Source organism: Lepus europaeus, chromosome 8 (assembly GCF_033115175.1).
Source record: "Lepus europaeus isolate LE1 chromosome 8, mLepTim1.pri, whole genome shotgun sequence".
In the NCBI taxonomy this organism is placed as follows: Eukaryota; Metazoa; Chordata; class Mammalia; order Lagomorpha; family Leporidae; genus Lepus; species Lepus europaeus.
Genome location: NC_084834.1, coordinates 106,594,348 through 106,651,917, shown reverse-complemented (window position 1 = coordinate 106,651,917; position 57,570 = coordinate 106,594,348). Strand labels below are relative to the sequence as shown.

Below are 57,570 nucleotides of genomic sequence, written 5' to 3'. Positions count from 1 at the left end.
AAGTTGTTTTTTTTTTATATTCTTGTGAAGTTGTTTGTGGGCTTTTTAAGTGCACTTTGGCAATTTCTATGACCTTCCCTGAACCCATCCACATTCTAGAGTCTGCCTTGTTTACAACACCTTCATACCTCATCACCACATAACGTCCCAAGAATCATTTCCCCAAGATGTCCTATAGCTGACATAAAACCCAGAAACCATAAAAGGGGAGATTTAAGAACTGAACCACTGAAAAATTTCTGGGGGCCAACGCAGAGGCATAGCAGGTAAAGCAGCTGCCTACAGTGCCAGCATCCCATATAGGCCCAGTTCTAGTCCCAGCTGCTCCACTTCCAGTCCAGCTCTCTGCCGTGGCCTGGGAAAGCAGAAGAAAATGGTCCGAGTCCTTGGGCCCCTGCACCCATGAGGGAGACCCAAAAGAAGCTCCTGACTTCGGATGGGCTCAGCTCCAGTTGTTGTGGCCAGTTGGGGAGTGAACCAGCGGATGGAAGCCCTCTTTCTCCTCTCTGTTAACTCTTTCAAATAAATAAATAAATAAACCTTTAAAAAATAATTTCTGGACAAGTGAGGGGGAAGCATTTAGAGCTCATTGCAGCATAAAGGGCTTCAGTGACTAAGTTCCAAGACAAAACCCAATATAGCAAAATGCAGATCATGGGAGGGAATGTACAACTTCTTAAAGTCAGTGACAAATAAGTGGATGGGAAAATCTAATGAAGAAAAACAAGAAAACAGAAACTTCATTTCATTAAAGAAGATATTTGAATGGCCTGTGAACATCAATTGTCAGAAAAAGCAAATTAAACACATGAGGTACCACTATACACACTGTAGCTAACTTACAGACAGAGCACCACTGGTAAGGATATGGACGACTTGGACTCTGTGGGAGCATAAAACAGGATGACCACTCTGGGAAAAGTACGTCAACTTCTAGTAAAATTTAAAATATCAATCTTAAAACTCCAGATATTCCACTCCCAAGTACCTACCCAGAGGAAAATAAACATAGGTTCACAAAAAGGCTTGCACAAGATGTTCACAGCACATAAACTTTATTTATGAGTGCAAAACCTGGAAACAGCCCATTGTCCATCAGTTGTTCACCTAACAGGTCATGGGTTAAACTGTGGCATATTCATACAATGGAATACTACTCAGCAGTGAACAAAGCTGCAACATGGGTGAATCTAAAATATGCTGTCAAAGAAAGGTACACAAGGTTACATACTATATGAATCCGTTTAGATCAAGTTCTAGAGCAGGTGAAACTAAACTAGGATGAACAGAATCTTATCAGTGGTTCCCTGCAAAGGAAGGGAAGAAATCTGGTATGACAGAAACATCCTCCAGCTTGCCAGGGATTTGGGTGACGTAAACATGAAGATTTATCAAATGTCAGACTTAACATTTGTTCACGTGACTGTATGCTTATCTTCTAGAAAAAACAGGCACAAGGGTCTTCAAAAAGTTTATGGAAATATTATGAAAAAACCAATTTCTGTATTTTTGTCATCAAAATAAACTTCCCTTTTCATTCCCTTTTCCTCACACACAGTTTGAGTCCCTTTGTGTGCTGACAAGCTTAAGAATCAAGTACAGATGTCTCCAATTCACTTTGATAGGAATAAAGAAAAGAGACTGCCCACTGGTATGTGAGAAAGAATGCAAAATGTTGACTGAGTAAAGGCATTCTGCTTGTATGCTTGGGACCTGCTATCACTAGGATGTTACAGGGAAAAACAGGCATGGAACCCAACTGTAGTGTGGGGACTGTTTGGATCCTGATTCAGAGCAATTTTTTGAAGTGACATTTCAGGTAATCAGTTATTTTGACAAGAAATTATTAATATTTTAGAGATAGCTTTTTAAAAAGCCCTTTTTAGAGACATACTGAAATATTTAGATGACTTAATGCTCTTTAGGACCTGGTTTTAAATTGATGACAGTTAAATAAACGGGGACTTTAGATGAAACAAGACTGACCATAACTGATAATCACTAGTGACAGTTTACTCTTCTATTTTTGTTACATTTGAAATTTCCCAAAATAAGGGCTTTTATAAAAGAAAAGAGGGACCCGGTGTCGTGGCATAGCAAGTCAAGCCTCTACCTGTGACACTGGCATACCATTTGGGCTCTGGTTCCTGGCCCAGCTGCTCCACTTCCAATCCAACTCCCTGCTAGTGTGCCTGGGAAGGCAGCAGAAGATGACCCAAGTGTTTGAGCCCTTGCACCCAAGTGGGAGACCTGAAAGAAGCTCCTGGCTCAGCTTCAGCCTGGCCCAGCCCTGGCCATTGCAGCCATTTTGGGAGTGTACCAGTGGATGGAACACCTGTCTCACCATCTCTGTTAACTCTGCCTTTCACATAAATAAAAAATAAATATAAAAAAAACTGGTAAGATATGAATACAACGCACAGAAAAAGAACTCAAATGCTCTAAAACAAAGAAACTATCTAGTTAAGGAAGTACTGTTTTTAAATTTTTCTTCACCTTGAAAAAATAGATTGGCTAATACGCTACTACTATGTCAGTGAGGCCCCGGAGAAATGGGCATTTGCATTGCTGGTGCTATGAAGTAACTTCAGATAAGGATTTAATTTTATATTATCAATTATAAGTGCACATAATCTTAACCATTTATCCTACAGAAAAATTTATGGATCTACAAAATGACAAGTTTATACAAGGTAATCATTTCTGCATCATAGTAGTAAAAGTTTGGAAACAATGAACGTGTTCATCAGTAAATGGACAGGCTAAATTACATAGATCCACATTATACAATCATTAAAAAAAGATTTTATAAATATATACACTGATATAAAATGATCTTCTGGATGTTTAAGTGGAAAAAATACAGAATTGTATGCATAGTACACTATAATTTACATCTAAAAAGAAAAATATGTATTAATATCTGCTTTTATGTATGTGTTTATATATATTAAAAACCATTAGAAACTCATGTCAGAAACTGACGGCTGGGCTGCCTGAGAGAAGACAGTGGCTGATGTGAAGATCACTGGGACACTGTCCACCATATACCCCTTCTGGCTCTGAAAGTGTGCTTCCGAAACAAAACGCATACAATTTTAAACTGAACCCATTATTCTTTATTTTCATATCATCAAGGCTTAAGACATACTCAATCTTCCAAAACCCTTCCTAAAACTCAGTAAGAAAACCACCTAAACAAACACGAGGCAAAAGACCTGAGCAACCACCTCACTGAAGATGATACACAGGTGGTAAACAAGGACAGGAAGATGCTTAACAATTATGGAATTGAAAATTAAACAATGAGCTATCTGGGGCTGGCAGTTCACCTAGCAGTCAAAGATGCTGCTTTGCTGTATGCCTGCCTCTCACGTTGGAGTTATCTAGGCTCAAGGCCTGGCTCTGTAAATCCAGCTTCCTGCTAATGCAAACTCTAGGAGGTAGCTGAGTTCCAGGTTGGGGAATGAACCGATGGATAGGAGTGCTCTCTCAAATAAATAAAAAGTTTAAAATAGATAAAACAGCATTGTCACTATACACTAAACAGAATGGCTAAAAAACAAAACTCTGATACTACCAAACACCGGTGAGGATGAGCCCCAGGAATTTCATTCACTACTGGTTGAGAATGTAACCCGGTACAGCCACATTCTACATCCACTCGGCTGTTCCCACAGAACCCAGCAGATGTGTTCCTTGAGATTTACACAAAGACAGCGATAACTGCACACAGACACTCGCACAGAAAGGTTCCGAAAGCTTTCTTTATTCCCTTTGTACAAACTTCAGAGATTTTTTTTTTTTTTTTGGTATGTTAACGTCTTTTATTAACTCCTCATATACAGTTACTTGTCTTCTGGTTTGTTGAAGCAGTAAGTCAGACAGCATTTGCCACAGTAATGTCTGTCGAAGTGGCTGGCCATGAACACGCCAGCACCACATTCATCTGAAGGGCACTGGCGATGCAGCCGACTGATTTTGCCGTTCTCGTCCACCTTACAGTACTTCAGGACAGCCAGCTTAACCTTCTTCCTCTTAGGCTTATTCTTCTTGGGAGTGGTGTAAGACTTCTTCCTTTTCTTGGCACCCCCACACAGTCTCAACACAAGGTGAAGAGTAGACTCCTTTTGAATGTTGTAGTCAGATAAAGTCCGTCCATCTTCCAGTTGCTTGCCAGCAAAGATCAGTCTTTGCTGATCAGGAGGAATTCCTTCCTTATCCTGGATTTTGGCTTTTACATTTTCTATTGTATCCGAGGGTTCAACCTCGAGCGTGATGGTCTTCCCGCAAGGGTTTTCACGAAGATCTGCATCCTGGAGGCGGGCCCACCGCAGATGGCGGACCGAAAAGCAGAGATTATTTTCTCAACTGCTAAACTGGGGTTGAAGAGAGAGGGTCTATTTCTACCATATTAGAACAACTGATTGTGTCGAAGTCTCGCCTCCACGTTACCACTGAGATGCACCATTCCACTTTAGAGTATAGCACCTACCAACTCAATGTGAATTCCTTGACCTGAGTCAGGGGACTTCTCAGAACAATGGGGTGTTTTCAATTATAAAACAAACAGGATATAATCAGAGAAAATTGTGTCTCTCAATGACTAGTAAGGATGCTGGAGCAGAGGATGCTAATAAGGCATGCTGACTGATCAGCCGGGTCAGCACACACAAAGTGGCTTTAATCCAAAGCTTCTTCAATGCAGAAGTGGTGAGGATTTTGAGACCCCAGAGCAGCCTCAGTCTCCTACAGGACAGAAGCCTCAGACACCCAGTAATTAAGGGACAAACTCGGGGCTGGCGCTGTGGCGCAGCAGGTTAAAACCCTGGCCAGCTCTCTGCTGTGGCCAGGGAGTGCAGTGGAGGATGGCCCAAGTGCTTGGGCCCTGCACCCCATGGGAGACCAGGAGAAGCACCTGGCTCCTGCCATCGGATTGGCGCGGTGTGCCGGCCGCAGCGCGCCTACCGCAGCGGCCATTGGAGGGTGAACCAACGGCAAAAGGAAGACCTTTCTCTCTGTCTCTCTATCACTGTCCACTCTGCCTGTCAAAAAAAAAAAAAAAAAAAAAAAACCCTGGCCTGAAGCGCCGCCATCCCATATGGGGCGTGGGTTCTTGTCCTGGCTGCTCCTCTTCTGATCCAGTTCTCTGCTATGGCCTGGGAAGATGGCCCAAGTGCTTGGGCCCCTGCAACCACGTGGGAGACCCGGAGGAAGCTCCTCCTGGCTTCGGATTGGTGCAGCTCCGCTGTTGCGGCCATCTGGGGAGTAAACCAGCAAATGGAAGACCTCTCCTTCTCTACCTCTCTGTAACTCTTCCAAGTAAATAAAACAAATCTTTGGGGGGAAAAAAAGGGACAAACTCTGTGTCTGCTTCACTGGCTGGTAACTTTGAGTGTTACGAGATCAGATCACAATCTTCAGCAATTTTTCCTTGGTATCTATAGCCTCCTTTGCAGTTCCTTGAGAAGTAGCTAGGTCAAAACAAGAACAAGATATGGACACCATGGCCATATACTCCAGTTCCACAATGCTTTTCGATTGCTTTACCATGAAGGAGATTATGACAGCATAAGGAACCCAATTAGCAAGAGGAAACTCAGGGCCTATGGAGTGACACAGAAGGCTAAGCCACCACCTGTGCTGCCAGCAACCCATATGAGCACCAGGTCAAGCCCTAGCTACTCCACTGCCAATCCAGCTCCCTGCTAATGCACCTGGGAAAGCAGAAAATGGCCCAAGTACCTGGGCCCCTGCCACCTTTGTGGGAGACCTGGATGGAATTCCAGGTTCGTTGGCTTCAGACTGGCCTAGTGCTGGATGTTGCAGCCATTTGGAAAGTGAACCAGTGGATGGAGGCTCTCTTTCTGTAACTCTGCCTTTCAAATAAATTAAAAAAAAAAAAAAAAAAAAAAGGAAATTCACATCACCGCTTCCTTCAACACAAATGGTAATGCACAACTCAGTGATAACCAAAATTTTGAGAGACAGAAATGTGTCTGCTGACTGCACAGAAACAAAAGGCTACTTTTATTCCATTACGTGCTTCCTTCTCCCAGGGACGACATTTGCCTTATCTGCATGTCACTGACTGCCTAGCCTGTTATGAACACAAACTAAAGGCAGTACTCCAGCTCCTAGGAGGGCTCCCAAGAAAGGCCACCTTCCCGCTTAGCCTTCACACAGCATTCCAATGCTTTTGCTCTCATTCTTTTCCCAGATTTGCAAATGCAACTTATTAGCTTAGAACGACTGTAAAAAAATTAATTCCTTAACCACCTTAATCCCAGTAGCCCCTTCAGATGTTTTCTAAAGCAAATTAGATACCAACTGTGAAGAGAAAGGGAAAAAAAATGGCACTTTAACAGGGTACAACCAGACACCAGTTCTCCTACCTTGGTGCACTCAACCAGCTACGAAAACCTGTTTCCATCTGAGTATTATGACTGAAAATGTCAAGCTAGTTGACTATGTCATGTTCCTATAGGACAATTAAAAAAAAAAACACACACACACAACAACTTAAAAGGAATCACTTTTTCTTGTATTAATATAGCAGGACTGATAGAAAGAAAATATATTCAGTTGACTCGCACACTCCAATAATAAATACTCATGGGTAATCTTCATTTATTGGCTACTTACAGTACAGTGATTCTGTATCTCAGCTGGTAGCTAAAGGTGGTTACCCATTACGTCAGAGAAGACAGTCTGTCTTCTGCTTTCCAGAGATCACCTTTCAGCAATCTGGGCACATTTAATTTTAAGAACAAGAAACACATCTCCTGGTGGCGGTCATCACCTTGAGACAGGAACAAGGCAAAGAATGTATACAGGACTTGGATTCTCCTATGCAGGTTCACATAAAGTCAGTTTATTAATGACTACATTTTGAAGCCAGCCAGTTTGTCCAATATTTAAATAACAAGCTGTTTAATATTAAAGCAGAAAGGTACTGCCACAACGTGACAGAAGTACAGCTTTAACCAAAAACCCCCTCACACACAATGATACATTAAATGCTATTTTTATTTAAGCAAGGCACCCCTACTTGTTCTAAAACATGGGATGTGCTACCCCATTGAAAAAGCAAATGAGAACTTAAGATTTTTTTTCCTATCTAGAGCTGGTTTAATTCCAGTGAGGCCATTAATGTCCTTACCAATCTGGACCGCTGACACGTTACTCCACAGTTCTGAGACTACACACACACTCAAGGTCACCCAAAACCAAAACACTGGGGGGGGGGGGGGGGGGTGCTTCAGACAACTTTTAAGTTGAGACTAGAATCTCCCCTTAGGTAGACAGGCACCAATGTTAAATGCCTTTAGCACAAGGCAAAACATTTCTAAAGACATAAAACTGTCAAAATGTATGATTTACACTAACCCGTGATTTTTATGCTTTATTTGCTGTCTTTTTAATTCCTACTCCTATCTAAGTCATCAAATACAGCTAAAATTAAAAGTATTCTGCCAGACCACACTGCTTCAAAGGTCTGAAACCTTCCTTGCTTTGGTGAGCATTTGGTTAAAATAAATCATTATTTTACTCCATGAGAAGTACTATATCAGAGTTCTCAATTCATAGGCAAAGAAACAAAACCTCATACAGATTATTTTAAATGGGAGAAAGATTTTAAAGAACTGTGCTAAATAAAAATATGCAGTTTTCATAATGGGTAATATCCTCTATGAAAACAGTTTTTAAATCATATAAAGCCCAGTTTTTAAAATCAAATCCTGAATAGTTTGAACAATTTTAATTTGTGGTTTGTTTCATAATCCCAAACTGAATTTTTTCTTTCTTTTTCTAAATAGTCCATTATGAATTTTTTCTTAGAAGTAATTAATCCAAAAACCCCAAAATCTTTTCTCTAGCAGCTGCTGCTAATAAACTGGAACGTTATAGCCCATGTCCAAGAAAGATGTGCAAATGAAATGCTTCTTGCTTCATCCTGAAAATAAAACAAAAAATGTTGCACATTTACTCAAAATGAAATAGGATCATGTGTGTTCCCATCCCACACTATTTAAAATTCAAATTTATATTTTCTTTCTGATTTAGTGCAAGTCATGGGGAAATCAATTAAGTTAAGGTGGAGACAATTAATTACATATTAGTGTTTATATCCTGATATGAAGATAGATTTTCAGATTTGAGTACAAAATATGTTTTATATAACAATTAGCTAAAATAAATATGGGACTTTATATCCAAAAATAGCCCATGATACCTATTGGTAACAGAATGCCCATGTGTTTTCATGAAAATCATTACAGGTAAGTGTCTTGAAGAATCCACCATTGTATTTAGAGAAATGATTGTAACACAATATATTAAAATATTTAGTGGGGGAAAAAAGACAATGCATATTCAGTCAAAGAAAGGGACATCAAGATGTATTTAGCAAATTTGACTCAGGTAAGTTAACAACGTGGAGCATTTTTAAAACACTAGTTAATAATAAAGGAAACAGTGGCTCAGTAACCGTGTAAGTATTGATGACACACCCAAGTTTCTCATGTATTGCTTTAAACATCTTAAAATATCTTAGAACTGAGGAAAAATGTTTAAATTTTGGTGGAAGAAAAGCAAATACAAGATACATTTTCAGTGTGCTATGATTTATAGCTAGTAAAGGTAGCTATATATATATATATATATTTTTTTTTTTAAAGATTTTATTTATTTTAAATCTGAGAGGCAGAGTTATAGACAGTGAGAGGGAGAGACAGAGAGAAAGGTCTTCCTTCCATTGGTTCACTCCCCAGTTGGCTGCAACGGCCGGAAATGTGCTGATCTGAAGCCAGGAGCCAGGTGCTTCTTCCTGGTCTCCCACGCAGGTGCAGGGGCCCAAGGGCTTGGGCCATCTTCTACTGCTTTCCCAGGCCACAGCAGAAAGCTGGATTGGAAGTGGAGCAGCCGGGACTCGAACCGGCACCCATATGGGATACCAGCGCCACAGGTGGAAGATTAACCTACTGTGCCATGGCACCAGCCCCCGGTAGCTATATATTTTAAATTTTACATTTCGTCTATTCTATTTGAGGGGCAGAGAGAGAAACAGACAGATCTTCCATCTGCTGGTTCACTCCCCAAATACCTGCAATAGCGGGAGCTGGGATAAGCTAAAGCCTGGAGCCAGCAAATCAGTCCAGGTCTCCCACATGGGTGGCAGGGACCCCATTTACTTGAGCTATTGTATGCTGCCTCCCGGGGTGCTCATTAGCAGAAAGCTGGAATCAGTAGTGGAACTGGGGCTCAAACCCAGACACTCTACTACAGGATGCAGGTATCTCAAGCAGCACCTTTTTTTTACCCCCAGGAAGGAGGGGGGAGGAATGGGGAAGAGGGGAGAGAGGGATCGGGGAGAGAGGGGGTGAGAGGGAGAAGAGGGAGGGAGGTAGGGGGGAGGGAGAGGGAGAGCTCAAGCAGCATCTTAAATGCTGTGCCAAATGCCTATTCCTTTAAAACTATTTTTCAGCACATAGCATGAACAATGTTGGGAAATTATAAAAAAAGATTCCATATAGGGATAATGCTCAAATTCATTCTACAGGGGTAGGCATTTGGGACAGCAGTGAAGACGCTGCTTGAGGGGCCAGCACTGTGGCACAGCAGATAAAGCCTGCAACATCACATCCTATAGGGGCGCCAGTTCGAGTCCTGGTTACTCCACTTCTGATCAGCTCCCTGCTAATGGTCTGGGAAAGCAGTGAAAGACGGCCCAAGTGCTTGGTCCCCTGCTCCCACGTGGGAGACCCAGAATAAGCACCTGCTCCTGGCTTCACCCTGGCCCAGCCTCAGCTGTTGCAGCCATCTGGGGAGTGAACCAGTGGATGGAAGATCTCTTCCTCTCTCTCTGTACTTTCAAATAAATGAATAAATCTTAAAACTGGGGGGTGGGGGTGCTGCTTAGGATGGCAGCATCCCCCACTGATGTGCTTGGGTTTGAGTCCTTTAACTACAGCTTCTTGCTGATGTGTACTCTTGAAAAGCAGCAGGTGGTGGCTCAAGTAGTTGGAACCTTGCCAATCACATGCAAGATGTGGATGGAGTTCTAGGCTCCTGATGTAAGCCTGGCCCAGCTCTGGCTGTTACAAGCATTAGAGGTGTTAGATTTCTCTCTCTCTACTTTCCAAATTAAATGAAAATAAATTAAAAATTTAATGAGAAAGCAAAGCCATTATACAATCATAGTGAACTGTATTTCCTAGGAGAGTTTCATTCTTTACTTCAATTATTGTCATTAGTTTGATCTTTATTAAAAAGAATTGTTCCCACCATATTACAAATTAGTAAGCTGATAATTATTAGCAATTGAAAATATTTGTACCTCTTAAATTTACCTTATGAGATGGAGTCCCTGGAAGTCTTATTTTCCTTTTGGACATGAATTTAGGAACAGTTCAATATACCTATGATCTGAGGATAATTAAAAAACAAAAAAAAATTAGCTTAAAAAAGTTGAAAAGGCAGAAAAACACTGGAGCCAATTTTCTTTTTGCCCTTTCCTTTCAGTAATTGAAAAAAAACTAAAAAAAAAAAACAATAACAAAAAAAATCCTACCTAAATCTGCATAGAAATATGCAGGCTAACTAACAGACAAAGTGCTTTTCGTTATAATACTCACATAGCATTTTATCCTGTACTTTAAATTTAGTAGTACTAAAACAGTACATTTTCCCAAGGAAAGCTTCTAAGCCAGTTCCCAGACAGAGGGAGGCATTCGTAAGCACAGACGGGAGCCGGCAGTACTCACGGACATGGGACCGGTCCTTGAGCATGGCGGCAACGGCGTCCTCGTGGGTCTCAAAGTGCACGTCGGCCTCCCCGGTGGCCTTCCCGCTGGAGCTGTATTCCATGGTGATCCTCACAGGCTTCAGTGGAGCAAAAAACTGAACAAAGGCAGCAGAGTGACATCAGCTCCCTTTGCCCTTTTCTTCTTTGATCCGTACACCTGAGAAATGTGTCTTCTGGCTACCTCTTCCTTAAAACACTAAAGCAGTTTGACATCTACCACATCCTCTGACTTCGCTGATTTTTCACAGCTTGCATTTCAAGTATTTGCTCTCAAAGAGCCGAACACTGTGAATACAATTGGTGCACGAATGGCTCTCAAACTTTTTTAAACCAACAAGGACCACTTTTATTATTCCTCCCATACAAATCCTTCCTTGTGTTTAAAAAATGCCCATTAAATATATTCTTAATAATTCACTGTTGGGACCAGTGCTGTGGCACATAGGGGAAAGCCACTGCCTGCAGCACCAGCATCCCATATGGGTGCCAATTTGAGTCCTGGCTGCTCCACTTTAATCAGATATGTACCTAATAACTACATTCTTATCAGTACTATACAAACAGTGCTACCACATTTGAGTGGTTCTGATTCCAAACCAAAGCAACAGAATATAATGCTTTAATGAGAACGTGCAACTTGAGTTACGATATGATTCCTGGGGCTGGCATTGTGGTACAGCAGGTTAAGCCGCCACCTGCAATACCAGCCTCCCATATGGGCATCGGTTTGTGTCCTGGCTGCTCCATTTCCCATCCAGCTCCCTGCTAACAGCCTGAAAGAACAGCAGAAGATGGCCTAAGCACTTGGGCCTGTGCTACCAACACAGGAGACCTGGAAGAAGCTCCTGACTCCTGGCCATTGCAGTCATCTGGGGAGTGATGATCTCTGTCTCTCTCCCTGTCACTCTTTCAAATAAATAAATAAATCTTAAAAAAAAAAAAAAAAAAAAAAAAGGCATGATTCCTATTGGGCTTTGTGAAGTAGAAAACAGAGGCCCCACTATTAACTGAAGACTAATAGATTTGGATCTAACATATATGTCCTCAAGTTCATAAAGTCAAGGGCTTTGTTATTTTATCTTTTTCATTTTTTAAAATGCCTTTTCTCAAAAATTAGGGAATCTTGATGCAAGAAAGCTACAGGGTATCTAATGAAAACTCCAGGCATTTTTGTCTAGTAATAACTGCTTTGTGAGCAACTGCCCGTGAATCTGAATCTCCTAATCTAAAACATGAATAGGGCAATGAGTGTTTAATCTAGCAGTTGTGACATCAATTAGGATGCCTACATCCCACACCGGAATGCCCAGATTTGATTCCTGGCTCCAACTCCCGATTCTGATTCCAACTTCCTGCTAATGTGGGACCTAGGAGACAGCTGTGATGACTTGAATGACTGGGTTCCTGCCACCCACATGAGAGACTTGGATCGAATTCCTGGCTTCTAGCTTCAGGCCCCCAGGTTGCAGGCATTTGGGGAATGAACAAACGGATGAGAGAGCTCTCTCTCTGTACCTCTTTCTCGGTCTTTCAAATCAATATATTAACTAATTTTGAAAAAAATGGTTGAACTAATTTATTCCAAACCAAACTTTCCTACTTTGAAGACTACACCTACATATTACAGTGTATCCATAAACTCTTCTGATCCTTTTCTGGCTTTAAATACAGTAAAAAGCCACACTTTCCACACAGAGGACAAAGTAGCCTCTACAAACAGGGAGATGCCACCTTACTGTTCAAAGATACTCTAGAAATAGTGTATTCTTCTCTATCTTCCCCAAATTAACACAAGTTCAAGGTTGGAACTTTTGTTCAAACTATTGAGATTGGATATCTTACTGCCACACACGTTTATAATGTCTTGGGCATTGGCTTGGAAAGGCAGTCCTCTCATGTGGACAAAATGCAGTGACGGGGTAGTTCCCAGCTCCACAGCCTCTGGAAGCTTTTCTGACATCTCCTTAGGCAACTCTGAGAAGCAGAACAAGAAGTGCTGTGACGAACATAGAAGCTTCAAGGGTTATTAACAGATTATAATTAAGTAGGACCTTCATGTCAGAAATCCACAGTTCCTCTTGAACTGCAAAGAAGTGTTTGAAAACCCAAAATGATCTGAAATTTCTGCTCCTCAGCAAACATCACCTGAACACCCATAAGCATTTAGCACCTCCAACCATTACCAGACTAAGAACTTATCTTTCTATAAATAGCAGAGCAAAAGTGAAATGACTATGAGTTACACTATAAAAGCAGGAGAAACTTTTTGGGATATAGTAACTATAAAAACATAAATAAGCAAAAAAAGATAATCCCTAGGCACCAGGTAAAAAAGTATTTATCAAGCCTTCAAGATTTCAAAAGTTACTCTAGAGTTAGGAATCAAAGTAGTAAAATCCAGAGACAAATAAAAATCCTTACTTCAGTCAGTACTCCTGCTCTCTACCCAAATACTTCCTCCACCTTAGTTTAGATGTTGTCATTTTACTCCCTCTATTCCTTTTTATCACTAAGATTTTGATACATAGCCTACAAAAATTAAGGTAAAAATCTAACTAAATAGGAGCCAGCATTGTAGTACTGTGAATTAAGTTGCTGCCTACAATGCCAGCATTCCATATCTGAGTCCCGGCTTGAGATGGGCTATTTAGCTTCCAATGCAGCTCCCTGACAACATGCCTAGGAAGACAGCAAAAGATGATCCAAGTGCTTCGGCCCCTACCACCCACATAGGAAACCCAGACAGAGCTCCAGGTTACTGGCTTCAGCCTGGACCAGCCCAGAAATTGAGATCATTTGGAGAGTGAACAAGCAGATGTTAGAGCTCTAGCCATCTTTCTGTGTCATTCTACCTTTCAAATAAATAAAACAAATCCTTTATTAAAAAAAAAAAAGACTAACAGTTAAGTGCCTCTGCATGTGTTCAAAGAAATCACTACACTCAGAGAGCTATTAAAATCTGTAACTCAGCCGGCGCCGCGGCTCAACAGGCTAATCCTCCATCTTCCGGCGCCGGCACACCGGGTTCTAGTCCCAGTCGGGGCACCGGATTCTGTCCCGGTTGCCCCTCTTCCAGGCCAGCTCTCTGCTATGGCCTGGGAGTGCAGTGGAGGATGGCCCAAGTGTTTGGGCCCTGCACCTGCATGGCAGACCAGGAGAAGCACCTGGCTCCTGCCTTCGGGTCAGCATGGTGCGCCGGCCGCAGCGCGCAAGTCGCGGCGGCCAACGGAGGGTGAACCAACAGCAAAGGAAGACCTTTCTCTCTGTCTCTCTCTCTCACTGTCCACTCTGCCTGTCAAAAAAAAAAAAAAAAAGAAAGAAAAAAAAGAAAAAGAAAATCTGTAACTCAATTCCCTTGTCCTAGTCTTAGAATTTCACACAACATGATCATAAAGAAAATAGTTTTTAACAATAACCACAACAAACAAGATTAAGCCCAGGAGGTTGCCAAGGAGACCTTACCTATTTCCTTCTCACTTTCAAATGCTGTTATGGGGCGAATATCCTCGTTTACTTCATGTTCTTCAAAAACCACTTCGGGCTCAGTTATATATTTAGCAGTAGGAGAAGATGCCATTTTCTTTCCCTTATGAGAGCCAACGTGTGTTCGAACTTCATTCCTTCTGCTTGGAAATATCTCTATATACCTTTCAAAGCAAACATGAACAGCCATGAGTAACACAAAGTAACTTTACATTGAAGGCATTTAAAACAAACATGTATATATATTTCCAACAGCTTAAGAAACACAGGTTCCCAAAGACAGGGAGGAAAGTAAGAACAGTTATAGACATTAAGTCCATGAGAGTAGGTCATTGTTGAAGTTTCCTTCAAATGCACTCTTCTAAAGATTTACTTATTTTATTTTTTGAAAGGCAGAGTTACAGAAAGGCAGAGGTAGAGAGAGTAAGTGAGAGAGGTCTTCCATCCAACGGTTCACTCCCCAGATGGCACAATGGCCGGAGCTGTGCCGATTCAAAGCTAGGAGCCAGGAGCTTCTTTCAGGTCTCCCACGTGGGTACAGGGGCCCAAGCACTTGGGGCCATCTTCTACTGCTTTCCCAGGCCATAGCAGAGAGCTAGATAGAAAGTTGAGACGCTGGGACTTGAACTGGGACCCATATGGGATGCTGGCACTGTAGGCAGTGGCTTTACTCACTACGCCACAGCACCGGCCCCTCAAATGCATTTTAATAGTATTTTTTTTAATTGTTTTGCTTCATGTGAACAACTATGCTAAGGCTAATTGTGTGCAAAGGACAGCATCTGGCAAGAAGGGTGTCCACACACACACACACACTCGCCCCTTAACAATCTCCAGGAGCCTTGCAATTTCATCTTGCCAAAACTGGTCCTATCTTGTAAGACACAAAGTCACAGTGTGAGAAGAGCTAACTCCCCCGAAAGCTTCAGTATGAAGCTAAAGAGAATTCAAAAATTGTCAATTCTGATTGGCTACCATGGCGACAATGGGACTATTAAGTCCAAGCATCTGGTTTTTTCTCAACACTGCTTTTCCAAACTAAGTTATTAAAAGTAAATTGTAAAAATCATTTATATTGGGGCCAGCACTGTGGTATAGTAGGTTAAGCCTCCACCTAAGGCAGTGACATCCCATATGGGCACCACTTCATGCCCTGGCTGCTCCACTTCCAATTCAGCTCTCTGCTATGGCCTGGGAAAGCAGTGGAAGATGGCCCAAGTGCTTGGGCCCCTGCACCCATGTGGGAGACCTGGAAGAAACTCCTGGCTCCTATCTTCGGATGGGCCCAGCTCTTGGCCATTGCAGCCATCTGGGGAGTGAACAGCAAATGGAAGACCTTTCTATCTCTCCCTCTATCTGTAAATCTGCCTCTCAAATAAATAAATAAGTAAATAAAATCTTTAAAAAATTTTGTATTTACAGAATTTATATAAAGATTAAATGAGCACTACTTCTTTTTTTGTGTGACAAAACAAGTTTTAATTGATATGAACTCCACTGCCAAAGAGAACAAATTATTTTTAACTATATCGTCCAAGAGAAAGAGAAACAACAGTGTGACTAGAAGTCCAGGAACTAAAGGATCTTTGAGGAGAGAAAAAGGAAAAAAATACATCATTCAAGATGAAGTAAAAGGGATCAGCAACCACCGTAAACTATTCAGGGCCCAGGAGTAGATGGAACAGAGGCTGTATATATTTGCATTGTAAATAATGTACAACATACGAACTTAAAAATCTATAATTAGGGGCCAACGCCTGTGACACACTGTGGTAAAGCCACAGCCTACAGCAGTAGCATCACATGTGGGCACCAGTTCAAGTTCCGGCTGCTCCACTATCAATTTAGCTTCCTGCTAATTCACCTGGGAAAGCAGAGGATGGCCCAAATACTTGGGCTCCTGCACCCACGTGGGATACCTGGAAGAAGCTCCTGGCTTCAGCCTGGCCCAGCCCTGGCCATTGTAGCCATTTGAGTGAACCAGTGGATGGAAGATCTCTCTCTCTCTCTCTCTCTGTCACTCTTTCTAACTCTGCCTTTCCAATTAATAAATAAATCTTTAAAAAGAAATCTATAAGCCGGCGCCGCGGCTCACTAGGCTAATCCTCCGCCTTGCGGCGCCAGCACACCGGGTTCTAGTCCCGGTCGGGGCACCGGATTCTGTCCCGGTTGCCCCTCTTCCAGGCCAGCTCTCTGCTATGGCCAGGGAGTGCAGTGGAGGATGGCCCAAGTGCTTGGACCCTGCACCCGCATGGGAGACCAGGATAAGCCCCTGGCTCCTGCCATCGGATCAGCGCGCTGTGCCGGCCGCAGCGCGCCAACCGCGGTGGCCATCGGAGGGTGAACCAACGGCAAAAGGAAGACCTTTCTCTCTGTCTCTCTCTCTCTCACTGTCCACTCTGCCTGTCAAAAAAAAAAAAAAATTAAAAAAGAAATCTATAATTAAAACCTAGTGAATTGGGGCCGGCGCTGTGGCACAGAGAGTTAACGCCCTGGCCTGAAGCGCCAGCATCTCATATGGGCACCAGTTCGAGACCTGGCTGCTCCACTTCCGATCCAGCTCTCTGCTATGGCCTGGTATAGCAATAGAAGATGGCCCAAGTCTTTGGGCCCCTGCACCCGTGTGGGAGACCCAGAAGAAGCACCCGTGTGGGAGACCCAGAATAAGCTTCTGACTCCTGATTGGCGCAGCTCCAGCCGTTGCGGCCACTTGGGGAGTGATCCAGCGGATGGAAGACTTCTTTCTCTCTCTGCCTCTCCTCTAACTCTGACTTTCAAATAAAAATAAGTAAATCTTAAAAAAAAAAAAAAAAAAAAAAAAAACAACTAGTGAATTAATCTAGTGAAAACCATCCACACAGCACAATGTAGGCAAATATGTTTAAAAATATTTTAATAAACACATTCAAAATATGCAGACAGGGAATGTGAGAAGGGAATTATTTAACAGTGTAAAATTACTATGCATAAATTTAAAGACATCTAATTCCTAATTTTAAAGTCCTATTTAAATATTGCTTCAAATACATTTTAAAGGTCAAGAGATATGCATTAAACCAAGTTGCAGGTTTTGAATTCTGTTTGAAAACACATCAGCAAACAGAAAACCATTCCAAATGAAAAATGATCGGTGCACTACTTCTCAAAAGACCTTTGAGGGGCTGGCACTGTGGCATAGCAGGTAAAGCTACTGCCTGCAGTGCTGGCAAGCTACATGGGCACCAGTTCCAGTACCGGCTGCTCCACTTCTGATCCAGCTCTCTGCTGTGGCCTGGGAAAGCAGTAGAAGATGGCCTAAGTCCTTGGTCCCCTGCACCTGTGTGGGAGACCTGGAAGAAGCTCATGGCACCAGCCCCTTTAAGTCTGTCTCTCAAATAAATAGAAATAAAATACAAAGAATGACTTATGAATTTTTTTAACTTCAAAGGAGCTAAGTAAAAGGCCAGAAAGCATCAAAACAATGATTAAAAGTTGACATTTTTTATTATATCTCAAACTAAAGTTGAAACTCAAACCACCTATCAATATGTGCATCCTGACGGATGTGAGCATGAGACGTAGCACAAGACAGTTGACCAATTTCTTCAAAAGTCAATTGCAAATTGAGAGTAAATAAAGGAGAAGGATATTTGCTCTAGTTTATAGGAGAATCAGGGACAATAATCAAATGCAATGTGTAAACTCTGAATTCTAAACCAACTGCAAAAAATACTTTTGGTACATGTGGGAAAGGATCATTACAGACTCTTATTAAGTAACTGCTGATTTTTCAGATGTGGTAATATAGTAATTATGTCAGAAAATGTAATTTTAATATGCATACTGGGGACCGGCACTGTGGCATAGTGGGTAAAGCCGCCGCCTGCATGCCGGCATCCAATATGGGCAACTGGTTCAAGTCCTGACTGCTCTACTTCCTATACAGCTCTCTGCTATGGCCTGAGAAAGCAGCAGCAGATGGCCCAAGTCCTTGGGCCCCTGCATCCACGTGGGAGACCCAGAAAAAGTTCTCATGTCCTGGCTTCTGATCAGAGCAGCTCTGGCCATTGCGGCCAATTGGGAAGTGAACCAGCGGATGGAAAACCTCCCTCTGCTTCTCCTCTCTCTGTGTAACTCTGACTTTCCAAATAAATAAATAAATCTTTAAAAAAAAATGCATACATACAAAAATGAGACAAATATAACAGACGTTAATAATTTGTTACTACAAGTGACAGAAATTTAATGCCTTATCATCTTCTTCTCACTACTTTTCTGCATTTGGGTAATTTTTTTTTTTTTTTTTTTTTTTTATTTTTGACAGGCAGAGTGGACAGTGAGAGAGAGACAGAGAGAAAGGTCTTCCTTTTGCCGTTGGTTCACCCTCCAATGGCCGCCGCGGTAGCGCGCTGCGGCCGGCGCACCGCGCTGATCCGATGGCAGGAGCCAGGTGCTTCTTCTGGTCTCCCATGGGGTGCAGGGCCCAAGTACTTGGGCCATCCTCCACTGCACTCCCTGGCCACAGCAGAGAGCTGGCCTGGAAGAGGGGCAACCGGGACAGGATCGGTGCCCCGACCGGGACTAGAACCCGGTGTGCCGGCGCCGCAAGGCGGAGGATTAGCCTAGTGAGCCGCGTTTGGGTAATTTTACAGTCATATTATAGTCCATGTATCAAACTGACCTGATGTGCAAAACTTCTGCCATCGAAAAACATTATCTACTCACCGGTTACCAATTTCTTCCCTGTGTTTCAACAGGGCTTGGTTGGCCATCTCGGGTTCTTCAAACTGCACATAGGCCTCTCCTGTTTTTCTTCTCCCTCTGTAGTCCATCACAAAAGTAATGTCCACTATATTCAGACCTAGGACCCCAAAATTATTGCAAATTAGTGCTGCTAACAGGACTTTTTGTATCCTTAGAACACAATTACTCACTAATACAATCTATATGCTGTTCTGCAAGTCCCAAAGTTTGAATATTGTGCAGCCAAAAGTGTTAACACATTTTAATATCTGTATTTACAAAATATCTAGGGTCCAAGCAGCCCCTCTAAAACACACACTGTCCACCCTTCACTTTTTGAGGTCATGCATTGCCTAACGACTCCATCAACAACACAGCATACACACAACAGTGGTCCCATAGGATTATGCTGCCTAGTGACTCTGCAGCCTTGTTATTTGGTGTAAACACACTACTCTATGATGTTCATACAGCAAAGAAGGCACCCAACCACACCTTTCTCAGAATGTATCCCATCATTAAGCAATGCATCACTCTAGGGGGTACTTCAAAAAGTTCATTGAAGAACGAATTAAAATTTGATTTTGATGCGAAAACCTTTTTAAATCCATGTGTTCTTCAAAAAATTCATGAGAAATGCATTACTGTGAAAAAACTATGCATGGGTTTCATTTTTTTTTTTGCACCAATATAGGCTTATCTTCTATTTCCATTTTTCCATGAACCTTTTGAAGTACCCTAAATAGAGATCTAGGCTAACATTATTACAACTAATTATGGTGTATATTTTACAGCTAGGAATTAGATAATGCTTTAAAATCATACAAGTTGTTACTGCCTCAAATATGGCCACTATTACAAGACAATATTTTCTTCAATAGTGAAATCACTTCAAAATTTAACAATCCCTAAAGACCTGCCTGACAGAATAAAATACAGAAGGAGATAATGGAGGGAAATGGGGGGAAAATGATACCCAAACACGATATAAATTAAAAGCACCTGCAAAGAAGTCTACAATGTCTTTCTCATTGCAACTATAAGGAAGTCCTCGCAAACGAACCACGCCATCATTTACCACAGGTGAAGATTTGACCTGTAGGCTCTTCATTAAGGCATCCACATCTTCATTGTTTATCTCATATACTGCAAAGAAAAGCACAAATTGGATACAAAGTTCACAAAACAAAGGAAGAGGCCAGCCAGTTTTTTTAAAAATCAAATATTACCACTTGGTGAATCATCCAAGAATTCAAAAAACTGTTTTCAGCTTTATTACTTCTCATGGGAAAATGATTGACATTTATTGAATACATAAACATGCGCCAGGCATAACTCATTTAATCCTCTCGACTCTTTAAACAATTTTTACTTTGGGGCCAACACCGTAGCACAGTAGGCTAAGCCTCCACCCTCATCCCATATGGGAGCCAATTCATGTCCAGGCTTCTCCTCTTCCGATCCAAGCTCTCTGCTTATGGCCTGGGAAAACAGTGGAAGATGGCCCAAGTGCTTGGACCCCTGCACCTGCATGGGAGACTCGGAAGAAGCTCTTAGCGCCCAGCTTCAATCAACTCAGCTCTGGCTGTTTTGGCCATTTGGGGAGTGAACCAGTGGATGGATGACTTTTCTCTCCATCTCTCCCTCTCTCTGTCTGTAACTCTACCTCTCAAATAAATAAACAAAATATTTTTTAAAAATTACTTATTTATTTTCACTTTATTTTAAAGGCAGAGAAGAAGTGAGGGAGAGAGAGATTACTCATCTGCTGATTCACTCCACCAATGCCTGCAACAGCCAGGCTTGGCCTGGCCAACAAAGTCAGGAGCCTAGAATTTAATCCAGGTCTCCCATATGGGCGGCAGGGACCCAAGTACTTGAGCTGTTATCACCTGCTGCCGCTCAAGGTGTGCATCAGCAGGAAGCTGTACCAGAAGTAGTGGAGCAAGAACTTGCACTCAGGCACTCTAACAGGGATGCAGGTGCTCCAAGCAATGTGTTAACTGCAGTGTAAAACGCCCACCGCTAACCCACTCAATTTTTAACACAAACTTGGTCAACATCTTCATTTTATAGATCAGAGACTGAGATTATCACACTGCTTCATTTTCACAGACTATAAAATATCACATTCAAAGCATCTAACTACTTCACTATTGTCAGGGAGCATAGGAAAACGTCCCTGAGAAGTGTACAACCTAAAGCAAGAATCTTCAGAAGCCAGCAGCTCGCTTCACATACCTTCCACGTACCGCTGCCCCATGTACATGCGGTGCTTCTCTAAGGCCTTCTGCACATCTTGCTCTGACTCCATTTCAATTAAGGCATCACCCCTTCGTTTCCCATCTCTATTTAAGAGGAAGTGTATTCCATTCTCGCCATTGCGGATTCTGCAGTCTAAAAATATTTAAATCAAATCAATTAAAAGCAAAATTTCAGTTCAATTACCCAAGTGGCTAGAATGCAATTTTCCAGAAACAGCAGAAACCACATTTTTTTATGCCTGTCAGATCCCTTATACAACTCCCCTCTCTGAAGCCATCCAAATGTTAATCAGGTGGTAATCTCTATAAGGTTGCAAGCAGCCAGGATAAGTAAGCCCTGACACACAGGCTCAGGATCTCCCGGCCGGCAAATGGCAAGTCAGACTAGGCCCAACACCAAATGCATGATGTCCACTCCAGTGTTCCCATGTCAGTTTCAAATCACTTACAGGCATTAATATGTGGTTGGGTTGATGCATGAGGGTCTTAAAATCACATCCATAGGCCTCTAAAAACATCTCCTATAAGAATATTTTTGCTACCATAATTTTACTTTTCACACTTTTGATAATGAAGGAAAGACTTCCCCATACCGCACACCTCTTACAATGGGAGTAAGGCAAAGATGTAAGTGGCAAGCAGCTTCATAAAATGCTTGACCTACATAATCCTCTGCACGTTATGGCAGTTAATACATTACACTCTTCCACACATTTTATGGTGGCACCTTCTAAAAGCCTCTGAACAGAAAAATTGAGAGTCAGATGTAGAAACTAAATACACAAACCACAGATTATAAAATCTCCCAAATACGTTACTAAACGATGTCTATCACTTGATACCAAGTGACCTTGTATTCTAAATGGATGTTCTACATAAAGAGCTACTCTTAATCCACTATTTCCATGAACAGGTTTGCTTTTTGATATGTTAATATTAAAACTTCAGAGAAAACTGGTTTCATATCACAGTTTTAACATGAAATACTGTACCACAAAGTTAAAAAAGCAAGCATATACAGGCCACAGATGATACATACACACAGTGTCACTTGGTCTGACTACAGAAGAGCCAACATAAAACTCTTCCCAACCATCAGAGAAACTGTCTCCAGCATACCTGACTGCAGAGCTTGCAGGACTACCTGTTACTCACACGAATTGACAGAATTGAAATGTACCTGAGAAAAAGTTAAGCACATCTTCCACAGTGCACGACCAGGGCAATCCTTGAGCTCGAATGAGAAAAACATCATCCACTTCCTCTCCTATCTTGGATGGGGCCAATTCATACTCAGGGAGTGGCGGAAGGTCTTCCAGGTAGGTAGTTTTGGACTCCTTCCAAGAGAAATGAAGATAGGTAAAAGTATTTCCTGGACAGCCCACTCAGAAAATGTTTATTTCTACAAACTAATGCGTTAGATGACAGTAATATTTCAGATGCAAAAAGCTTCACAAAGTCAACATGTCCTGTTTAGGCACCAAATGTACACCCTAAAGCAAGAAGCAGGCATAGCCTTCTGCTTTGGCAGGCCATATATTTTAAAATGCATCAGCCCCAAATTATACCTAGTAATGTTTTAATTAAAGTAGTACAAGATGCATCCCTTCAACCTGACCAACATTTGAGTGCCCCTTACACTCAATGCAAGGGATACTCTCCTCTCAGAGACATTATCTCTTTTTTGTAAATATCTATCTATTTATTTATTTATTTATTTGAAAGGCAGAGTTACAGAGAGGCAGAGAGAGAGAGAGAGAGAGAGAGACTTCCATCCGGGGGTTCACTCCCCAGATGGCTGCAACAGCTGGAGCTGGGGCAAACTAAAGCCAGGAACCAGGAGATTCTTCTGGGTCTTCCATGTGGGCGTAGGGGCCCAAGGAGCTGAGCTGGATGAAAAATGGAGCAGCCAAGGACTCCAACTGGCATCCATATGGGATGCCAGCACTGCAGGCGGTGCCCGCTAGCCACATCACAGGCCCCGAGATTATTATCTTGAATCAGACAAGCATAGATGTTTCAAGTGCTATACTTAAGATACAAAATATTAAAGAATTCAAAACAGAGCACTAACAGAAGAATCAAGAGGTGATACAGGGATATAGAAAAGGGCATTACAGTTTGAGAGGTGGAGACAAAAAGTAATATGAACAAAGGCCCATTTGGAAAACAGCAAACTACTCCCATTTGTCCCAACTGTAGAGGACACTCAGGAACCACAGAAAATGAGCTGGCAAAAGGATCTGGTAGGATGCAGCAGCAGGCCTTGACCCCTGGGCTCCACGTGTGCCCTTCACTGGGCAGGCAAAGGGACGTTAATAAAAGACGTGGAGCAGTGGGTAAATCCAGGCCGCAGGACGCCTTGGAAAGATTAATCTGTCAGCTGGCACGCCAGACAAGTGAACAAGAAGCCCACAGCAAGCAACAGTGCGAGGCGACAGGAGCTGAAGACGCCCCTAAAGACCTCCGTGTTCTAAGACTAAGCCACAACTGGAATTTAATAACGCATCAGGTACTGGAACAGCAACGTGGGGCGACAAACCAGGTTTTCGGAGACACCTGCGTACCATCCATCCTTTCATGAAGATTGGGCTCTAATTTTAAGGGAGTCAAGGATAAATGGGAGCATGGTGTGTAACACACACAGTACTAGTATATGCTCAACAGATTCTGTCGCTGTAGTCAATTTTACAGAAGAAAATACATCAATCCAGAGAAGCCCTAGTGCTCAAAGGCTCACTGGAGATGGGCTGTTTGTTTTAGAGCAACTTTCCCCCATTTCGCCAGCGTTCCAAAAAGCACCGCAGCAGAAAAGTATTGGGCCAGGATTCAAATCAATTAGCTCAGCCCCTGGCAGACAGCAGCCATGCTGTTTCACCTCCCAGTTTCCATAAATCCAAGCAGCACAAACTGAATTCAGACAAACATCCGGGGCCAGGGAGTCCAAAAGTGTGCATGCCACTTCTCAGACGCCACAGAACAAGCAGAGGCGGACGCTGCACACAGCAGGCGCAAAATATGTGCAATCAGAAAAAAATTTAAAAAAAAAAAAACGGTGGACTCACTTTGGAGACCCCAAATTGCGGCCTCGACCCTGGAGGCCCACTCCCCGCAGTCTCTCCTCCGCCCCCAGTACCGCACACTGTCCCGACTGCTCTCCCCGCGGGAGGCGCCCCGCAGTGCTAAAGGCCCTCGTGTCAAAGGAGCGGAGTTCCAGAGGTGACCTTCAGTGCACTGGGGCAGCCCGCCTCGGCCCGAGGAGGCGAGCGAGCAGGGCGCGCCGGGCTCCAGGCTCCATCCCCGCACGAACCCTGCCGGCGGCGGCTGCCCGCGCGGCGCCCAGGGACGCCCGGGCCTAGCGCGGCGGCTGCACGGCGGCTCCCAGCCCCGCGCCGGGTCCGGCCTCCCAACTTCACAGCCGGCGGGTGGACGGCGACGGGGATGCGGGGAGCGGGTGTCAGCAGCCTCACGACACCTACCATGGGCCCGGCGGGACACAAGGCCTCAACATGCACCCCGGTCCCACGTACACTGCCCAACCGACCAGAGACTCCGGGGGCGCGCAAAACCAGGAGAAAATCGCAGGCCTGGAAGAGCGGCCCTTGTTCCCCGGGCCCAATAGGAGCAGGGAGCGGACCGGGGGGCGGGGGTGCACGGCGCGTGCCGCGGATCCCCGGGCGCGCGCATGCGCGCCGCCGCCGCCGCCGGGATGGGGGGGTCCCGCGCGCGGCCCCGCGCGGCGCCCACGTACCTGGCTGTAGCCCCGCGCCGGGCCCGCGGCCGCCGCCAGCGACTGCGGCAGCAGAGGGGCGCGCAGGGCCGGGTAGGAGGCGGCGGCCGCGGCTGCGGCGGAGGTGGCGGCGGGCGGAGGGCCCGCCAGCCTCCCGGCGGGCGCAGGCCCGAGCTGGAGGCCGCGCGTCTGGGAGGCGGCGGCCGCGGCGGCCCCGAGCAGCAGCAGCAGGCGGCGGCGGCCCGAGACGCCGGAGGGGAAGGAGCCGGCGGCGGAGTAGAAGGGCAGGCAGGCGGCGCCGGTGCGCCGGCAACTGCTGCAGTTGCAGCCGCAGCCCCGGAGCAGCGCCCCGAGCACCCAGCGCGTCCCGGCCATGGACTCCGGCGGCGGCGCGGGGCCTGGAGGCGGCTGCCGCTGCAGCGCGAGCGGAGGGGAAGCGGACTCCAGGGCCGGGGAGGGGACGCCGGGCACATGCGCCGCCGGCACCGGGGGCAGCGGCGAGTCGCGAGGAGGCGGAGGAGCGCGCCGCTCCGCCCGGTCTCCGCCCTCGGGGCGGGGCCGCCCGCGGGTCGGGCGGGGCCGGGGCCGCCCCTCAGCCGGAGGGGAAACTGAGGCCTCGCGGCGAGGGGGCGAGGCTGTCCGGGCTGTGAGGGGCCCCGGAACGCGTGACGTGAGGAGCCGTGATCGCCCGGTTGTAAACAGACGGGAAAACGTCGGAGGAGGTTTGGTCACCACAAGCCTGAGAGAACTCTGCTCCAAGGTGCGCTGTATACTTAAGCTGATAGTGAACACAGAGCGCCTCCCCTCATGAGAGTGCATTCGCGGGCGGACACGTAGGGATCTGCACCAAATAAATAGTGACTGCTTCAGCGTTTTCCTTCCTTTTGTTGCCAGGACCTGTCAAAGATAAGTGGGCGAAAGGGAGTTCTTAGGATCAAAAGGAAAGGCTAATTTTAAAAAACTTTATTATGGAAAATATCGTAGGAATGTATACATCACACGAACTTCTAGAACGTGTGGATGGATTATCAACAGTTTTCTTCTTTAAAAAAGGTGTATTTATGGGGCCGGTGCTGTGGCCCAGCGCGTTAAGGAGCGACCACAAGCCCTGTAATTCCATATAGGAGACTGTTCCAGTCCCAGCTGCTCCACTCCCTGCTGAACACGCCAGGGAAAGCAGTAGGAGGTGCCCCTGCACCCACGTGGGAGACCCAGAGGAAGCTCCTGGCTCCTGCCTCCCGCCTGACCTAGCTCAGGTTATAGCGATTTGAGAAGTGAACCAGCGAATAAAAGATCTCTCTCTCCTTCTCCTTCAGTAACTCTGACTCTCAAATAAATAAATCAATCTTTAAAAAGGAAAAAGGATGAGTGTAACAAATAATAGTGCAAAACCTTAAAAAAAATTTATTTGAAAGGCAAAGTGATAAAGAGAGGGAGAGAGCTATCTTGCACTTCTTGGTTCACTACCCAAATGGCTGCAACAGCCAGGTCAGGGGCAGGCTGAAGCTGGGAGCCAGGATCTCCACCCTGGTCTCCCACATGGGTGCCAGGAACCCAAGCACTCGGGCTCAGTTCACACACTACCTTCCCAGGAGCATTAGCAGGAAGCTGGATTGGAAGCAGAGCAGTAGGGGACTTGAACTTCTGATATGGAGCTCCACAAAGCTGGCCCATCAACATGTTTCAGTATTGTTCCATCTACTACTGTCACCTCCAGAACCTTATTTTGTTTGCTAAAATATATAAAAGCAAAGTATGATCTTCCCAGTCATTCATCCTAACCTGACAAGGTCTTAAACAGAAAAACACAACACTGACAGGTTGCATTTTGTGGGGTTTTTAGATATTTTAGGTTATTGCACTTTAACTTGTTTACCTTGGACTACCTTTAGGTTAGGAAAACTCAGTACTTCTCAAGAAAACTTTTCTTCTCCCAAAAAGCAAAGAACAAGAAAAGATGTGACGAGTTCAACTCTGTGAACCTGAAGTATCAGCAAGGCAGGCATCCAGCAGAGTAGTTAAGATGCCACTTGGGATGCCTGCATCCCTGAACAGTCCCTGGGTTTCAGTCCCAACTCCGTTCCTGATTCCGGCTTCTCGCTAATGCACACACATGGGAACAACAGGTGATGGCTCAGGTATTTGGAACCTGACAACCCCATGAAAACCTGGATTGAGTCACCGGTTCCTGGCTTTGGCCTGGGCTGGCTCCAGCTGATGTGAGCATTTGGGGAATGAACCAACAGATGAAAGATCTCTGTCTCTGTTCCTCTCCAAACCTTTCAAATAGAAATAAATTTAAAAGACTTATTATTATTTATTTGAAAGAATTAGAGACAGGAGAGAGCTTCCATCTGCTGGTTCACTCCTCAAATGGCTGCAATGGCCAGGGCTGGGCCAGGGAGTTTCTTCCGGGTCTGCACGTGGGTGCAGGGGCCCAAGAAGTTGAGCCATCTTCTGCTGCTTTTCCCAGACCAGTAACAGGGAGCTGGATGGGAAGTGGAACAGCTGGGACAGGAACCAGCGCTCATATATGGGATGCTGGTATTATAGGCAGTGGCTTTACCAGCTCTGCCACAACACCAGCACCAGTAAATGTTATTTTAAAATCAAGTAACTGTAAACACCACTTTTTAGTGCTAGTTATTTAACTTTTAATTATGGAAGTAAAACTGTTGGTCAAAAGCCTATATTGAAAGACTTAAAACTTTTACTTACTTATATTTGAAAGAGAGAGAAACAGATACAGTCGATACAGAGAGCCCAAATACCCAAAACAGTGAGTACTAGGCCAGGCTGAAGCCAGGAGCCAGGAACTCCATCCAAGTCTCCGCTTTGAGTGATGGGGGTGCAAGTACTTGAAGCACCATCTGCTGCCTCCAAGATTGGAAGCAAGGTCAGAAGTAGAGGCAGGGGGGCTGGCGCTGTGGCATAGCAGATAAAGCTGCCCCCTACAGTGCTGGCATCCCATATGGGTACCGATTCGCGTCCCAAATGCTTCTGATTCAGCTCTCTGCTATGGCCTGGGAAAGCAGTAGATGATGGCCCAAGTCCTTGGGCACCTGCACCCACATGGGAGACCCAGAAGAAGCTCCTGGCTTCAGATCGGCGCAGCTCCAATCGTTGGTAGTCATCTGGGGAGTGAACCAGCAGATGGAAGACTCTCTCTCTCTCTCTCTGCCTCTGCTGCTCTGTAACTCTGCCTTTCAAATAAATAAATAAATCTTTAAAAAACAAACAAACAAAAAGAAGTAGAAGCAGGGGTAGATCCCAGGTACTCTGATATGGGCTATAGATAACCCATGACCACAGTGCCCACCCTCCAAGCTGTGGCTTAACCATGTGAGAGGGATCAGCCCTCAGAGACTGTTTGGGACTAAGATGGTAAAACTGGAGATGGATGAAGAGAAGGGGGAAGATTTGAGAGACTGGAGGTAGAATTAACAGAACTGAAGGATTGACAGGGTATTGTGTTCTGTTGTTCCATTGTTACTATATTTGGAATTGTGTGGGTGAGGATGATTTTATGTCCCTGGGAAAGTTTAAATTAAATATAGATATATTACAAGCAAGCAAGTGTTGAATTCATGCTGTTGAGATAGAGATGTCTGACCTACAACTATTAATTTGAGAACTGTCAGTATAAATGAAGCTACTGGTGTGGATAAGGTTGCCTAGGACCAAGTTTGGAGTGAAAACAGAAGTCTAGAAACCAGACTTGTAGTACTTGAACATTTACTGTCACATACAGAAAAATGAACCTGCAAGGAGAGAGATAAGAGGAAGAGAGATTAAAAGGAAAATTAAGAGAAGCCAACAGCATGTTTCTGGAAGAGGGAATAATAAAAGTGTCACCTACTTAGAAGGATCAATACTTCATCAATTCTTCAAGTGAAATGAGAACAGGCAGAAACATCTTGGATTTAGTGATGTAGGGAGGCTTCAGAAACCTTATCCATAGCTGTGTAGGGTAGTGATAGTAGATACCAGAGTAAAGCAAAGGGTGAAAAAATGGGGATGGAAGGGCAAAGTTTGATTTTGTGGGTGAAGAAAGGGATAGAGCATAAGGCAGTATAGGTCGAAAGTGGGTTTTGTTTTGCTTTGTTTGGATTAAATTTGGTGAGATTAGAATATGTTGAAGTGGTGCTGGGAAAGACTAAGTAACCAGGAGAAAAATAGGCATAATCAATGTGTGGTTTCCTAGAAAGTAAAAGAGGCCAGGCACCAAAGCACAGATGCTGAGAGTAGCTTTAAATAGGAGAGAGTTCTCCACTTTTTGTATAATAAAGGAATCCTACAACATTGTTCTTCTGGTATGGCCTTTTGGCCCATGTATAAGCATATACAGGGTAGTACAGGCAGATTATCAGAATAATTTTCTGACAATTTCTGAGTTTAAATTGGGGTAAGCACTCTAGATTTAAGGTAGTGTGAGGAAAAGAAAAAAAAGTTCTATTCCATCCCTAGGGAAAAATGTTCAAAGGAAGTCTTCATAGCTCTAAAGAGCACGTTAGTTAGCTGGGAGAGGAGCTGGAAGTGGATAATTATTCTGATTACGAATCAATAAATGAAGGAACTCATTTTATTGTCTGTGCCCCTCAATTCTTAGAAGTGAACATACTTCCCTTCTGATATGCAATGAAGTTGAGCCAATCTCCCAGGGTCCCACCCCAGAGCCTTCTTTGCATTTGAAAGAAGTCAAAAATCATGAGCCATGGATGTCAATAAGCCTAGGGTGGCAAAAGGAAAAGGAATTGTAGTCAAGTACCATAAAGAAATGGTGCCCATTTGTGTAACCTGTGATTAAGGTGCTATTTGTCATCCAAGATTAAAGGAAGAACTTTATTAGGTTGGGTAGATGCTAGAGAATTTCAGGAATTGAGGCTACCAGTTATTTCCAAGGAAAAACAAAGAGATGCATTTTATCACCATGATCATTGCCTCATTCTTTTATCTGACAAGAAAAGCTGATACAGTAGGACCACAAACTCAAAGATTTGTTTTTGCTGCAATTATGTGTTTCTTAGGCTAGCTGTTGGCCTGTGTTCACTATTAGCAAGTCCATGCTAACCAAATCTTGTGTTTATCCCTTAGATTATTTTTGGAAAACTCTCTATGAAGGAATAAAACAGACCTGTTTATGACTCACACACAACAGACCAATACTCCTCTAAACACTTCTTCACTTGTTAAAACATGGCTCTGGAAAAGAGTAACTGAGTAGTTATTTAAATGAAATGTTCTGTCAAGAAATGGTAATTTCAACAAAAATTAAAAGTAAATATTTTATATTAATAGCACATTTCTTTCCTATGGCAAATGTTTAAAAATTAACAAGACTAGAAATGTAAACTGCATTCCTGAGCGAGTTCTCAGATACAATGTCAGCATGATCGTGAGAAAGAAGTATTCACTGCAGATAAGGCAGTCACAAAACCAAATGCTAAGATGATGCCCTCTACATGAAGGATGTTTAGCAACACTGGGGATATTTAGCAAGTGAAAAGGTGGGCTGTGGCATCTTCTGGCCATATCTACAAAGATAAGGCAGGAGAAGTAGTCACAGCAACTGGTTCTTTGTAGGAGGACAGAAGCTAGGAGGCAACTGGAGTTCAAAGCTTGGAACATCCATCGACACAAGAGTACAGCATAACAAAAAATGATTTGTTAACTAGGCATCTTTCTGATGAATTATCTCTTTTAAATAGGTAACACTTGAAAACAATGTTAAAAAAAAAAGTCAAACCATGCAAAATAATGCTACCCACATGCACACACAGCACACACACAGTAGAGCAAGCTGAATACAGGTTGCCTCCAGCCACTGTCCTCTCACTGTTCAGTTTTCCTCAGACAGGAACTAGTACCAGCTTTTTGTATCCTTTCAGTGGTGGTCTGTGCAGTCTCATCACTTTTAAATTTGGAAATTCTGCTGTACTCAGGATTTTGACAAGTTTTACACCTGTAGTGAAGGACCTTCTGAAGCCAGTGTGTACCTAAATTGAAAGCAAAAGGAAGCAAAACAGGCAAATGAGATTCTGTGTCGCAAAAGGACACCAGCACAAAAGGTATGACAGGAAAAGGTAAATCTGCTATATTTGGAAAAACGATTTCCCACCCCCCCCCTTTAACAACATGGTTAGGAAAAATGTAAGGCATCGGAGATCAGATACTTGATAAAATCCTGGCTTTGTCACTGTCTAGCTATGTGACACTGGTCAAATTATTTTTAATCTCTCTGAGTTTTATTTTTCTAAGTTATAAAAATGGAGAAAATATTCACCACCACAAAGAGTAGTGATATACCTGGTACACAGGAAGAACCTAATAAGCAGTGACTATTACTTCTTAGCTGTGTTTAAAGGAAATTTTCAAGGTTGTCTTCATCTGTGTTTCTTCCCTCTGATGCCACCTCATTGTTTGTTTATAATCTATCATGATCCTAAAAGGGTCTAAGGTAGATTCCACCTCCGGAAAATAATTTTCCCTTGGAAACAAATTCTATGGGAAAAGAATATGTCAAGCTTAAGGTTAAGTTCTGTGAGGCCTGTTTGAGCCTCGAGTTTAGGGCAGGACTATGCCCTACTTGTCTGAAGGACATCAAAGGAATGTGGATCCTCATTCTGAAGAGATCTTGACAGTGCTTGTTTCTTATGTACTATATTTAGTCTGTTTCCCCTGTTGCATTTAAAATCTTTATATCAGGAGCAGGTGTTAGCTTGTATCCCACATCAGAGTACCTGAGTTGGAAACCTAGCTCCAGCTCCTGATTCAAGCCTCCTGCTGATGAAGACCCCGAGAGGCAGTGATGATGGCTCAAGAAATTGGGCTCCTGTACTCATTTTGGAGACCTGGATGTGTTCCATGCTCCTGGCTTTGGCCTGACCCAGTTCAGATGGTTGCAGGCATTTGGAGAGTAAACCAGCAGATAGAAACTCTGTCAAATACATAAATTTAAAAAATATATATATAGAGAGATGAAGATACGCGTGTGTAGATATGTACCTACACAGCTGACATTAATCAGTATGCAATAACTGTTTATTGAACTAAAACCAGAAGGCTGTTTTTATATGTAAATGTGTGTACATTAAGGAGTATGGGTATTGTCCTAATGCTGATTTATTAATAATATTTTTAATTGGTCAAGAAGAAACAAAAAGTGAAAAAAAGTCAATGGAAAAATGGGCATTGGATAAACCACTTTTTCAGTGAAAATGGAAACCTATATATTTTTAATAGATTTCCTGTGGATTTTTAATTTGATCTCATTGTAGCTTCCATTGAAAACAAATACTAGAGACTGCTAGAAGTACATATATGGCATCTAATGTATATTAAACTCACTTCAAGATTTATCATTTGTAGGGTGGCATTGGAAATGATTCACCTAGGGTGTAATTCCATTATCACTTATACTTAACTTACATGAAATTAATTATTCTGCTTACTAATATATTGATAAACTCTCAAGATTTTGGAATGAAGGGGTCAACTAAAATACAAAAGGCCTACCTTCTGTTTTTTTTTTTGTTTGTTTGTTTTCTTTAGAAGTATGGCACAGTTGGGGGTTTAATTTATTATAAGAACTATCCCTAGAAAAAGTCAGGAAAATGGTTGCATTCCCCACCATCACCCACTCCCATTCTATCTACTTCTAACACTTCATGGATATCCCCATTGATAATTTTTATGCTGAACCATATTTCAGTAGTGTACCCTCCCCTAATGTCATCTTTGTGATATTTTCACACAGGTTTTGTTGTTGTTTCTCCATTTTTACAATTTCTGTTGTTGACCATGTTGGCTAAGCATGAATCTGACCTCTTGCTTTATAATGTCATGGAGTTATGAGTCATTTATTCTGAGGGTCATTGATTCCAGAAATATTTATTATGAGTATATGCATTTTTTGTGCTAGATAATAGAGAACTAGATAAATGAAAGTATTCCCTATGTTCAAGTTTCTCAACCGTGAGGTTCTCCTAATAAGGAAAATGGGTTAAAAAAAATTGTGGGGCCATCGCTGTGGCTTAGTGGGCTAAGCCTCTGCCTGAGGCACTGGCATCCCACAGGGCACCAGTTCAACTCCCAGCTGCTCCACTTCTGATCCAGTTTCTGCTGTGGCCTGGGAGAGCAGTCCAGGATGACTCAGGTCCGTGGGCCCCTGTACCACATGGCAAACCCAGAAGAAGCTCTTGGCTCCTGGCTTTGGATGGGCTCAGCTTCAGCTATTGCAGCCATTTGGGGAGTGAACCAGCAGATGGAAGACTTCTCTGCCTCTGCCTCTCCGTAACTCTGCCTTTCAAATAAATAAATAAACAAATAAATCTTTTAAAAATTATAAATTTTTAAAAATTAAAAAAAAAACAATTACAACACATTATTCCTGCTATAATGGAGGAGTCTCAGGATACCACTGACCTTCAAAAGAGGGACTCTTACATTCTTAATGGATGAAAGGTGACTTAAAGAGTTAACTTCAAAGTTGGATCTTAAGAAAATCAATAAGGATTAATAAAGTGAAGGAGGGACTATTGTCCCACGTAGAATGAACAGTTTTTTCAAAATCCCACAGGCATAAGAGAACTTAGAGAATTCAGGGAACTACAAATGATTTGTGGCAGAACTACTAACATAATGGTATTTTGCAAAGGCTAATTCGAAATTAGATCACTAAAAAGCCTTATGCATGCATTTTAAGGAAGCTGAACTTTGGAAGAAGATGGGCTACCTATTCAGGTAGGAAAGTGATATAAATAGATTTACATTTAGAAATTCAATTCTGGCAATAGTTTGGAGGATTGACTGTAGGAAGGCAAGAAAGCCCAAGGTGGTTATGAGACTCATACAGTAATGCACAGGAGAAAAGCACAGGGCCTGGGCCAGAAGAGCAATCTCAAGAGCCGCTTCCGAGGCAGAGGCAGAGAAGTCTTCCATCTGCTGCCTACGGAACTCCTACTATCCTGAAAGGATCCTTTCCAAGTCTATTGGCAGCTCTGGCAGGTAAAGGTCAGACTGAAGCCACTAACAGAAACGCGTCAAAAGGGAAGGCTTCCATCCTACTGTCATAAACTGGGGAAATACTTGACCAAGAAACAAGCAAGCCAACAACTTTTGTTATTATTAGAGGATCGTAAAGTCTTTAGGACAGAAAAAAAGCATTAAAGATTATTGAAAGAATCCAAACGAATTTAATCCCCTTTACAATATCCCTGCCAGATGGAGAGGCAGACTGTGCTGAATAATTCCAGTGAGAGTAATCCTCTTCTTCCTTAAAAAACTCTCTCACTTGTGCTCCAACAAAACAAAACAAATCAAAAAGATAAAGAGCAAAAAAAGAAAAGGAGGAATTCCATGTAGGTGCCACTCCCGGCCTTTCCATGGGCTTCACTGGCACTCTCTTCCTGAAACTCCACTCTGTATAGCGATGCATAATTTATAGGTAGGGCAGACTTTATGGAAAGGTAAAAGGAAGCTATTCTCTAAGTAGTCATCCTGGAGCCAGGAAGCGAAGCTTCTCCCTGTACCACCCCCATGCAACGCTATCATAGAGTCTCCAATCCCGCCATTAGCATTTCTGAAGAAACAGCACATTAAACTAAGTCACATCAGGGTGTTAATGACATATCAGACAGATTTCATCCTGATGTTGGGGATCCTGGGAAGTGCAGCCCCATTAGTAAAGGAAGGAGCAGAGAAAAAGCCAGGCGATCCAGAAGTCCTTGTGGTCCACAGACCCAGAGGCTTGGTTAACTGTGGAAGAAGGGCCTGGAATTTGTTTAGAACACTGTTGCCAGGGCCCGTGCTGTGGCACAGTGGGTTAACGCCCTGGCCTGAGGCGCTGGCATCCCATATGTGCGCCAGTTCAAGACCTGGCTGCTCCTCTTCCGATCCAGCTCACTGCTATGGCCTGGGAAAGCAGTAGAAGACCTCTCTCTCTCTCTCTCTCTCTCTCTCTCTCTCTCTTTCTCTCTCTGCCTCTCCTCTCTCTGTGTAACTCTGACTTTCAAATAAATAAATAAATCTTTAAAAAAAAAAAAAAAAGAACACTGTTGCCAGGATTCCCCTTCACATTATGTTGTCTCAAATGGTCTGGGGTGGACTCCTAGGAGATTCTGACACACAGCTAAGCTTAGGAGTTTTTAACTGTGAAGTCACGTTAGAAAACAGACAGGGGCCAACTCTGTGGCACAGCAGGCAAAAGCTGCAGCCTGCAGTGCCAGCATTGCACATGGGCGCCGGTTCCAGTCCCAGCTGCTCCACTTCCGATCCAGCTCTCTGCTATGGCCTGGGAAAGCAGTAGAAGATGGCCCAAGAGCGTGGGCCCCTGTACCCACGTGAGAGACACAGAGGAAACTCCTGACTCCTGGCTTTGAATTGGCACAGCTCCAGTTGTTGCGGCCATCTAGGGAGTAAACCAGCAGATGGAAGACCTTGCTATCTTTCTGCCTCTGCCTCTGCCTCTCTGTAACTCTTTCAAATAAATAAATAAGTAAATCTTAAAAAAACAAAAAGAAAGAAAGAAAACAGAGTATCTCTAGAACCTGGAAACTAGCTGAGCTCTTGATACAAAGAGAAGAAGAAAAAAAGATATGTATATAGAGTTTGTAGTCTGGCCTGGGAACTGTATCAGTGAACAAATTAATATAAGGTGATGAATTCTGCATTAGTTATTTTTAGCATCACTGTTAATGAGAAAAGATAATGTAGTCTCACTGTGATGCAAGATAAAATATACAATATTACCCATTATATTCTAACTGAAAATGTTAACTTGAATGTGTATAAGTCTTCATGGGGCCAGCACTGTGGCACTGGAAGTTGAGCTGCCACCTACAACACCAGCATTCCAGGTGCTCCACTTCTGATCCATTCCCTGCCTGGGAAAGCAGCAGAAGATGGCCCAAGTACTTGGGCCCCTGCCACCCACATGAGAGACCTGGATGGAATTCTGGGCTCCTGGTTTCAGCCTGGCCCAGCCACAACTATTGCAGCCATTTGGGGAGTGAACCACCAGATAAAAATCTCTCTCTCTTTCCATTTCCCTCTGTAACTCTGCCTTTCAATAAATAGAATAAATCTCTAATAAAGAAATAAGTCTTGGGGCTGATGCTGTGGCAAAGCAGGTTAAGTAGCCACCTGCAGAGCATGGCATCCCATATGGGCACCAGTTTGAGTCCCAACTGCTCTGCTTCCGATCTTGCTCCCTGCTAATGTGCCTGGGAAAGAAGTGGAAGATAGCCCAGCTCCTTGGGCCCCTGTACTAGCATGGGAGACCCTGAAGAAGCTCCTGGCTCCTGGCTTCCAACAGGCCCAGCTCCAGCAGTCGCAGCCATTAGGGGAGTGAACCAGTAGATGGAAAGTCTCTCTCTCTCTCTCTCTCTCTCTCTCTCTCTCTGCCTCTGCCTCTCCCTCTCTCTAACTGCCTTTCAAGTAAAAATAAATACATCTTTTTAAAAAAATAAGTCTTTATATTGAACTTCTGGTTTACAGGAAATACAGGGATAGAAGAACAAACTGAATGACTTCCTGAGGAAGGCACTGGACAAATTCAGAATGGGGTGCTTTGTGCTGGATAGGTGATCTCTTTTAACAAGTCAATATTATGGAGATAAATGGGTGGAGCAGAATTCTAGATTTAGAGAAAATTAAATATCACTTCTTTACTCTCTCAAAATGGAATGTGGCCTCTTGTTTTGACTTAGAATAGACAGCAACTGTAGAGAATTCTAGAACACTCTATGTGAGCATCTATATCAGTACCATCTCACATGGGGACCACACAATGTGTGGCATCTTACACTAGTGCTTCTCAATATTGGCTCCTGCCCGGAACTTTCCTGTGTTGATGATTTGGTCTGTGTGTGCCCAGAAATAAGAGGAGGTGGCCCTTCATCTTGCAGAACTTTGGTCAAGAGGAAGCAATAACTAGTAGATAAATTCCTCCCTGTTCTGCAATATACTTTCCTAAAACACAACTGTTCATCCGACCTCCCAGAAGATGGCTCCACAGCAATAAACAATCAGTCACCTCTGATAAAAGGGACAGTTTGCTAATGTACCCTTAAATTCACCCTCCTAGTTCATTGCCCCCCATGGCCCTTTCCCTTCAGTCCTGTTGCCCTATTATTGAACTCTCTTATAAAGTAGCAGCATAAAAACTTTTGCTTCAAGCTCTGCTTTCTAGCTAAGGCAAAGAGACATAGGGGCATAACAACTAGATGCAAAGTGTGATCCTATAAAAACATTTGCGAGGATAATTGGAAAACCTTCTACAGAAACTGGGTTTTAGATTATACGAAGAGATGATTGATTCTTTCATATGTGATCACATTATTTTGATGAATGCATTTTTTCATAGATACAACTTTAGGAATATAGTGGTTCTTTCCTTCACATCCACCTCACCAGCTTCCATCCCACCTTCCTCTCCCTCTCCTATCTCCTTCTTCATTATGGTTCATTTTTTAGTTTGACTTTATATACAGAGGACCAACTCCATGCTAATCATAGACTTCAACAATTTGCACCCATGCACACACACAACATATATAGTTTGGGGAGAGAATTTGCAGTTGATTTTCATATTACAATTCATTAGGGATGGAGGTCCTACATGGGGAGCAAGTGCACAGTGACTACTGGTGTTCCTTTAACAATTAACACTCTTTTTTTATGATGTCAGTGATCATCCGAGGCTCTTGCCACGGGCTGCCAAGGCTGTGGAAGCCTTTTGTGACCATAGACTCCATCAGTATTTGGACATGGCCATAAGCAAAGTGGATGTTCTCTCCTCCCTTCAGAGAAGAGTGTCCCCTTCTTTGATGACCCTTTCTTTCTTTTCTTTCTCACACAAAGATCCTCTGTGTAGGATATTTTTTGTCAGAGTCTTGGCTTTCCGTGCCTGAAATGCTCTCGCAGGCCTTTCAGCCTGACCAGGAAGCCTTAAGGGTTGATTCTGAGGTCAGAGTGTTATTTACTGCGAATGTCATTCTGGGAGTTTGCTGTGTGGACTGCTTCCCATGTTGGTCCTTCCTTCCTTTTTTAATTCTATTATCTTTACCGGGTACTTGATGTTATTTATATCATCCCTTTTAAACTTTAGACCGATCTATCTGTTGCCTTTAACATTTAATATTATCATTTTAACAGGATCACATTATTTTGGAATGCAGGATCTTAGATATGAATACTGAAGTACTTTGAAGTAGAAATAATATTTAATTCACTTAAAAATACTCTAGCATTAAAAAATTGGAATTAAGGAAAAACATCACAAGTCTCTATTGCTTTGTGAGACTAGGTTATAATATTAAGCTGTCAAATTTTAGAAAAAGGAAGCCCAGAAACTGTTGGAAAAAATATATATAGGATACATTAACTTAAGGCAAACTTTCATATATTTTTAGTTTTTCAGTCATGAATCACAAATCACAAATTAAAGAAAATTTTTTAAAAAGAGGAGTTTATGGAATAGGAATGTGGTGCAGTGAGTTAGGCCACTGCACGGGACACTAGAATCCCCTACCAGAGTGTTTGTCACCAAGACCCACCTCTGCTTCTGATCCAGCTTTCTGCTAACGTGTACCCTTGCAGGCAGCAGATGATGGCTCAAGTACTTGAGTCCCTGCCATCCATGTGGGAGACCCAAAGGCTTTCCAGCTTCCTGGCTTCAGTCTGGCCCACGCCTGACTGCTGTAGGCACTTGAGGTATGAACTAGTAGGTAAAACATCTGTCAGTCTGTCTATCTGTCTTTGAAATAAGTAAGTATATGAAACATTTTTTAAAATGGAAGGAGTTCAAAGAGCAATCTGCCTTGGGTTTGTAGAGCATGAAAATGGACATTTCTTTCTCATGAAAATGTATTTTTCACTTCCTTATTCTTTTGCCCCCAAAAAAGTAATTAAATACCTTTTGTTTATACAAAGATGTGAAAATGAAATTAAAAGAACTCTCTGTCTCTTAGATTTAATAATATGTTTTCCTAAGACTTCAGTGCCTTATCTTGGAAGTGAAGTTAGGTTGCTCTCCTTAATCCTTCTTTTACTGACCAACAGAGAGTGCTTAATAGATGGATTTCTTCTTCATTTTAGGATTAGCTTTAAAAAAAAAAATCATTTATTTATTTGAAAGTCAGAGTTAGAGAGAGAGAGGGAGGGACAGAGAGAAATCTTCCATCCACGGGTTCACTCCCCAAATGGCTGCAATGGCCGGAGCTGGGCCGGTTCAATACCAGGAGCCAGGAGCTTCTTCTGGATCTGCCCAATGGGTTCAGGGACCCAAGGAATTGGGACATCTTCCACTGCTTTCCCATGTGCATTAGCAAGGAGCTGAACCATCAATGGAGCAGCTAGGACTCCAACCCAGCGCCTATATGGGATACCGGTGCTGCAGACTGCAACTTAACCTGCTGTGCCACAGGGTTGCCCCTGCAACACCACATTCTTTTTTAAAAAAATATTTATTTATTTATTTGTTTGAAAATCAGAGTTACAGAGAGAGAAGGAGAGGCAGAGAGAGAGAGAGAGAGAGAGAGAGGTCTTCCATCTGATGGTTCACTCCCCAATTGGCCTCAACGGCCAGAGCTGTGCCGATTCAAAGCCAGGAGCCAGGAGCTTCTTCCAGGTCTCCCACGTGGGTGCAGGGGCCCAAGCACTTGGGCCATCTTCTACTGCTTTCCCAGGGCATAGCAGAGAGCTGGACTGGAAGTGGAGCAGCCAGGACTTGAACCAGCACCCATATGGTATGCTGGCAGTTTAGGTGGCGGCTTTAACCGCTACACCACAGTGCTGGCCCCAGCACCACATTCTAACACATGGGATTATATTTTTTATTCTCTTCCCAGAAGAGAATTGCTCTGGTATTACATGGTATAATTTTATTCTTAAAAGCGATTTAAGTAGAAAGGTATTGAAGAGAAGAAAAGTTAAACTACATCTTTTAAGCACTTTTAAACTTTTAATATACATTCTACATTTCATAAATACATGTACAGTATTTACTTCCACATTTTCCATTTTTCAAGGTAAATTGAGAAGACTGATGACAATTGTTGTGAAACTGAATCAATTTTTATGAAACTAACTACCTATGAGATGAGGAAGGTCTGAAAATCCGTATTTCCCTAGATGAGTGTTCACCATTATTATTTATTCACCTTTAAAATTTTGTAATATGAGTAAGTTAAAATACATGAAAAAGAAGAGACAGCAGTGTAATGAATCTGCACATACGCATCATCATGAACAATTCATGGTTAATCTTGTTTCATATTCATACATGCCCACTTTTTTTTTTTTTTTTAATTTGACACATAGAGTTATAGACAGTGAAAGAGAGAGACAGAGAGGAAGGTCTTCCTTCCGTTGGTTCACCCCTCCAAATGGCCGCTACAGCTGGCGCTGCGCCAATCAGAAGCCAGGAGTGGCGCCGCAAGCGGAGGATTAACCAAGTGAGCCACGGCACGGGCCCAACATGGCCACTTCTGAAAGCAATCTTAAAGCAAATCCCTGGATAACTTACATAGTCACAAGAGCAAATTAAAAGTTAGTACATTATCCTGATCTACATCATTGATCAAACAACACATTGTGTACAGTGAAGTCACCCAAGTTTCAGCCTAGGGGTAGATAATAGTTCTTGGGGAATGTCTTTCCTTCTTCTTCTTCTTCTTTTTTTTTTTTTTTTTTTTTTTTTTTTTTTTAGATTTTTTTATTTATTTGAAATGCAGAGTTACAGAGAGGGAGAGGCAGAGAGAGAAAGAAAGGTCTTCTACCCACTGGTTCATTTCCCAAATGACTGCAACACCTAGAGCTGGGTCAATCCAAAGCCAGGAGCCTGGAGCTTCTTCTGAGTCTCCCCTGAGGGTGCAGGGGCCCAAGTACTTGGGCCATCTTCTACTGCTTTCTCAGGCATTAGCAGAGAGATGGATCAGAAGTGGAGAAACTGGGACTGGAACCAGTGCTTATATAGGATGCTGGCACTTCAGGCGGTGACTTTACCTGCTATGCCACAGCACCAGCCCTGGGAATGTCTTTCTTAGACCTACAGCAAAAAATAATTCTGATCAACTCTCTTGTCAGCACCTAAGTTGTTAGAACAGAGACGGATCCTTTCATAAAAACACTGGTATTTTTGCTACACCACCCAGCCAGACTGTTATAGCTAATTGTGGCCATTTGTCGAAGTGCTGGCAAACTGAATGTGAGCAGAAGGGATTCTCGCAAACACTATAGGCCTTTTCCTTAAACTGCCATGGCTTCAGCTTTTCTCCTCCTTCAGTCTTCCAGGTTGGGCCCCAGAGACAAAAGCCCAAGGATGGCAGAGGCTCTTCACCAGCCCAGAGGACTGCTGAGTGAAGATATATAAATGTCTTTCTGTTCAGGCCACTGTATTTTTCAAATTACAAGGATTTTCTTTCTTTCTTTCTTTCTTTTTTTTCTGTATTTTCTTTGTTAGACGTTTAGGCAGCACAAATAATTTATATATGTATAATATGCTAAAACTGAAACCAAGCAATTGGGTTATTTTGTCTTTTCAGTTTCCTGTTTTTCTAAAATGCTGCTATTTACAGCCAAAAATCCATAAAATTTAAGATCTCCAAGGGTAGGGTTTGTGTCTTATTTTTGTATTAATAGAGACATGTAGAAGTGGTCCAATAAAGATGCCCAAAGAGCTTCAGGCCTCCCTCTACTAACAACATTTTGTTGTTAAGTCATATAACTTGCTTTAATCCCATGCCTCTATCGCTTTCAAATGAGAAACTTTTGGGGCTGGCACGGTGGCACAGCAGGTTAAGCCGCCTCCTACAGACCCGGCATCCCATATGGGCGTTAGTTTGAGTCCTGGCTGTTCCACTTCTGATCCAGTTCCCTGCTAATGCACTTAGGAAAGAAGCAGAGGATGGCTCAAGTCTTTGGGCCCCCGTACCCATGTGGGAGACTTGGAGGAGGTTTCTGACTCCTGGCTTTGGCCTGGCTCAGCCCTGGCCACTGTGGTCATTTGGGGAGTAAACCAGTGGATAGAGAATTCTCTGTCTCTGTCTCTGCCTCTGCCTCTCTGTAACTCCACCTTTCAAATAAATAATTAAATCTTTAAAAATAGAGACAGAAATAAACTTTTGTGGACAGAGATGTGAACAGTGGCCTTTCTAAGATCTTGTGGCAAAGACAGAACGTGAACCAGGAAAAATACTTATTCAGGCTCTGTTGTTTGGGACTTTACTATTCTTCTGATAAGGCAGTCTTTGGAAATGAAAATAAAAATTGTCAGCAGGCACAAAAGAATAGAAAAGACACTTATCTACTCAATTCTGATGCCTGACCTTGCTCTGCTCTTCTCTGCCACCTGGCTGCCAAGAATTGGTATTTTTAGAACTCTGGTATTTTCTGTTTGTTTTTTTGTTTGTTTGTTTTTTGACAGGCAGAGTGGACAGGGAGAGAGAGAGACAGAGAGAAAAGTCTTCCTTTGCCGTTGGTTCACCCTCCAATGGCCGCCGCGGCTGGCGCGCTGCGGCCGGCGCACCGTGCTGATCCGATGGCAGGAGCCAGGTGCTTATCCTGGTCTCCCATGGGGGTGCAGGACCCAAGGACTTGGGCCATCCTCCACTGCACTCCCTGGCCACAACAGAGAGCTGGCCTGGAAGAGGGACATCCGGGACAGGATCGGTGCCCCGACCGGGACTAGAACCCGGTGTGCCGGTGCCACAAGGCGGAGGATTAGCCTAGTGAGCCGCGGCGCCGGCTTGGTATTTTCTATTTGAAATTTAGCTTTATTTGCCTAGACCTGAATAAAAGGTAGAGTTTGAGTTGCAGGAATGTTGATGGAATCCATCAATATAATATGTGCTTTGTGTGAGAGCCACCTTGACATTCACTGCTAGCCATGCCATTTCATTTTTTTCCTTTAATATTTTATTTATTTACTTGAGAGGTAGAGTTACAGACAGAGGGAGGGAGAGAGAGAGAGAAAGATCTTCCATCCATTGGTTCACTCCCCAAATGGCTGCAACAATTGGAGCTGAGCCGATCTGCAGCCAGGAGCCAGGAGCTTCTTCTGGGTCTCCCTCTCAGGTGCAGGGACCCAAGCACTTGGGCCATCCGCCACTACTTTCCCAGGCCATAACAGAGAGCTGGATCAGAAGATGAGCAGCTGGGATTAGAACTGGCTCCCATATGGGATGCAGGCACTGCAGGCACAAAATTAACCTGTGCCACACTGCTGGCCCTGCCATTTCATTTTTTAAAAACAATAAAGTGGTGTGCCTTTCATATGGCTAAAGAGAAACTTCAAGATACTTTCATATTTCACACTTGATGTGAACCTGATTTTTTCATTGACAGATATTTTAGGGAAGTAAAACTGAGATCAATTTTTAGGAAAGTTAATGCAAAGTAGATCAAACCTAGGTGTTCTTGACAATCATTGGTCAATTTTTTAAAAAGTTAAACCTACATACTGAGTACATTTTATTACAAGATACACTTTCCAGCAAAAGAATTGAATTCTAGTAATGTATTGAAAAGTAAATAATCTGCTTTTCTCCTCTCACTGAACTGTTTGATGACACTATCTACTTTTGTCAGAAAAAGAAATAAATCCAGTTGTTTTGTTTGTATTATTTACATTTAAGAAAGTACACTGTGTGATTTTAAAAGCCAGCAATTATAACTGTATATTTTGTTTAAAGTGACTATAATAATTATGTTTGTGGGGCTAGATCATAGCAGTACACTGCTTTCAGCAGAAGTAAGCCACTTTTAAAGTACAACACTTTTCCAGACAATTGGAGCAATAATTATGAAAGAGGATTTTATTAATTCCCCTTAGTACCTAACTATGTGAAATAGCTAGTGCACTCTTGAAACCAACTGGTTCCATTAGGAAACAAAGAGGACATTGTAAGCTCTTAAGGAGGTTGCGAAGCCACAGCTAGAGAAGCAGTTTGCTCATTATTTAATAATGAGCTGAGTTTACAACTGTGGTTTCTAATGCCAACCTAATTAATGGGTCAGTACAGTGTGTTCTAAGATTTTTAACCATAAGTCCTTTCTTTCAAATTAATCTCACACAAAACCTACTAAATAAATGAAATGGATAAATAAATTTTCCTGGGTGGCCTAGGTGTCTAGGGATAGGGATGGTGGCAGAGTTCCTGCCCAAGGAGTTCTCTCCCCTACAACTGCTGCTGATGCCTAGTATGATGTTTCTGAAAACCCATTTCCCAAATCCTGTCTATGAGAACTAAACTTACTGAGTCAGCACTACTGCTTCTGCCTGGCCAAAGGTTGAGAAGATCCTGTGGCATATGATGATATACTGAAGCTAACGTATAATGAAAGTTTGCTGAAATATTTCCCACTCCACTTCAACTGTCTTGAGAATATCTGGTTCATTTGACATCATATTTTAATGCCAACCAGATGTCCTTTGTCATCTGCGCTCGTGTCACAGGCCAAAAATGAACAGTCTGACCATTCATCCATGAGAGTATAAAGTCAACATTTCATCTTCATAGCATAGGAAAGTGAATTGAAAATTGAACATTAGGAGTGGGAGTTTAGCCTAGCAGTTAAAAGACTGCTAAGTTTCCATATCAGCATGTTTGGATTCATGCCCTGGTTCTGGCTCCAGATTCTAGCTTCCTGCTAATGCAGACACTGGGAAGACAGCAGTGATCGCTCAAATCATTGGGTTTCTGTCACCCACATGGGAGACCTGGATAAAATTCCCAGCTCCTGACTTTGGCCCCCGCCCAGTCCTGGCTCTTGCAGGCATTTTGGGAGTGAACCAGTGGAAGAGAGCGCTCTGTCTATCTCTACATGTCTGTCTTTCTGTCTCTCTGTCTTCCAAATAAATAAATGAATGAATTTTTAAAATTGAATATTAGCTCTGATGCTATGGAGAAATGAGCTATATTAACATTAGAGAAAACTAAATTATACTCTGCAAATCTAAATGCGAGATTACAAAGGGGGTAACAAACTTTCTCTTATTTTAATACTTCTGCAATCCATGATTATGGCTTCTTTTTTAAACTACAAATCTTCCTGGTAACCATATGCTTAGAAAACTCCATCACTCCTCACTGCTCAGCAGATCAAGCTCAGATGATTACCCAGGCTAGAAAACTGGTCATGATCTAGCTCCAAGGAGGTCTGAACAGCCTTAATTCCAGCTGATCTGGATAATGCATTGAGGATCCAGCTGCACTGAACACTAAACTGTTTTCCGAATGGACTCTCCTTGTTAAATTTTTCTTTTTTTATGTTATAAATGGAAAATATACATACCATTAGAAAATGCTGAAAGGAAGAAAATTAAAGTCATTTCCATTATCTCACCACAGTACGAAGTGCTTGTTTAATGGTGAAGATGGAGGAGTTGAGCCACAGACTAAGGCATGCAGGTGGGGTCAGAAGTCAGAAAACACAGGCATAGTTCTTCTCCTAGAGGCTCTAGAAGGAATACCCAATACCCAAGGTGACACCTTAATTTTAGCTCAATCAGGCCCATTTAGGATCTGTGACCTTCCAGAACTGTAAGATAATAAAATATGCTCTTGTTAGCTTTCAAGGTGATTTGAAAGGCAGAGTCACAGAGAGGAGGGGGTTGGGAAGAGAATCGATCTCCATCTGCTAGTTCATTCTCTAAAAGGCTGCAAAGACCAAGGCTGGGCCAGGACAAAGCCAGGAGCCAGGAGCTTCCTCTGGGTGCAGGGGTGTAAGGACCTGGGCCAGCCTCCGCTGCTGTCCCAGGCACACAAGCAGGGAGCTGGATTGGAAGCGGAACAGTCAGGACCTGAACTGGCGCCTATATGGGATGTCTGTGCTGCAGGCTGTGGCTTTAACCTGCTGCACCACAGCACCAGCCCCTCATTGTTGTAATTTGTTACAGCAGACATGGGCAACTAATACAATACCTTATGAAACTTGGTATCATGCTTGTATATGCCTATTTAAAAAAATTCATTTCAGCACTAACATCCAATCATCATATTTTATCTTTGGAAGGAAGTTTCACTTTGTTAAAATATTATGACCTTGGGGGCCGGTGTTGTGGCATAGTGGGTAAAGCTGCTACCTGCAGTGCCAGCATATGGGTGCCTGTTCGAGTCCCAACTGCTCCACTTCTGATCCAGCTCTCTGCTATAGCCTGGGAAAGCAGAGAAGATGGCCTGAGGCCTTGGGCCCTGCACCCATGTGGGAGATCTGGAAGAAGCTTCTGGCTCCTGGCTTCGAATTGGCTTAGCTCCGGCCATTGCAGCCAGTTTGGGAGCGAACCAGTGGATGGAAGACCTCTATCTCTGCTTCTCCTTCTCTCTGTGTGTAACTCTGACTTTCAAATAAATAAATAAATCTTTTTAAAAAAATACTATGATCTTGGGTTATAAATTAAAAAGAGGGAGCAGGTTGGTGCTGTGGTATAGTCGGTAAAGCCGCCACTTGCAGTACCGGCATTCCATATGGGCAGTAGTTCAAGTCCTGGCTGCTCCACTTCTAATCCAGCTTCCTGCTAATGTGCCTGGGGAAGCAGCAGAAGATGGCCCAAGTCCTTGGGCCCCATCCTCATGTGGGAGACCCAGAAGAAGCTCCAGGCTCCTGGCTTTGGATTGACCCAGCTCTGGCCATTGCAGCCATTTGGGGAGTGAATCAGTGGATGGGAAACCTCACTCTTTCTCTGCCTCTGCCTGTCTCTAACTCTGCCTTGCAAATAAATAAACAAATATTTCAAAAATAAAAATAAATGTTGTTTAGCTAGTGGCTAAGACTCTGGTTTAGATGCCTGTGGACCATATTGGAGAATCTGTGTTGGATTCCTGGCTCCACCTCAAGACTCAAACTTCCTGCTAAGGTAGACCCTGGGAGGCAAGGGTTATGGCTCAAAGCTCATGTAATTGGGTTCCTGCCATCCACATGGGAGACCTGGATTGAGTTTCTGACTCCTGGCTTTGGCCATGGCTATTTCAGTTATTTGGGAGAATGAACTGGCAGATGGGAGTGCTTTTGTGCATGTATGTGCTTTCTGTCTCTTAAACAAACAAACAAAAAAATTAAAAAAACAAAAACGCAAACTTATTCAATAGTGAGCCTACACACATCAGTAGAAAACATCAGTTTTGTTCATTAACATGAGTCTAGATAGAGTGCTGGGCACAAAATAAGTGTTCAGTAAATATATGTGAAATGAATTGTGTGAGTATAGTCAAATTCTCTTTTTTTAAAAAAGATTTATTTATTTAGTTGAAAGAGTTACAGAGAGAGAGAGAGAGAGAGAGAGAGAGAGAGAGAGAGAAGGGTCATCCACCCGCTGGTCCACTCCCCAATTGGCAGCAACGGCGAGAGCTGTACTGATCCGAAGGCAGGAGCTAGGAGCTTCTTCTGGGTCTCCCATGCAGGTGCAGGGGCCCAAGGACTTGGGCCATCTTCTATTGCTTTCCCAGGCATAGTAGAGAGCTAGATTGGAAGTTGAGTTACTGGGACTAGAACCAGTGCCCATATGGGATGCCGGCACTGCAGGCAGCGGCTTTACCCACTGTACCACAGTGCCGGCCCCTATAGTCAAATTCTTACACGTTCTCTTGAAATCACATGAATACTCACACATTGATAATCATGCTATTTTGATAAGTGTGCACACTAAATGTGGGCTTTCTTCTGCTTCATGCAAGCCAGTTTGAACTCTGCGGCCTTTTATGCTTGCCTGTTTCTGCAGTCCCATGAACTGCTTTCAAAAGGCCAATGATTACCAAGTGCTCTAGAGCTTGATAGGTTTTCTGAAGCTATGAGTTCTGTTTCTTGGCAAGGTATATCCTTTTTATTTTTTTTAATAATTATTTATTTATGAGGCAGAGTTTCTGAGGGAGTGAGACACACACACACACACACACAGAGAGAGAGAGAGATCTTCCATCTTGCTGGTTCACTCCCCAAATGGCCGCAATGGCCAGACCTGGGCCAATCTGAAGCCCGGAACCAGGAGCTTCTTCCGGGTCTTCCACATGGGTGCAGGGGTTCAAGCACTTGGGCCATCTTCCACTGTTTCCCCAGGCCATAGCAGAGAGCTGGATCTAAAATGGAGTAGCAGGATTTGAACTGGCATCCATTATGGGATGCTGGCGCCACAGGCTGAGGTTTACCCTACTATGCCACAGCTGCGGCACGGCAAGGTATATCCTTTTACCACTTCAGCCATTTAACATTATAGAAGCAAGATTGGGCATTTGGTGCAGCAGTGAAGATGCTGCTTGGGATGCCTGCATTCCATATTGGAGTGCCTGGGTCCAAGTGCTGACTCTTCTGATTCCAACTTCCTGCTAACACATACCCTGCGAGGCAACAGGGGATGGTTCCCAGAGAGGAGACCCAGACTGAGTTCCCAGCTCCTCATATTGACCTTGCCCAGCCTCAGCTGTTGCAGGGTTAATTAGTTAGATGAAAGCTTTCTCCATCTATTTCCCTGCTGTTCAAATAAATAACTAAAAATATAAACAGAAAACCACTGTGGAAGCAGTTTGTAGTATGAGTATTGATGTTCCATGGTACGTTTAGGTACCACCCTGCAGGTGGATGAAGCAAAGTGCTGAAAAAACAGGCTCCTCCAACAATTCACTGACTCTTTTTTTCTTTTTCTTTTTGACAGAGTAGATAGTGAGAGAGAGAGAGAGAGAGACAGAGAGAAAGGTCTTCCTTTACCGTGGGTTCACCCTCCAATGGCCGCTGAGGCTGGCGCACCACACTGATCCGAAGCCAGGAGCCAGGTGCTTCTCCTGGTCTCCCATGCGGGTGCAGGGCCCAAGGACTTGGGCCATCCTCCACTGCACTCCCGGGCCACAGCAGAGAGCTGGCCTGGAAGAGGGGCAACCAGGACAGAATCTGGCGCCCCAACTCATTGACTCTTTAGAGAACCTTAAGTTTACTAAAGTTAACTCACATAAAGCTACTGAAGAAGAGGCAATATTTTGGGAAATTTTATTCACAGAATATAGGGGAGAATCAAAAAGTAAATGAAAAAAACATTTGCCCATAAAAGACATTATAGAACCCATCAATTGATATCTGTTCACTTCCTCCTAATTTTACTTACATGATTTCCAGCATGAGAATCAGGGAATTAGCACCAGCAACACGGTACTACAGCTAACAAGCAACAACAGGAAAAGAAGCTTTAAGAAGCCATAAGGTATGGCCATTAAGACTCAGCAAGAGGTCATAGTAAATTTACTAGTCCAGCATAATGATTTGGCACACCGACTCCACTCCAATAGATCTGGAAATATCACTTTACCACTTATTAACTGGTGATCTGTTTTCCCATTCAGAAAATGGAGATGATGATAGTATTTACCACATAGGGCTAATTAGATACAGCAAGGTTAAAAAAAAAAAACTCTATGAAACAGCAGAGACATAGTAAATGTTAAATAAATGTTAGTTTTTCTTTTATTAATTATTATCATCTCTTATAGGTCATATAAACTTAGGAAAGTTACTCAGTCTCTCTGAAACTCACTACCATAGTTTACCATAAATGATTGCAACAAAAATCAACTAAGGAAATATACAGAAAACTTTTGTGTTAAGGTTTTATTTATTTATTTGAGAGGTAGATTTACAGAGAGAGGGAGAGACAGAGAGGTCTTCCATCCGCTGGTTCACTCCCCAGTTGGCTGCACTGATCCGAAGCCAGGAGCCAGGAGCTTCCTCCAAGTCTCCCATGCAGGTGCAGGGGCCCAAGCACTTAGGCCATCTTGTACTGCTTTCCCAAGCCATAGCAGAGAGCTGGATCAGAAGTGGAGCAGCTGGGACTAGACCCGACACCCATAGGGGATGCTGGCACTGCAGGCGGAGGCTTTCCATAGCTCCGGCCCCACAAAAATTTTTTTCTGAAGATTTATTTATTTTTAGTTGAAAGAGAGAGAGAAGGAGACAAAGAGGGATCTTCCATTCACTGGTTCATTCCCAAATGGCTGCAAGGCCAGGGTTAGACCAGACCCACGCCAGAGCCTGAAACTATTCAGGTCTCCCACGTGGGTGCAGAGGCCCAAGTATTTGGACCATCTTCTATTGCTTTCCCAGGCTGTAGCAAAGAGCTGCATTGGCAGGAGCATCCAGGATTCAAACCAGCATCCACATGACATACCAGCATTGCAGGTGGAGGTTTAACCCACTGTACCACAGCACCAGCCCTGAGACATAAAATTAATCATGAAGACATGAAGACATAGTCATCCCATTACAAACTGGCTAGTAGCTTCTGATGTGATCTGGGCAAAGGATTTCTGGCAATCTGAATGACAAATGCAGAAATAATTTGCCAGTTGGGAGCAGGATTGAAAAAAAGTAGAAACACCCATTCTGACCTGTTCTAACCAGACTGCATCATTGTGGGGCTCAAGGTCCAGGAACTCTGTTGCTGAATGTGCCAGCGTGACCTGGTGTATAGAATCATTCCAAAGGTCTCTTGGAGCCTTTTTGGCTCTGTCAAATGCTGGTTTTGGCATCTTCATCATTCTCCTTCTATTATTGTTCTGTGAGTATCTATATAATAAACCCTCCTATGAATAATATAGTTGAGATTTATAACTCTTTTAAAACAGTCTTCTACAAAAAGATAATTATCAGTTTATGAAGTGCTTGTACTTATACTATCTTGTTTAATCCATCAATAAAGCCGACAGAGAGTTTTCTAGGTATCTAATCATTCAAAGCAAATAACCTACAAGGCTGAGTCAACTGAGGCTGAAATTTCATTGAAGGACAACTTCTCTAAAAAAAAGACAAACTTCTTTCAGTGTCCTCTAATTATGGGCAGTGTGAATGTGAAGTCCAGGCTGGCACACAGAGGAAGGACAGGCTCAAGGGAACCTCAGAAAAATGAAGCTGGAGCCACTAATGCAATCCTGAAACCTACCCAACCTGTGAACTGCACTTCCGTGAAGCAATACATGTCCTCATTGCTTCAACCAGTTAAGAGGGTACATTTCTGCTGTCTGTAATTGAAAATGAACCGATACTACACAGCATCAATTACAGTTTTACACGACTTCCTAGGGGAAGAGAAGAGGACCCTTGACCAGGGAGGGAGGGATGTGAGAAGTCTGGGCCAAGGTGGTTGTTTATTTAGTTCATGGATAGATGTGCACAGGGAGGAGGGAGTCTAGGTCATGGATTGACCAAAAGGAAAGGCAGAGGAAGAAAAGGGAGGTTTTAAAAAAAAGGTTGAATTTCATGTACTTATTAGCCCTGTCTTATTTTAAGTTACTTGTGTACTTTGTTTTGATAGGAAACTTAGAGCGCATTCATAAACCTGCAAATAAAAATAATTTATGTTTTTAAAAATTAATTTGGGGGCAGGAGGGAGGGAGGTTGGAGGGGGGAAGCCACAACAATACAAAAGTTGCACTTTGTAAATTCACATTTATTAAATTAAAAAAAATTAATTTGGGGGCCAGCACTGTGGCATAGCAGGTAAAGCAGCTGTCTGCAGTGCCAGCATCCCATATGGTCACCGGTTTGAGTCCTGGCCGCTCCACTTCTGATCCAGCTCACTTCTATGGCCTGGAATAGCAGTAGAAGATGGCCCAAGTCCTTGTTGCCCCTGAACCTGCTAAGGAGACCTGGAAGAAGCTCCTGGCTCTGGACTGGCCCAGCTCAGGCTGTTGCGGCCATTTAGAGAGTGAACTAGCAGATGGAAGATCTCTTTCTCTTTCTCTGTGCCTCTGCCTCTCTGTAACTCTGACTTTCAAATAAATAAATAAATAAATCTTAAAAAAAAAAAAAAAGAATTAATTGGCCGGCGCCGCGGCTCAATAGGCTAATCTTCCACCTTGCGGCGCCGGCACACCGGGTTCTAGTCCCGGTCGGGGCACCGGATTCTGTCCCAGTTGCCCCTCTTCCAGGCCAGCTCTCTGCTGTGGCCAGGAAGTGCAGTGGAGGATGGCCCAAGTCCTTGGGCCCTGCACCCCATGGGAGACCAGGAGAAGCACCTGGCTCCTGCCATCGGATCAGCACTGTGCGCCGGCTGCAGCGTGCCGGCCGCAGCGGCCATTGGAGGGTGAACCAACGGCAAAAGGAAGACCATTCTCTCTGTCTCTCTCTCTCACTGTCCACTCTGCCTGTCAAAAAAAAAAAGAATTAATTTGCAAAGAGTTTTGACTTGGATCAGTATTTCCCAGACTTGTGTTTCCCATGATACCTTTTGATGTTTGTCATCTCTCAATATCTAATATTTTCCTTTAAATCAGTGATTCCCAACCAGGAATGATTTTGCCCTCCAAGGATATTAGCCAAAGACTGGAAACATTTTTGTTTGGTACAGCTGGGGAGACAGAGCCATGCAAGTGTCTGTTGGTTAGAGCTCAATGATACTGCTAAACACCATGGTAAACAGCACAGCCCACCACAACAAAGGATCATCCGTCCACTGCGTCAGCAGTGCCAGTGTTGAGAAACCCTGATTTCAGTCAGTTCATTCTCTTTAAACTTCATAATAACTAATACTTACTGAGTGAACATGTATTTTACATGTTGTTCTAAGTACCTGACTGAGAATGCAGTATCTCATAGAATCTACACATCAAACGAATGTGGTAGAAACTACTATCAAACCTCTTTTACAAGAGAGGAAATGGAGGGTTAATTAACTTTTCCAAGGTCAAACAGGTAGTAAATAGCTGAACCTGGATAGTATGATTCTAGAAAGATCCTGAACTTAACAAATAACTATAGTTTATATTACAACTGTAAATAGAAACCAGTATCATATGCCCTATGTAGTAGAAAAACATAGAAGTAAATGCAGTCAGAACAAAATATTATGGGACAGCATTGTGGTACAATGGCTTAAATGGCCATCTGCAACATTAGCATCCTAAATGGGCACTGGTGTGAGTCCCAGCTGTTCCTCTTCTGATCTGGGTCCCTGCTTATGTGCCTGGGAAAGCACCAGAAGATGGCCTACATGCTTGTACCTTTGTCATCCATGTGGGAGACCCTAATGGAGTTCTAGCTCTTGCCTTTGGCCTGGTCCAGCCCTGGCTGCTGTGGATATCTAGGGAGTGAACCAGCAAATGGAAGCTCTCTCTGTCTCTCCCCCTCTCTCTCTGTAACTCTGCCTTTCAAATAAGTAAATAGATCTTTAAAAAATGAAAAAAAAATAGTATTAAGTTCTAGCTAGATTTTTTTCTTTTAAAGATTTATTTATTTATTTCAAAGGCAGAGATACAGAGAAAGAAGAGACAGAGAGAAAGAGATCTTTCATCCACTGGTTCACTTCCCAAATGGCTGCAACAGCTGGAGTTAGGTCAGATTGAAGCTAGGAGCCAGGCTCTTCATCTGGGTCTCCCATATGGGTAAAGGGGCCCAAGTGCTTGGGCCATCTTCTGATGTTTTCTCAGGCACATCAGCAGGGAACTGGATTGCAAGTAGAGCTGCCGGGACTCAAACCAGCGCCCATATGGGATGCTGGCAGTGCAAGTGAAGGCTTAACCTTCTACACCATGGCATAGACCCCTCTAGCTAGATATTGTTGCCTGATGAAGTCCCTGGGCCACATGGGACTATGCTGTATTTCAAGGGAGGTTTTAGAGAAGTGTTAAAGACGTACTAGCATCAAACCAAGGCTGGAAGAAATTAAAATAAATGTAAAAGGGATTAACTTATCTAATTCTGATTCAGTATTATATAATGCCATGTACATGCACCATTTAAAATCCCAATTCTTCAAAACTACAGTATCCTGAGATTGTTTGATTCTACACAAATTAGATAGAGCTGGGCTCAAATTCTGGGTCTACAACTTACTCCTGCTCATATAATTAAGATGTGACTGAATTTCCTCATCCATAGAACTGAGACAAAACATATGTCTTATATGGTTGTGGTAACAATTAAATGAGATATAAGGAGTCTTGGAAGATTACAAATAAAATGCACAGCACAAAATAAATATTAGTTCCCTCCATTTCCGGAAGATACTGTGGTCCGCTTCCAGCCTTGGTCTGGATTTTCATATCCTTCCATGATTATGCAAGCTCTCTATGAGCACTGGCAGGAGAAGCAGCCACAGTTGGCCCCAGAGTACCACAAGGAACAAAGACCTGCTTTCAGTCTTGTCCAGAGCAACCACATAGGCCTCTTGGGAGGAACTGGCCTTTTGAGCCATGTTGTGTGGCCGGGTTAGCATTTTTGATGATACAGCCAATATTTATGGAAATTGCAAGCATGCAGGTTCTGTGACAGTGACTCTGATAGATGATGCGGGTCCCTGGAGGTTATCAGACAGGAAGGAGGCACAGAACATAGAGAATGCTTTGTTCCTAGGAAAAGAGTTGTTGTGAGTCCTCTTAATTTCTTTTTCTTTCTTTCTTTCTTTTTTTTTTTTTTTTTGAGCCCATCTTAATTCTTTACATATAAACACACCTGCTCTAAATTTAGATCCACCATTTGGCCACACGATCCTTGAGTTCACGGCTAAAAGTTGTACTTTAAGTAGTCACAGTACCTCCTATAAGACTGGATTTGCCATTCTGTGTATCAACTAGAGTTTATAAGAGCCTTCAAACTATTATCTGCTTGGTGGTTGATGGCCTTTTGTCCTTATTTTGTGATTCCACAGTTTCTCTCTCACTTGCTGCTTTAATTTTTAAAAATACTCCTTTAATATAGCTTGAGATTTCTATGCCATAATTAGACCTAAATAAATTGCAAATACAATGAGGGAATTTATACACTGACTGAAATTCAGAATATCTCCTTCCTAGTAAAAACATAAAAGTCTTGGTGGCAGGGCCTTTGTTTTGTATCCTTCTATATCCCCAGTGTTTACATAACTGGCATATAGTTAGAACTTAATAAAAAATTTGCTGGATGGATGAGAGTTCATTTTAAGAGCAAATGATTGTGGCAGCCAACATTCCCTTTGCCTACACACATTACATGTTTCATGCCTCCAGGCTTAACACATGTTGCATCCTCTGTCTGTAATGCCTTCTCTCACCCCTTCTTCACTTGGGGAAGGCCTTTTAACCCTTCAAGATGCCTTCTGATAAAAATCTTCTTGATTCTTATCGTCCTCCTCCAACGAAGGTAACCTTTTTTCTTTTTTTTTTTTTTTGTTTCTTTCATAGATAATTTTATTTCTGGTTATAGAAATAAATGCTAAGAGGAGAAACAAAACTTCCCCATCCACATCCAATAATTTAATAGATAAAAAGAACAGTTAAAATAAATGGAAAAGGTAGAAATTTTAAACTTTGTTACAGCTTTAAAACATGAACATCTGATACAATTAGAAATCACATTCAGAGCTCGAATTTTTTTTAAAAAAAAAAGTATGGCTCCTTATTAAAAAACAAAAGCAAACAAACAAAAAAACCACTGTAGCCCACAGAAGTGAGAAGGCACCCGGCGTGGGCCTGTCGGCTTTCTGTCCCGAGTGGCGGTGTGGGCGGCTGTGGGCGTGGGGCAGGCTAAGGTAACCCTTTTTCAAAAGGTGGGCTCCTGCAGTCCTTCGCATATATTCCTATTGTAAGCAAAATGATTCTGTGCTATAATGATTGGATTACACGTCAGTCTCTGCCAGTAGAAATGAGTTTTTGAGACTGTGATGGTGGGTCTTTATTTTGTATTATCCCCTGAGCATGGTAACTGAATGTCACTGACAGACTGACTGAATCTTGCAAGTAGACCTTCATTCTGCAGGGCTCCAGAATCTTTCATAAGGAGTGCATTACAAGATCCCTTCCTTTAAAAAGCTCTATTTTGGGGGCTGGTGCTGTGACACAGCGAGCTAAGCCACAGCCAGCAGTGCTGACATCCTATATGGGTATTGGTTCAAGTCCTGGCTTCTCCACTGTGGAGATGATGGCCACTGGCAAGTGAGTGTCAGTTACTCAGGAATGGCTTCAGAACCCACCTGGCAACGGAGCCTGCCTGGCAACAGGCTGTGATTGGTTAGGGCATAAACCGCCCCTTGACCAGATTGGCTGCCTTGGCTATATAAGCTGCTGTACCAACTGAAATAAAGGAGTCTGCAGGCTGCTCGCCTCTGGCCCGCTTTCACTCGATTCCCAGGGTCTGTGTGGTAACTCAGCACCGCTTGCCCCCACTGCGCTCCTCCTCTCAGAACGAATCCACCACAACACTCCACTTCCTATCTGCTCCCTGATAATGGCCTTTGGGCACCTGCACCCACTTGGGAGACCTAGAGTTTTGACCTGAAAGAAATTCCTGACTCCTGGCTTCAGCCTAGCCCAGCCCCAGCTGTTGCAGCCGTTTGGGAGTGAACCAGCAGATGGAAGATCTCTCTCTCTGTGTCTGTCCTCCTCTCTCTGTAATTCTGCCTTTCAAATAAATAATTAAATCTTTTTCTAAAAAATTTGCCATTTTGGATAGGAACTCTTTTTGCCCACCAAGGTTTTCTTTCACTAAATCCATGAATTCTGTATTGAGATGAGATGATTAGTGTAAAAATACCAAGAACACCCTACAAGTAAGGGATTTAGAAACACTTGATCAAATTTCCACATGGGATTGATTACCTTGGTTTTCTGCTGTCTGCTTCCTGGTTGCTTTGATGCCATAGGGACCTCAAAGAGAGCAATCCGTGGGGAGGGTTGGAATATTTCTCCTGAAGCAAAACAAGTAGTTTGCCTGTTTGGGACCAGATTCCTGTTGGTGCAGAACAGGGAAATTATCTTGTATAAGGTAGTATCTCATGTCTCCAGCTATAAGAGGATTGTGGCCTGCTCAGGTTGCTATGGTTGTGACTATGACAACTATGAAAAACATGAGTGAGATGCCAAGAAGGGGGTGTGGAAATGGCCACAGCAAAGGAGAACAAATGGCTAAGACTGCCTAGTGTCCCTGGATTCCAGTGGTCATATAGGCAGGGATTCAAAACCATATATGGAGATCTAATTTCCAGATTTTATTATAAATAAACATTGATGCAAATCCTGAACCTTTCATAATTAAATCCTTTCATTCATCCTGCTTTTTTGTTATTCTGAGGAAGGCAATAGGGTAGGGGGAAGCAGCAAAGCACCTGTGGTACAAACCAAAAGGCTCAGCTCTTGGGAACAGGCACTATTTAATTAAGCCAACTGTGAATTTGCGTGGGTGCAAGTAACAGCTGTTAATTCCTAAGATATTTTTGTTGTACCCAGTTGGGAGACTCTCTCTGTCTATATATGGTCCTTCATGCTACAGGACCTCATGGGGATGGGTGGGCTAAAACCATGGGCTCCTTGAAACTACTTTGCCATCTCTTGATCTTTGACAGCACACTGACAGCCTGCTCTCTGCAAAACTTCAGCAAGGTTAAAAGTTAAGCTGCTCGTCTGACACACTCAGCAGTGACTCCTCCATCTCCCCATGTTGTTGCTAGGCTATTATGAACTTCAACAAGAGGCTTATTTGTTTAGTCCACATATACTTTCAAGCTGCTTAGTTACCATGTCTTGTGCACAGAAGCATTCCTGGCAAACAAACTTTTTAAGAGCGATTGAAGCTGCAAACCAGCCTAGCAGATTGAGCCTCCAGAGCCCATGAGCTATATG

At 43.1% G+C, this 57,570-nt stretch overlaps 1 protein-coding gene and 1 pseudogene across 4 annotated transcripts; both read right to left on the bottom strand.

Moving 5' to 3' along the window:
• Positions 1-3,798: 3,798 nt before the first annotated feature.
• LOC133765122 (ubiquitin-ribosomal protein eS31 fusion protein-like) lies at positions 3,799-4,330 on the bottom strand (annotated as a pseudogene).
• A 2,192-nt stretch (positions 4,331-6,522) lies between these two features.
• GRSF1 (G-rich RNA sequence binding factor 1) lies at positions 6,523-56,607 on the bottom strand. 4 transcript variants are annotated; one of them, XM_062198730.1, is made up of 10 exons: positions 56,551-56,607; positions 22,457-22,613; positions 21,254-21,409; positions 20,015-20,158; positions 18,995-19,130; positions 14,270-14,454; positions 12,660-12,781; positions 10,767-10,902; positions 10,353-10,428; positions 6,523-7,957 (listed from the first exon to the last, which is right to left on the bottom strand). In XM_062198730.1, exons 1-9 carry the CDS (start codon positions 56,590-56,592, stop codon positions 10,379-10,381), a joined length of 1,128 nt encoding a protein of 375 aa, XP_062054714.1. In that variant the 5' UTR covers positions 56,593-56,607; the 3' UTR covers positions 6,523-7,957; positions 10,353-10,378. The 4 variants fall into 4 exon arrangements, with proteins under 4 accessions (XP_062054714.1, XP_062054713.1, XP_062054712.1 ...); XM_062198729.1 differs by lacking the exon at positions 56,551-56,607 and adding an exon at positions 25,028-25,396 and having other exon boundaries at positions 10,340-10,428; XM_062198728.1 differs by lacking the exon at positions 56,551-56,607 and adding an exon at positions 25,028-25,396.
• Positions 56,608-57,570: the final 963 nt, after the last annotated feature.

Bases quoted from the DNA above. Each gene is read 5' to 3' on its own strand.
- GRSF1 (XM_062198729.1), bottom strand. From the start codon at position 25,381: ATGGCCGGGACGCGCTGGGTGCTCGGGGCGCTGCTCCGGGGCTGCGGC. The intron at 21,410-22,456 runs GTACATTTCAAT...AAATATTTTTAG, and splicing joins TGTGCTTAACTTTTTCTCAG to ACTGCAGAATCCGCAATGGC. The intron at 19,131-20,014 runs GTGCTTTTAATT...TTGGGGTCCTAG, and splicing joins CATTGTAGACTTCTTTGCAG to GTCTGAATATAGTGGACATT.